The sequence below is a fragment of the Haemaphysalis longicornis genome, unplaced genomic scaffold, assembly GCF_048455015.1.
Source record: "Haemaphysalis longicornis isolate Haplotype H1 unplaced genomic scaffold, Haemaphysalis longicornis Haplotype H1 scaffold_13, whole genome shotgun sequence".
NCBI classification, from domain to species: domain Eukaryota; kingdom Metazoa; phylum Arthropoda; class Arachnida; order Ixodida; family Ixodidae; genus Haemaphysalis; species Haemaphysalis longicornis.
In genome coordinates, this window is record NW_027526233.1 from 88049174 (window position 1) to 88121262 (window position 72089).

Consider the following 72089-nt stretch of genomic DNA (forward strand, 5'->3'; position numbering starts at 1 on the left):
AAGTCTATCTCTGTCCTCTGGTGGTTCAGGGACCACTTTCAGGGTGGCATAAAATAAATAATGGGTGTCTTTTGTATGTCTATAAAGGGAACCTTGAGCTCAGAACGTTCCTGTTTCACCTGAAGTAAGAAATGCTAAGAAATGGATGGGCGGTTTAAAAATAGGTGTGTGGATGTATCGTTAAGAGTGGAATTAACAGGATGGTTAGTCACAGCCATGACTTTTGAGGTATACATCAAGTCTATCTCTGTCCTCTGGTGGTTCAGGGACCACTTATTGCAATAGACGTAGAGGCTCTGGATTGAGCTAGTGCGAAAAGTGCCTCACGCAAGGCGAAGCCCCAGATGCAGCACTGGGTCAAGCATTTTAGTGCAGTTTTTGTTGACGAACCATAAACTACGCTTCTATAGTCAAATCGAGATCCCACTACGCCAGTAAAATACGTAAGTTGAGTTGCTTGCCAGTTCCAGAGGATTGGTGTGAAATGATTTTAAGAATATTGATAGCGCTTAGACATTTATGTTTAGGTTGTTTATAGTGAGAGATGAACGTAAGTTTTTCATCCAACACCAAAACTACAAACTGGTGTTCCTTCGTCACAGAAATCGAAACGCCATTAAACGTATGTATGGGTCCGGATGGATTAACACTTACTGGAGAACACAATACAAGAACTTTTTTCTGGGTTAAGTTTGAAACCATTCATGTCTGACCAGCTGGCTAGTGATTTCACATCAAGCTGGACGTGACGCTCACCGATCGACATATTGCATGATGTAAAAGATACCTGGACGTCATCTACATACATTGAATAAGATAGTGTAGGTGGCAATGCCGTGCCAAGTGGGTTCATGCTAACTGTGAGTGCAGCTTAGAACTCTGCCTTGCGGAACACCATTTTCTTCCGGGTTAACGCTTGAGTGCGCTATCAAATCTTACACGAAAGTTCTTTCGGACAAAAAACTACATAGAGTGTTCATTTTGCCTCAGACACCAAATGACTTCAGGTCACTGAGGATCCCACAGCGCCAACCGGTGTCGTAGGCCTTCTCAAGGTCAAATAACACCGTTCCGCAAAACTCCTTATGTATAAAAGGATCATTTATGTAGGACTCAAGCCAACGAGTTGATCGATAGTAGATCGCTCAGCCCCGAAGCCTGCCTGGCACCCCTCGAGAAGACCTTTGTACCTAAGGAAGTAGACGAGTCTCATGTTTACCGTCTTCTCGAGGAGCCTGCACAGCCAGCTTGTCAAATGAATGGACCGAGAACTGAGAGACGAGGAAGAGTTCTTCCCCTCCTTCAGAAAAGCCACTACTATAGCGTCCTTCCAAGAGCGTAAAATGGTCCTCGAAAGCCATATTTTACTGTACAGAGAGAGATAATTAATTTCATTGGGAGAGGCTGGTGATTCTAGGCGTCGGCCAAGAGCCCTTGGGCTCTAGCAGCCTTCTTGGCCAGCTGGTCGGCCCAGACTTGATATGCTGGGTCCGAGCTGAGCAACACGGTCCGCCTGCGTCATTCTGTGCGCGGGTGTAGGCGCCCGTGGGCAGGCCCATAGTATATGTGCAAGATCTGCCCTTGTTTAAATTGGTGGCATTTGCCAGAATGTTGCGCTGGATGGCAGTAGCTTTAGATAACCGGGTTTGGATACGAAGTCGTCAGTAGTCGCCATACGACGGATTGCCTATTATTGATTGATGAATGAGCCGGGGAAACGGCCCCGTTACTGACGGTAGTGATTTGTTACGTACCTGTAGGACAAGAGCCGATCCCTGCCCGACCACCGGAGCGAATGGGCGAATGTGGAGTTAGTGTCGATATCAGTGCGGTCGGTGAACCCTGGAGCAGCATCGTGCGCGCACTGGTTCCCAGCCAGGTCGGAGTGGGCAGGTGCCAATACCAGGTATATTTTTCCGGTCAGCGCACTGTGATGAAAGCCAGGTTTAAGTGCGGCAGATGCTTCTGGGGAGATTCGCCCTCTTGAAAAAATTTAATGGCCGATTTGGAATCATTGATTACATATTTCATGTTTGCGGTGGCCGTCCTTGCCAGTGCTATGGCCAGCTCTTTTCCCGCTTCCGGTTCGTTCGTGCGAATTGAGGCGGAAGGTAATGTGTTTCCCTTCCAATTGACTACCACAAACGCCATGGTGTAGCGGCCTGTGTAATCGGCTGTCTCCATGTACGCAACTTTCTGTGAATTTTCGTACTGTTCGTGGAGGGATTTGGCCCGCGCGTGTCTTCGCTCCAAATTGGGCACGGGATGCATGTTTTTTGGAAAAGGCGGAATGTGGATGCATTCTCTTATGGCTGGAAGTAGTGGGACCTTGGTTGGGGCAGTACTCTGATAGGTGATACCAATAAAGTAGAGGATGTGCCTTCCAGTCACGCTGTAGGTTAGTCGTTCTCGTTGCGCTAAGTGTTGAGCTTCGAAGAGTACGCTTAGCGTATTGTGTAGCCCAAGTGCCTCGAAACGTTAAGGATTAAGATCGCTCCTCGGACTTCGCTTTCAGTGATGGGTAGATCAAGGAGCTCATCTTCCTGTCCCATGTAGCGAAAGAGGACCTCACGTGTGGAGTGTCCGAAGTATCTATCCTTAATTTTCTTGGTTAGCTTGGTGTCATAACCTAATGTTGTGTAGAGGTCTGCTGAGGTTATTTCCCTGTGTGGTGTTACTATGGCCGAAGTCGATGAGACAGCGTAGAATATTCTACGTCTTTGAGGGTCCAATTTCATGTTCCATTCGATCAAACATTCTGTACGAATTTTGACGTGTTAGTTGATTTGTATAATCTTCAATGTCCCGGTGGAGGGTAGTGAGGCGGCGCCTGAGGTTGTGATTTAGCTTTTGTTTCCGATGTCTCTGGTGAAAACTGCGGTTTGCCTCCCACATTTGAAGGAGGTTTGCACCGGCTTGATAAAGACCGGCATCTGCTGGTATTTCTTTAGTCGCCTGCTTAGCATACCTGCAGAGTTGTTCTGTCCATTCCTGAATTTCAGATATCTCTTCGATGGAAGGGTTGCTCGCAACATCAGATGAGGTGTGTTCAGCAGCCCGTATTTTGCGGAAGGGGTCCTAATCCATAAGGTGGAGTTTTTTACCGTGTGGGTATTTAGTGACCCGGCATTCTTCCCCAATATCGACGATGTAGTGGTCACTGGCGAGGATATCTTGACTGTTGGCCCAAGTGGCATCTTTATGTGTGTTTTTCGCGAAGGCGAGGTCGGGAGTAGTATCGCCACTCACACTGTTTCCCTTGCGGGTGGGCTGCGTCGGGTCAGTGATCAAGGTCACGCCCTCCCTATGCGCATCGAGCCAGAGGTTTCGCCCCTTAATCATGTTCCGTTTAGAGCCCCACTCGGGGTGGGGAGCGCTGAAGTCTCCGACCACTATTAGGGTGTCTCCCCTGGCCAGTCGGAGGGTTTTACAAAAACGTTTACCGAATTTGTGGGCGTTTCGAGGAGAGCTCTGTATATTCAGTATAAATTAGCTGTGTGTTTTGTGTCGGCTGTCTGGAATTAATTCAACAAGAACGTAAGCCGCAGAGGATGCGCTCAGCCCAGAATTGCGATGAATGGCCGGAATGTTTCGCCTCACGAGAGTGGTTACCGTGAGATTTTCCTTTGAGTTACACCAGTGGTTACCGTACATTTTTTCTTTGAGTTAACACCAGCGGCGTCTTTTTTCAAGCCTGCGAAAGATTTGTATTTGCTGAGGTTTGCAAACACACCGATCTCTTGAAGACAAACGACGCAAAGCATTTCAATCGATTCCTTGGTCCTAATAAATTGTTCAAGGTGAGCGCGTTTCCCCCTAAATCGTGTGCAGTTCCATTTCCAGACGACAAGCGTACTGGGCTGGCGGGATGTCTTTTGTAAGCATTTAGGCATGGTCGTGATGATTTTTGGAGCACTCCGCTGAGAGCGGGCGGGAGTAGGGCTTAGTTGATTTTATAGGGCCCGTTCTTTCATCCCCACACATCCAGGTGGCGGTGCTTTCTAAGGCTGTATCCCTAGCTTTATAGGGAAAAATTTGGCAGCCGATATTTTCCGTCAGTTCCGCGAGCATGGTGTTGAATTTTGCGCATGAGCGTGTCGGTTAGGGCTCTACTGAGGTCGTCTCCAAATTGGCCGATCATGTCCTCATCGGCGCATGTTTGAGGGCCCGAGGGTGCGGGCTGCCTAGAACTACTGGGGGGCGATTCTTTGGCCTTGCGTTTCGGTGGTGAAGAGCCGGGTAGTAAGTCGTCCATCGCGTCTGCAGACCTGTGTTCTGAAATATTTTCAGGAGACTCCTTAGCTGGCGTAATGGCCTGGATACGTTGTCCTTAATTATTAGCTGCCTGGCCTAGGGTGTGTGGGGTAGAGGATGTCGTTGAGTCCGCACAGGTTCCCTTCATTGGAGCTAGTTCCGCTTTGAGGGCTGTATTTTACGAGATGACGAGCTCAAACATCTGCTTATATTTTGTAATGTTGGACTGTTGATCTGAATGTTCAGAACACGGAACGCCTTTCGTAGGAGCGCTGCGCGTTTGAAAGGCTTTGCCAAGAGAGACCAAGTTTGCCGAGCTCACCTGGTTTGGTTGGTTGGCTCAGCTCGGCTGTGTTTCGTTTCGAGACAGGGGTCTTGACTCGCGTCTGTGATTCTGGTGGCCAGGGATACTGGGGCTCCGGTGTCGCAGGTGTTGAATGGTCGCGTAGTTGTTCCTGCTACGAGGCCCGCGACTCACGTCCCGTCTGCTAGGTCGTTCATGCTGCGGAAGCAAGGGGAAGGACTACGATCCACCACACTGGCACGTTGTCGCTTCGATCGGCCCGTCCTCATGGAGTATGGACGACATCGAGGTTCTGTCGTGCGGGCGATTGTCTGGTCGTCGATGGTTGTGATTTTGTTGTTGTTATTTTCCCATTTGTGCTTCTTGAGAACGTAGGGGGTCTGGAATCGCAGTCGGCACTTCTTGTTGCCGGTCGGATGATCCCGTCCGCAGAGAGTGCAATTGGGTTGGCGTTGATCTTCCTCGAGCGGTGATTCGGAGCCGCAGATCTTTAAGGTCCTTTTGTCGGGTGATTGGCAGACGTCCGCGCGATGGCCGAAACGGCCGCACCCGTCGCACAGTTCGGGTCGCTTCTTGTGGATGAAGCAGCGATATTCGGTGCCGCGGTAGTATATATAATGCTGCAGAACTAGTACGGCCGGAGAAAGGGCCGTACTAATTCTCTCTATCATATTTCATTTTGCAGTCGTAGAAGTGTTTCGAGGGAACCTTTGTGTAGGTGTTGTATCATGGTGTATATAATGTTTTCTGCACCTAGAGCCGAAGGCTTACGTGTGGACAGAGCAGCCTTCAGCTCATAAATTGAAAAGGAGAATTTTAAGAAGTGTGGGACTTGTTGGTATCAAGCAGGGACTTCCTTTCTGTAGATGTTTTGTGTTTCATTAGAGTGTTTGTGGTGTGCTGAACTGGACACGTGTTCGAAGTGTTGTGCAAGTGAGTTAGCCTGGTCTTCGAGTGTGTCCCCTGTTGTGCTAACCAGAAGCAGGCTATGTGTCTGTGGTCCTTTGGGCTTACGTATATGAGTACAGAATTTGTGTGTGTCTGTGTATGAGTTTATTGATTTCAAGAAGGTGCGCCACCTCTCCAGTTTTGCCCCACCACGCAAACCTTTTCCAAACGCCTTTGCCCGTTTGAACCAGAGGGGTTACCCCATGTGGGGTACCGACGAAGTCTACCCCACGCCTTGTTGTGGGCCTCTCGCGTTCGCCAACAGTCCTCATTCTAACACGTCCTCTGGTGGTTCGGCGGAGCACCGGAGGTGTAGGGAAAGGCGTAGGGAGAGGCGTAGGGAATTCTTGAGCCTGGCAGTTATCTTTATCATGATCTTGTGATGAACATTTTGCAAACGTTGCTTTGCCACCACAGGAGGTGGTGCCATGCCCGAACGGTTTGACCTTGAAATAGCGCCACGGGTTCGGGATGTACGGCTGGATAGAACAATGAATGAAACGTGCTTTGATTGAATCTGGAAGTGTGAAATGGTCAGCTGAAAAGATTGTGTGCTTTGCTATGATTTGGTTATCTTCACGCCGCATGGTGATGCACCTCAGTGGCGTGCCGCCCTGGCTTTTAAGGCCTTCGAGCAGATCGGCTTCCGTATGATTTATCAGATCTGGCTCAGAAATCACATCCTCAGAGCTATTGAGGCTACGGTAGGGTGTGATTCTGATGTCCACATCTGCCATGCGATTCTGGATCAGGAGGCTTGTGGCTTGGTGGTGCGTGTTAACCTCGACCAAGACTTTGCCGGTTCTCAGTTTCTTGGCTTCGAAAGGCTTGCCCAGGATGACTTCAAGGAATTTAGTGATAAGGGCCAATTACTGGGAGGAGACAGGGTTTCACTTCTCAAGAGATTCAACAATCAAGAAGGGGGGATAGTTATCCCGCTTCGGGAATAGAATGGCTTGAAGTGACGCAAAATGATACCAGGGGACGGGATTAGTTTTATTTCAAACCTTACCCTGATAGCTTATGAGGTCGCGGAGGTCCCTGTCTGGTTAAGAGACAAGATCCCCATCCGTCGGAGCTTAGCCTGGGCTACCACGGCCACCGTTTGAGGTTTCTACCCCTCACCCTAAAACTCATTACCGCGGTCGGTTACAGCGTGAGTTTGGGGGCTTGGTGTCCACTACGTCGCCAATAGCGTCACCTTGATTACTCAAGCTGCCGCATTAGGGGTGCTGGTATCTTAAGTTTAGGGTTTTTCAGGCTACTGCCTATTGTGTCAACGTGCTTTTAAATACCACGGCCCCTTCGCATAAAACCATTCCCGCAGATTGTGTTGCTACATTTGTCAGAGAACGCCTATGGGACAGCTCTTAGGACCAGAAAATGTGACGAATCCCGCGGAGTGGACAAACACAAGTTGGGGAATTCAAATAACCAACACCAGAGGTACGCACGTAAAGATTCATAAACAAAGCCCATTGAAACACCTGTCAGCCACTGGAACTGTACAGTTTTAAAAATGGAAGGAAAAAAGGTTAGGACGAAAATTTCAGAAGCCAGGTGCAGAGGACGTTGAATGGAAAAAAAGGCAGAAACATCCTTTACAAACTAGGTCTTATGTTATGCAGAACAGTGGTATTAAAAAGCTTTGAAAGTGGAATTTCATAAGAAAAGATAACAGGTACGAGCACGGTGTGGCAACCTTGGACTGCGCTTTTAACCTAGGATTCAAAGTACACCAGAGTAAAAAAAGTCGCCAATTTCCTTTTGTAAGAAACAAATACGTTACCGAGAGCTGCATAAGTTAAAACCCCGTTAACGTTCCTGAGATTCTACGAGATTGAACCTCTGGAGCATTGTGGTGGATTGATAAGGACTTTTTGGCAATCTCGTAAGTTTTTATGGAGAAGAGGGACGGCTCGTTTTGTGCAAAGACAATCCCATCCGGAATTGTAGCTGCTTTGTTGGACTACACTAATTTTCGCAAGTTTAGTTTAACGGAACCGGGAGCAAATCAAATCCAGCCCGCTGTGTTCTGGCTGAAGAGGCGTTGCACTAGTCTCTATCAAGTTACTCGAGAAACAGAATGCATCTCAGAAGTCATAATGCCACGAAAACTAAGTTGGTATTGGTTTTCTCAAAGTTCAATGTTTTTTGTTAATAAGCTACTGTGAAATCGCCCCTGAATACATTCCCCTGATAAACCCCAATCCCGATTAAAATTTGTTTCAGGCACGGCGCCTTCTCAATGCTATCGGAGAAACTTACTATAAACGACTCACACATGTGCCGTGGATGGATCACAATACGTGGAAAAATGCGGCAAACAAGGTTCAAGTACCTCTCCTTCATTTCACGTAGTGCTGCTGTACCTAACGTAGAAACTACACTAAAACTCCTAAATAAAAGTTTCAACCATCAATTCAACCCGATAAAAAAACTAATGCACCGCAACAACCCTCTTTGCAGTCATTACAGTTCCAAAATAGCTGCGGAAAACAATCGCAGAAAAAGATAGGTCGCGTAAAAAAGGTTTGGGTACAGTTCACGGTAAACGCATTTAAAAGAAAAAAAAGTGAAGGAGATAACCATTCCCAATTAAAAAAGGGTATATTAAACTCGTTCTCGCTTATAAAAAGTTAAAAAATATTACCAAACTCGTCTGATCACCGTGCATAATATTATGCTTTGAGACCAGCCTGAATTTTTTATAACCACCAAGCTGTTGAGCAAATCGTTATAGCTTGGCATCCGAAGTTAAAAATACCAAGAAAGTTCGAAGCTCACCTGAGGTGCGTCCCTCGCGGTGACTGCCCGGCAGTTAAATTACCTAGAAAATGCCGAGAGTTTGTGTGTGCGTGCCTCATGGCGCCCACAACCTAGCGTCCGTGCCACACACTATCCAAGTCAAGCATATCCACTAAAACCAAAAATCTCCAGAATTCGCCATATTCATCGAAGCACCTGTTCAGAAAGAAAAAGACACGACATAGGGTACGCCCTTTTCGGGCGATTTCCGATTATTATCCCTTGCAAATAATGGAGGGAGCTCACACAGATAGAAACAATGGTAAAGTTTGTAACCGCAGCGAAGACGCAAATCAGCCCGAATCCTGGAGTTAAACCGTCACGATGGTCGTGAAGGTTGTGTACAGCTTAGCTACAATCACGTATTACGCGGTGGTTGCGCTTACTAATTTTTTAGCAATATTAGCACTTGCGCTTACTTACCTTGCCCTCAAAGAAAGCGGCCTGTGCAGCTGGCAGCTCCGCTTTTTAAAATTAGGTTGCAGTGACTGTATAAGTACCGACAGAAATCATCAATTACCAGCACTCATGGGTTGTTATGTGAAAGCTTGGGCAAAACTAAGTTATTGTATACAATTTTAAGACTCTTCAAACGAAGGTGAAGATGCCTGAGACACTTTTATTATTAGTATTGTGGTCGAACATTCATGTAAGCGTGCACTTGACAATAGGTGCATACCAGTCAAAGCCTTGAACGAACAGTAGACCAAATCAGAAAACGTTAGCTCTCATCAGTGTGAGCCACGTTTCTAATCAAAAACCCGTTTTAAAAATATTATTCAGTTTAGAAGATGCGTGCCATCGTTTTCAGATGGTAACGCCTTAGAAACATCGCGAGCAAGCTAAGAAAACATTCCACTGTCAGCTGCGGAATATATCCGGCTTCAGCGTGGTGACTTCTCCGTCTGTCAAACTGCACTTTCCGGCTCCACTTGCTGCGCAGTAGTGTCACCTGCAAAAGCTTAAATCACCCCAGCTGTTGCAGTACATGTAAAACACGTTAGTTGAAAGAAACCCGTTGAAACAAACAAACAAACCGCAAACATGTAGACAAATGAATAATGTAGTTAGTCATTTTGGATTTATTCAAGTGTTTCCTAATTGAACTTAAAGCTTAAGGTAGTTTAAAAAAAGCAATGTGGACACCCAAGCCGGTTCTTGGATGCCATTATTTCCGTCATGGCCACTCAGAAAATCAGTGTAGGAGTTGGAAAAGCCTGCTCCATCTGTAAGCAAACAAGCGCAAATTACCGAAGGCTCGTAAAGAAAAAGCTACAGCAGGTTCTTGTTTAAAAACTACCAATATTTTAACTACCAGGTCCACCTACCGTACTATTCTCAACCTATCTGTAAAACCATGCAGAGTTCTATAATTTGTATCACAAACTTTCGCCAGCATTTTCATTTCAAAATCTTGCTTCTCATTTCAGCTCTGGAAAATGACGCCATACGTCGGCTATTCTGATGAAATTATGGATGATTCAATCCTTAATTTCTGGTACAAAGATGTGAGTGCTGCAAATGTTTTTTTACAACCGGAGGCGTTTATTTACCCCACGTGAAACAACCATGACGGCAGTAATTAACTAGGAGATGTCTTCCAGAGGTCTGGTTCTCTGTAACAGACGTATCAATAAGAAAGGTGAGGGAGGAGCAGTTAAAAGAAAAATTTGATCTGGTGAAAGGAGCGTTGCTTTCCCAAACGTCCCTTCTAATATTTATCTAATTCCGGACGTAAGCATGGCGAATCTGATGGTGTTGAAGTGCAAACACCTGTTCCGCTCATCGCTAACGCGTTTTTGGTTTGGTATTGGTGCGCGATACGTCCAGTTAACACATTATCAATGTCAACAAGAAGGATGCAGAGCTTAGGAGATGGCTGCTTTAGCTGCAAAACAGCACCAGTATTTCGTGTGTCGATGCTTTGCGAAGCGTGTGTAAAGACGCTCCCGAATACAGTGTCCCAACGTGAATTTCTTGCTTGTTACACTGCTGATATTGCGTGGGCGTTTTTGTTGCTCGCCACAAAGTTAGTATGAAATTGTACAGGAATTACAAGAATTCCATGCTAATGAGTAAAGACATTATTCCGGCCTTTTTCATCTTACGTAGCCATACATTTTTTTGTGGGATTCAGCGAAACGATATCGGTGCGATGAACACATTTCAGGCGCTAATATTTGTAGCGGAAGTAGAATTCGATTACTTGTTCTACGATTTTGCGAAACTCAGCGGCTTTTTGATAAAAACACCTTGCTTGACAATGTTTGGAAAGCATCCAATCTTCAGCCTTCGTAAGAGTACGCTTTTGCCAAGTATTCCCAAAATTTGTTCACAAGCAGCTAACTATTAATTCGTTTCGGTGAGACATATTTTATTACAGGCACTGATTTTAAAAACGACAAAAATTCACGGACCCCAAACACTAGTTGCCTTGCAGGGAATAAAAAAGGTTTAATTTTAAACTCCGCTATGGATATGCTGGTATTGTTTGTGCTGCCACGTATGAGCACTGCGTTTGATGTAGGTAGTTCATAGTTTATTTGCTGTGTTTATCTTAGAGAAGAAATATGTAGAAAAACAATCCCGTAGAAGGTAGCACATTCGCTCTATGCATGGTACTGAAGAGCTGGCTAGAGCAGCACATGTGCAAAGGTACGCACATCTCTATTGTACATACTCTGCAATATAGAATATACTGTAAACACACGCTGTATTAACGTGCATATTCTGCAAATAGGTTGGTTGCATGGTTTGTAATCCTATTACTGTCTCATTCAAATAACAAACGTCCCATCTGCTCTGCAGACCTAATAAATATTATCACCCTTTTCACTTTTTGATGGTTTCTTACTTTTTTGATTGATCGAACGTTTATTACCATTTGTCACATGAAGTTTATAAACACTGATTGGACCCATAGCCAGAGGCTAGTACAGCGTACAATAAAGAAAAGTAATGGACAGAGGCTTGAAATATCAATTACACATAATACAGATATAGGTGTACAGACACTGTAAATATCAGTTCCGTGTGATTATGAGCATACACATTTACAAACTAGAGAAGCATTTCTCTCCTTAAACAACTCGGTCACAAAAAAAACTGCATGTGCTCATACCATCAAATATTTATGACGGGTACCTTTGTGGACACCCCTTGATACATGAGTTAAAATATAAAACACACGATAACTGTGACGGGTTTTATGAAGTGGAAAAAAAGGACGGTTTACGAGATTCACCAGTGCATAATGGTACAAATATAAGGGTTGACCACCAAAGAAAAAAGAAGCAGTTAGAAACTGCTCAAGAACTTATTCTTTAGTTTTACCGCAGCATTGTGTGATCTCTTCGATTCAGTGAGCAACTATTCCAGATCTTTATCCCTGTGAATTTCATTATTATCTTGCCATAAACGTTATTTCTTGGCGCCAAGTTAAATTTAACGAACATGAGACTTCTACTAGGACGAGAAGAAGTATAAAATAACTCGGCATCAAAGAGGGTATTGTATTTTACAATAATATTAACGCGAACAATCGCTTTTGTAAGTTGTGTTTTGCAAATTTTTGTGAGTTGAAGTATCACCGGCAGCATTTTGTGGGATAAATGAAACCACCGAATGCGGCAGTCTTCATTGACAGATGATTTTTTTATTTGACTGCACAGTTGCTTTCGTGAAGGAACTGTGGAATCTTGTGTGCTTTGGTTGTAAATAGGATTAGAGGGGACATAATAAACGTGCCCTAATCCCATCATGTGGAAGCCTTCGTATCTTCAAGGTTCCACAAGATAGAAAGACTTCGTTTTGATAATAATGTCTGCAGCAGCCCAACCTTTTTCCAACAACGAGGTCACCTAGAGAAGGCAAAAAACCTAACTGCCCGATTCCGTGCTCTTCTTACGTTCGGGATGACGCTAGTTAAATTCCCCCCAGTATCTACCTTTTTTGCTACTCAATTAGCTATATTTTTTGCGATAACTTTAATTGGGCATGTGGTGTGCTCCGGAGTAATCAACCTTTTTCGAATATCGGAGATGTCGGCTCTTTTGCGTTTGATGCCTGAGACAGTTTGTGCTATCGTTACACTGTGCGTATTTTAGAAAACGAAGGCGATTTCCGTAATTCGACAAAAACCGGAAGAAAAACAAAATTGAATCTGCTAACTGAGATAAGATGCTAGCAGAATGTAATTGCGTCACCCGTCAGTCGTGATGGAGACCTCCTAAATGTGTTGTCACGTAGCCGAAAACGACACAGTTGTCTTAAAGGAAAAACAGGTTGATTGGAGCGAACTTGGGCCCCATTAACAACTCAATGAATAAACAGGCGTCGAAGCTGCAGTCAACAAAGTGACGTGTGCAAGAGAGTGTCGGCGAATCGAGGGCCGCGCCGTCTACTCTGCGGCATTTATCTTTTGGCGCCGATGTTGCTAGAACCGTCGAATTACATCGAGAACACTGAAGCTCAAAGAAGACTATTCTAGGCTAGTTATGTTAGGGCGAAACATCCTTCCTATCAATATTTTTTTATTCAGCTTACTATATTCGCCCAGACGGCATTCCTGTAGGAGATACATAACAAGTGTCCAGTGCTGAAACGGAATCGCGAATTTTGTAATATACGAAAACAAAAAGTAACAAAAGCATATTGTAAAAGATAACAGCAAAGGACATTGTACAACATCAAACAACAATACAGTCGAAAAATATAAAATAAAAGAGAAAAAGAAAAACAATACAAACGGCGAAATAACAAAGGATGTTCTGTAAAACGAGTCACAATGGTTATCAAACATCGTCGTTGGCGGCAACACGCAGCAGCAATAATAAATAAAAAACAAACAAATAATTGAGAGGAACAAGATCACGGTTATTCAAGAAACACCATTTTCAATGTCGCCAAGAAGATATTACCTTAGCGACATGACAAATCTAACACCAGATGAGCAAGGGACGCTTTCTGGAAGCATGTTTCAATCGCCAATAGGCCGATCTCACCGCGAGTTTCACTACGCCACCACTGCCGCAATGCATGATGGTAACTGAAGGATTATGTGAATGCTCGGCGTATTCAGCTACGCAGCTGCTTCATCGGTGGACTGCAATAAGCAGCCTTAGTTGCCTTCGTTGGAAGAACCACGATGGTTGGATTCACGTGCTGTGTGCCGGGATGTTATAACAACAGCGTCAAACACAAGGGCATCAGATTTCACGTGTTCCCGAAGGATCCGAAGCTCCGAGAGGAATGGGTGCAGATGATCAACCGAGTCGGACAGAGTGGCAAGTAAGGCACACTTTCTTGTTGGAAGTGTTTGTGAATTTTGTGTGTATTGCGGTACACTTTAGGAGCGTTCAATTCCGCGTCATAAAAGGCTTGCCACACCACCGATCTACCGATCAGCGACTGCAAAAGTTGGCAGCCTTGGCTCGATCCCCTTCCCGGGGCGATCGCCGACAGCGGCGATACGTTGGGGACGACTTGTTTTCCTTGCAAAATGGTGATCGTTAAAATGTAGAAGGCCTAAAATGACATCTTACAAAAAGTTATGACGACTGTCAGGCGTCTAGCGCGAAAGATACGCCTGATACAGGGCCAGTTTAACTGCACTTCAAGCTCGCGCCATTGCACTGCGATAGCTCAGCCCTGCCGGCGACGGCATCGAAGCCAACGAGATATTCTTTGTCTCACTGCTCCTTTCGATATGTGATACCTATAGCGCGAGGTAAAGCAGCATCAACGATACCAAATCTTAGTGTCGTACGCCTGGCTTACCGCTGCAGTTTCGAAGCGGTGAATGCCTATCGACGATATCGGTGCCCAGCAATCTGCTGCGAGGCCGCGGGCAGAACACAGCGAGCGGCAGCCGCACATGTCACTCACGGAATCATACATTTTTTTTTGCGGCGAATGTTTATCTCTATTCCCGCATTGTCATGTAATCGAATCCCTGCATTGACCGCACATCTTCTTTGTGAAGTTTCGCTTTCGCGAAACGGCAACGCAGGCAGGTTTTCATTTGTCTTTAGATGCGACGCTGAGAGGAGCATCTCTTGCCGGCGGCACTGTCCTTCCTGCGTCGTTGTCGTCCGCGTCCGCACAGTTGCGTCTCTCCTCCGCTCACCCTCTCTCCTCTCGCCCTGATAGCGCGCCCTCTCCCCCAACATCTGTGGCGCGCGCGGTACGGGCGCTCTCTCACTCCACAAGAGGGCGGCGCTGTGCGCATGTGCAGCGCCCTCTCTCTCCACGGTCTCCTCTCCTTCGGGCGCGCTGCGCATACAAGCAGAGGGCCGCGCTCCGGCCGGTCTCTCAGTCGACGGTCGTCCGCGCTACGCTTGCTCTCTCTCTCTCTCTCTCTCTCTCTCTCTCTCTCTCTCTCTCTCTCTCTCTCTCTCGCATTACCCTACGATTGCTCATGCAATTCGAGTAATCAACCTAACGGAAACGCACAATGGAACCACCTTCAACGTCGCATCACACCAGGGTTCCCGAGAGGGGAGGTGGGCGTAATTTTTTCTCATTCACTCTTCCCGGCCCCCTTTTTTTCACCTCTCTGCCCTATTGTCGCCACTTTTGTAGAGCCCGAGTGATTGTATCGCTGCTAGTGGTGATGGTGGTTATGTGTTACGCGTCTCGTTTAGCTGTGAGGCCGCATGTTTTTCGTGCTATATTAGTAATGTGTTATGAAAGTGCTGAAATTTTGTCATGCCTCATGGAGCTGCAGTTCTGGCAGTCTTACTATTTGTTGCAGCAAGAGACTTGCAATGCGGAGCAGTGTAAATGGCATTCAAGCAATCTTTCCGTCAAATCAGTGCTCTTTTGACGTGTGTATGACACTCTAACCGAGCAGTAAATATAAGCTGTCCCTGGTGCATGATATGTCATTCAAACTAACAGTTGTGTCTTAAATGATGATCGGAACTCCATTTGTGCGTCTATGTGTGTGTTTAAAATACGTGTATTTTTGTTCATTAAGGTTCTCGAAGTTCGTCCCTACCACCGGCCACAAAGTGTGTGGTGAGCATTTTGAAGTAGGCCGAAAGCCGTACATGGTTCGGGTGCCCACAATCTTCACTCTCAAACAAAAGAAGATTGTCAAGAGGCACCGTCGATACGAAAGAAGGTACGTGGCGAAAATATAAAACATTCCGGTAGTGAGCAAGTGACGCTAACAACAAAACATTTTAATAAGCACGTTACTGCTCCCTGTCATGTTTCAAAACTGTAGTCCTTGATTTTTTTTATTCTTCTCATGTGGTAGCCCCCGCAACGCAATGATGTGGATCAAGTGCATGTGCCCAATTCCCCGGGAGCCTCCTCAGCTGAAGGGAACTGTGACTCTAACCTTGATACTCCTGGAGGAAGACGTGTTGGACAAGACGTATTACTTGCAGAACACTCCTATTCGTATGACAAAGGAAATGAACATGCAGTTGTGAACAGGCTGCAGGAGGCCGTTACACACCTCGAAGAGTAGCTGGATAAGGCCAACAAAACGATTGCGGCACTTAGGCAGCAGCTGGAAGACAGCAAGAAAGCTCATTGCGAAGCTGTCAAGTCGTGCAACAGTTTGCAACAAAAGATGCGGTGCCTTAAATTAGAGCTAGCAGGCACCTGCAGGCAGCTCAAAGAGGCTCTTAGCAAAAAAGAAAGCCAGTTTCGTATTGTTCAAGATGAAAAAAGGGCGAAATATTACACCGGATTTAAGACACGGAAGTTGCTGGAGGCATTTTGGTCAATGCTGGAGGAAGACGTCAACAGTCTTCGATTTTCGAAAATGAAGGAAACAACAAATGAAGAGAGAAAATTCGTGCCTAATATGAAGACGCTGTTGATCCTGGTATTAGGGCGCCTTCAATTGGGCCTCGTAGTACACACCTTGCCTTTAGCTAAAATACCTCTCTTACCTACAAACATATGACAGAGAAAGACGGCACCAACCAAGTAACGAATAAGAAAAATTTAAAAGACGTTTCAGCACCCGCACGGGAGCGTTAGTTGGTCGGTGCCGTCTTTCTCTCTCAAATGTACCCTTCCGACCAGACGGTTGCCCGTGAAACCCTTGACTTCACCGACAAACATATTGGTAAACGTTACACGAGGCAACACTCAATCTATTGCTTTCAATCCGCAGGGTTGGGGTGTCAGAAAGCACGGTGTCGCGTATTTGGATCACCTGGCTTGACTTCCTGAACAACAGGCTCATCCAGGTGTGTGCATACTTTTCGCATTTTGTGTGACATCCAGCTTCTGACACCTTTGTCCATGCGACCATTCCACGACTTGTGTTGTGAGAATAATACATGGACAGTCTTTATGAGACCAAATGAAATAATTTAGGTGCCATCTTATTGCAGATATATCTCTAGCACCTTTGTTGCTGTTCTTGGTTCATTTCAAAACTCAATATCCCTAAATGCTATCCTCCCTGTACTTCACCAAACAGGTCCTTAAGCCATAATGCTGCACATATTTGTGAAAATGTCTGTGCACGACTGTATCACCTGCGCAACACTGGCTCGATGGAGATAATGTGCTAACATTGGCATAACAACTACATTTTGATGGCGGCAGCATGACAAGGGCACTGTGATGGTGAATAAGTGGCCTTTTGTGGTCACTGTCATCAAATTCAAATGCACTTCGCTAATGTCTTAAATATTATATAGTGGGTGGCTCGAGTACTTGAATAGTAATCTTTTTGTCGCACAAACATTGACAGTCACTGCACGACAAATTCTACAAACTGCAGTTGCTTTGAATGTGCCTTTAAAAGGACAGCTATACAATATTGCCATTGACAACCAAAAAGTCTTCACTGATATAGGTTCATATCAGCTGGTTAAAGCCACTGACAAAGGTAAATGACATTATACTTGGATTGGTTGTTTCTGCTACGGCTTACAAGACTGACTGCTATGGAAGGGTCATACTACAAAAAAGAGACATCTGTTGAAAAGGCCAAGTCGATCCCAAAATAATCAGCCAATTTAACTTTAGGCTCCCTCTTTCTGGCTCAAAAAGGACTATGAGAATCAAGGAATGCAATGGTATGCACAAGGGTCAAGAACTTCAATTCATTCCTATGACTGTTTTTTTGTGATTGTTTTCCAGGAAAAGACTTCCACAGTGAGCAAACTTTTTTTCTTTGGTGCAGGTACCAACATCGATGCCGCCTCAGCTGGGCGACAAGTACCATTCACAGGCGTTCCTCACCAAGGGCTATTCACACTGTCGATGGATTACTGGACTGTACGGAGATTTACATAGAAACACCATCGTCATTTCGTGTCCAAAGTGAGACATTTTCAGAGTATAAGAAGCACAACACGGCGAAAGGCTTCATAGTCAGCAGCCCTAACGGCTTCGTCGTAGTTGTTTGTGACCTTGCACCTGGTCGTCTATCAGACAAAGCTCTCACTAACTCTTCCAATGTTTTAGACAAGTTTTCCCCATGACGCAGCAGTAGGGCAGACAGGGGCTTCACTATTCAGGATGAATGCAAGGCGCGGTAACTGCATCTAACATTCCCCCTTTCATGGACGGGAGGCCTCAACTTTCTCAAGAAGATGAGGAGGAAACCAGAAAGATTGCCAGTGTGTGGATAAATGTTGAGAGAGTAATTCGAAGAGCAAAAACGTTTTTTCCCGTTTATTTCCCAACAGCATGGCAGATCACCTAAACAAGACATGGCACATATGTGCTCGTTTGACAAACTTTGTGGATGTGCCTTTGCTATGAAGTTTGATAGCCTCATTTATAAGCAGTTTTTAATCCCGCAATGCTCCAGCTTAAGTAAAGCAACAAGCTTGTCAATTGATAACAGATTTGTTGAAGCAATAAATTAACATTGCACATTTCCCATTAAACTTTGATTACATAGCATTCAGCATACATATACAGTTTCTCCAATGTTGTGAAGAAAACTCTGAAACTTCTACGCTTTCTGTGAACAGTTGTCTAAGTTGTCCTAATTTTAATATTACCTTTTTTGTATTTCTTTCAATAATTGCAATTGAACATAATAAGTTTTTCTTTTGTTTCCATAAAAAAACATGCCCTGCTATGTCCTTGTAAGTGGGGCAAGAATTTTTCGTGTTTTGTTTGAGGTGCCTTAATTTTTGACTAAGAATTTGAATAAAAATTCAATTGATTGAAAATATGAAAATCTTGCCTGAACATACAACTTCACCATTGAATTTCTGAAGCGTAATACTGAGCTGCACCCTTAAATGGCACAAGCTCAGACTCCTTCCTACTACAAGCAAAGAATGGCATTCTGCATTGATGACCTGATTGGCTCTAGCACAAAAAGCACCGTTCTGGGCATCTCTTGGAAAAGACCTAAACAACTCAAGCGTATTTTGGAAATCTTATTGATTCGCTCACAGCTTCAAGCTAACATACATGTGTGGTTGACGGAGTCATACAAAGCAGGTTTCTCCGTGGCCCCGGACGGCTGTGTACAGTGCGCGTCAGGCTTGTCTAGGGCAAGCGAGCGCACGGCTCCGGAGCATGCTGGCGACATCTGCTGATAGCTGCGGGGCTAGAGATAGCTTGGCATTGCGCATGTGCGGATCGCGGACAGGGTCGGGCCGGTCGTCATTTTGCATGGGCCACTCTTATTTGCAGATGCCACCACCCACCAGGGGCACTGGTCTTCCCCAGTGCCAGCCATGAGTGGTGACAGGCCAGATAGACGCGCCGTTTGATGCCTCTATCACATCGCCTAAAGCAACGAGCGCGAATCATCTGAATCTCAAGCCTACCAAACAAAAAAAAAACAACAAGAATTCACTGCAGGGCTTTCGGTCGAACCTGTTGTGCGATTACGTATGTCCGTGGGGTGATAATGCACCGCATCAAATTACGCACTCATCCCGTCGTGGTTTTCCTGAAGGTGAGCTCGGTTTTTTTCTTTCCTTTAAATGTTAAAACCTTCCCCTCGAGGCTGGTCGTCGTGCAAGCGCGACATTTACGAGTGTGGCGCGCTCACACGAGGTATCGTATTGTGGTTTGGCAGGTCGAATGACATATGAAATGACTTGCCAAGCTATACTGTAAAACACGCTTATGGGGCTTAGTGCATCTGGCACGGGAGAACATATCATATTGGCTGTCGGTTTTAAACAGCCATAGGTTGTAATTGGCGTCAAGTTTAAATCTACGCTAGCCATAACTGTCGCTTAGTTTCCTTGGGTATTTCCGCATTTTAGTAAAACTGTCCGAGCACCAAATACATGTTCAGTTCTCATTACAGTGTAAGGTCATTTGAGAAGCACGCTTACGAGCATGCGGCGAGTATTTGCTGTTTTACTTTTACGTTTTACTCGCACATCTTTTGTGGCAGTCAAGCTGCCAGTTCTGATTTTACGAATCTCATTCAATCGTCGAAGGCGTATCTCACTATCGAATCAGGGCAACAGATTTCTGTTTTAAGAAAGGTAGAGGTGCGCCAGAAATATAACTATGCAGCTAAATATCTCTCAGGTGTAGAAAGCTGCTCTTGTATTCAACATATACAGAACAGATAATATACATATACAGGCTGCAGTGATTTTTAAATTTTAATAATAATGTCATTTGCAGATAGCAATGCAGGATGAAAATCAGCAGCTGGTGTACAAAAACCTTTCGTGCGTGTCTCGCATCATTTGAACATTTTGCGTTTCGCAGCAGTGTAGTTAGGGCGATGCTTTCTCCCATTAGTTTACGCAGTGTGGTTTTCAGGAAATACAAAGCCTTCAAGAGCAATATTTTCACACCCAAAAAAAAAAACACAATGGACAAAGAAACAATGTTGCATTTTTTTGTTCTCTGCCGTCTTGTGGGAGCCATGAATCAAGACGCATGAAGCCCATCCCACACATTGAGGACCACTTCAAGATTAGGACAGCCTGGTGTGCATTCTTTCACAGGCTGCGTCAGCGTGCTGAGGTCAGCTGGCTCGTTTATAACCCATGAGTCTAGGTGCCACAAAGAAGCAAATGATACATCAGAACACTCTGACGAACTGAACAACAACGTTGAAATGGAACCACTAACTTCTCCAGGGCAATCCGAATGCCCCTGAGGAAAGCCTGTTGTTAGCCAGGGCAATGATTTTGACCTTATGAGTGCGAATTATGCTTTGTGTTACTCCATCTGGAGAGCCAGCAACAAGTGCAGTAATGGCTGTCCTGAGGTTATTTATTTATTATTCGCCCAGAAAAAATACTGAGGAGAAGAAAATAAATTGCAACCCATAGGTATATTTTGGTGGCACCATTTGGTGTTTACTTTCTTCTTTTAATTCCTGCCCTCTTAGCATCTCTTCGCGCCCGTACTGCCGTTTCAGCTGAAGGTCTCTGTGGTGGTAGGTTATTAGATGCAATTTTCAAAGAAACTATGTGAACAATGACTATTAATAAAGAACCATGTGAAAGGTCTCTGAGTGTTAAAATTAATTGGAAGACCTGCACAAAAGCACACCGCATGGCACAGGTGTAGCTGTGATAGGTTAAAACCTGTCATTTTTTTCATTTCTAAGATTTATTTTCGACACTTGCCTAAATAGTTATTTGCATGCGTGTTTACCTTCAAGCCACTCAGAATAGTTTGTTGACCTGCGAGTAGCTCATTAACGAAGGCATGCTGCTTCTGTGCACAAGGTCGCCGGTTAGATATGTGGCTGTAACACCTGTTTATGAAGGTGAAGTTATAAAAGAATATTGAACGTGCTATGTGCATTAAAAAAACTCCAGGTGGGCCAATCGAAGGCCAAATGCACTCAAATTACGCATCGTCAAAATTTATTTTGGACGTACAGTGCGTATCGTCAAACCAACATGGGACATCACGGGTAGCCCTGTGATATGCCTTGATAATCGGTTGGAAATGTTTTAAAAATAAACAAAACTCAATCGCAGACAACGTGACACCTGTCAGCAGATCGTGCAACCAGCCATGAAGCAGAAGTGACAATGCAGCCAAACAGGTGATTGGTCCTCCAACCAGCCAGGGGAACCGGTAAAGCTCTTCTGGGTGTGCTTACCCCGGACCTGCTGCAAATGTGAAGCTGTTTTGCCCAGGTTTGGTCTGGCTTGCTGGCTGTGACGTCACTTCAGCCTGGTTGTGATGTCCACACGCTTCCCAATTTTGGTTTCAAAGTCGCCGATTTTTGATGGTCTTTTGTGCCATGCACATGGGTATGTCAGCTGTCATATTTTGTATCTTGGTGTCTTTTGAAAAAAGGCAAATAAATAAAAATTAGGGTCTCAAGAGGTCCCATTTTTGAGTGCAGTTGGCCTTTATACTGGAGTGTTGCTATATAGCACACCTCATACAAGTTGTCGAGCGTTGAGCCCGGGATTTATTTTTAATGAAATGCCACTTCCCAAACACTGCAAGGCAAGGTTTATCACGAGTTTTTTAATTGCTTGCAGGCAGCATCTACCAGTGGCGCTGCGGTTTTTTGCGAGCAAGAGGCACTATACGCGGAGCTGACGATCCTCAAGGAGGGAACTTGCTTGCGGCTGCTCGTGGGCTGTGGAGTCGACCAGGAATATTCTCAGCCAGCAGCTGCCAAACTTGAATTTCTCCACAGCTTAGTTACTTTTTCAGCAGGCCTAGCATTGTTTTCTTGTTTTCCGTATACTTAGGTGCTGATTTCCCTTGTTCATTTGATGTTCATTTGATGTTCATTGGATGGTGTAATTTGAGTAGGTAGTCGTTCTCGAGGCGCCCAAACTCGTCCATCATGTTCTTGTCGATGTTGTCGTCTCTGTGGTAGGATCGGTAGTCTCCGTCAGCGTTGTTGAGGTAAAGGTTGTTGACATTCGTGCACCGGCTGAGAGCAATGTACACGCCCTCCTCTTCACAGCTGTCTTCTCCTTCTTCTTCGGCGGTTCCCTTACGGGAACATGTCCACGGTGGTTGAACGCGAAGCTAGCTCGTTATGGATTCTTTGGTGGGCCAATTCCTAGGGGAATCCTGACACAATCATTATCACAGGTGCTGCAGACGGGGTGAGAGCAACGTACAAACCCTCCTCTTCGCAGCTCTATATTCTTCTCCTTCTTCATCGGTTCCCATACGGGAAACTGATGACGGTGGTTGAACGCGAAGCTATCTCGTTATGGATTCTTTGGTTGACCAATCCCTAGGGGCATCCTGCCACAATCACCATCAGAGGCGCTGCGGACGGGGCTGGTTGAGCGGCAAGGCGCGTGGCGCTTCCCGCCACTGCTTTCCCACAGGAAATTCAACATCTTCCTCTAAAGTTTTCAGTTCGTTGTTTCCGTTGACGTTCAGCTTCGCGTGCCTTCGTTGTATCAGTAGCTTCTTGACGTAGTTTAAATGTCTCAAGGACATAAGGCGCGTTCGTAGCACTTGCTCCTATATATATTGCCCCAAGCCTGTGAACGTGCTAGTGTTTAATTCTGTTGAGTAGTCCAATTTAAATTATTGCCTACTTATTTGAAGTACTTAAAAGTATTCCTCCCTACATTAGGTTTATTTACTTAAACTTTGGATTTTACAGGGGCCACGAAGACAAAATATGTTTGTTTTATTCTTAGGATTGGTGTTTTATAGTGACCAAGCGCTTGTCGGACAGTAGAAATGCTTTATTCACTGAGAATATAAACAATTTAAAGGGGACAGGAAGAGATAAAAAAAACTTATGGTGGTACTTATACTTGCCGAACCACGATAAACAAACAATGCATAACCGTTTTATACCCGATATTGTCAAATAGAGGAAGAAATACAGTTAGGGTTTTACCTAGGCTTTCCTCCCCAACTCGTGAAGTTACGTCTTGGTAAGAAGCCAATCACAGTTCCCGCTTGTCTGCACAACATGTCGGCATAGAGCGGGCTCGCAAAGGGCCAGAAAAAGCGACATCAGCGACATGATGAAACTAACCCTGGAACTGAACGGGAGACGTCTAATTTCTGATACAAATAATCAACATGGTCGAACTTTTAGTCAAAAACGCGGGCGAGTGGCGCAGGTAGAATTAGCCACGTTTACAATAAACTGGGTATGTGTAAGCTATTTACGCTGTTGCACACAGTCCAAACAGCCGAAGTCCCTCTAACGTAGCCTGCAATGTGTGTTGCATGAACAAGAAACCTCTGTCCTGACAAGGTGATTCACCGAAAGCCTAAAATGACTATTTACTACCTACACACATTTTTTGAAGGAACTTCTAGTAGTCTGAACTTAAGTCATTTTCTTGTCAATCGCAATATTAACCATCGACAATCCGAGACGACATATGCTGAGTCGCGCGGAGTCGCCGAGTTCCACCGTCACAAAGTTCGATTGCTTTCCGGTTTCATCCAATAAAAATACCGTTAACATTGTTTCATTGATTGGATATGCTCCCCTTTGACTTACTGCAGGAACGTTCAACAGCAAGTGTGCGGTTAAAGCTTTGGTTTGATATGAATTCATGAAAACACACCAGAGGGGGACTTTACAAACGCGAAGCAGCTTTTATGCCGCAATTTTCTACCGTGCGCGCTATTCGCATCGGTAGTGTAGTAATAAGTAAAGTGTCTGACTTCAATGTAGCCTGGCGGTAGCGTTTGGCTGGCCCGGCGGCCGCAAGTTGAACTAGCTTATGGGGCACTTTTTTGTATAAACTATTTTGTGCGATGTGACACAAAAATGTCCAAGCTGAAGTCGGGAAAACATGAACTATAGAACGAAAACTGGCCACAATTTGTTCGCACAGCCAGTATATCCGAGGTATGCTATATTAGGGCGCTATGTCGGGCGAGAGGAAGGAGCCTCAGGCAGGACGACGGTTCGTCGCAAGGCAAAAACAGATTCTATCTTTTTGAGCACCTGCGAGACCCCCGTGTCCTCGTGCGCCCGCGCGGCCACTGAGCCGGTGACCATGTCGATCGGGCTGCTGCGCGACGAGCGGCGCTCGATCCAGCGATGTCGCTGGAGCTGGTGCTACAGGGCTCCCCCATTAATGTAGGGCGCCGATGTGGTCGTGGGGCTGACCCTACATTTATTTACTGAGGAGGATTCGGTGGCAGCAGAAGCCCCGCGAGTGGGGGAGCGCCCGTGGAAGTCGGCCGAGCAGCGCAGAGGCCTGGGTATTCTCTGGCGCGTGGCTCGTCGTGCGTGTCGGGGCCACGCGCTGCTGACGATGGAGACAGCGGCCAATGATGATGATGATGGGCACTTGCTGTCGATGAAGAAGTGGCCGCTACAGGGCTCCCCCACTAGCTCGGAGCGCGACGCAAGAACACAAGAACATGAGCAACAAGCTTGACACAGGGTAGCACGAGCACGAAGAAGGCTGGATAAGTAAATGTAGGAGTTGTGTCCATGGTCATGGTCCTGGAACAGTCCACGTCGTCACTTAAGGGCTTTCGGAGGGCATTGTAGCATCCGGTGGTCTGGGCTAGGAGTATAGCAGCGGACGATCTTGAGCACGAATCGGCTGAACCGATGTCAGGCTGCCGCGGGCGTGGAAATTAATGCTGATGGTGGGACGGGTCTGGAAGGGTGGACGCTGGAAGTGCAGCGTTCCACATCATGAGTGTGCCGGTGTAAAAACAGCACGGTGGCTTTCAAGAAAGCAGCGTTGAAGTTGGAGAGGAGGGAATGGCGTCAGATGCAGCGTCGGTTCGCATGCTTGACGCGGAACCAGTACGTGACACCGACAGTGACTGCGGCGTTTCCGTGTTGCAGAAGTTGAACGCATGTCGTGATGAGCCGTAAAACCACGACGGATTTAAAGCACGCGCCTCCGGCGCTGGCAGAGCCGAAGCAGGTGGTCGACGTGAAATTCCTGCTGTGTTACAGCGCAGAAGACCGCCTTCGGTGTGGGCGCTTGCGGCGTCGGCGAAGATGTTCATGCACGACGGCGCACATGAGTGCTGGTGGGTGCTGCTTCAAGACCGGAAAGGGTGCGTTTTCGTCAGATAGATTTCGTGGCTGATCATTTAGACGGGCAAGACTTGCTGCCCGCACACTCAGCGTCCACTTACCCATGCTGGGAATGGTAAAGTTGCACCTTGGATTCGTTTGGGTGGGGTTTGTTTCATGGGCCAGATGATTCTCTGTGACCCCGCCATTACCATCGGTGTCCTCGTACTGGTAGGTCGAATGGGACGGTGGCTGCTCTTCGGAGGACAGGCTTCCATCCTGATTGGGAATCAGTGGCAAAGTGTGCGTTTCATGGGTGTAAGGATACTGCAGTGGAGGGGTAGAGGGCACGTCAGCCTCATCACAGATGGTCGAGATGCGTAGGGATGCAGTGCCTTCGACCGACGTCTCCTGTTGTGAGGACGAACACGGCGTGTTGGGTGCATGAACTGCGCTTACGTTCACAGAAACCGCTTGTTTGAAGGGTCGTAACGGCGGTATGTTCAGGCGCCAGCTCGGTGCTTGCGTAAAGCAGGCAGGCAGCGTAGACACAGGGGGCAGCAGACTGCTGGGGTGTGAGGCGCCGTCGTTCATCATTGCCGCTGAGCTGCCGTCCGCTGGGCATAGCGTGGTCGTAGTAGTAGAGTCATCACGGGGCGGTACCGCCGACGAAATCGCGCTGGTGTGAGGAACAAGGTCCCCGACCGGGGTGGTGCAAGGCCGGGCGGCTGGCGTGGGTGGTTTGAGGTACCGACCGTAGCGTGTCAGGCGGACGGTCCTGAGCTCGTCGTGCGGCTGGGCTCCAGGCTCTGGCAAGCCGGGGCTAAGCTTGATGGTAGGAGCTCGTACATCAGTGAGTAACCGTCCTCCTGGGCTGTGACGTGGTACAGGTCGAAAAAGCACTCCATCTGCATAAGCCACACCTCGGGGTTCTCAGGGTAGAACGGTGGGCGGGGTGGCAAGGTCGCCGCACGGAGTGCTGTGGTGGAAGCACTTTGAGTGAAGTGACTGGGTGCAGCCGGCTTGGAGTGACCCGTAGAATGGCGTGCAGCGAAGCCGGGTGGTGGTAGAATGTCTCTTCTTCGCTCTTGGGTCGGAAAGTCGTCTTCAGGGCGCAACGGAGGCGGCAAGCAGGTCAGCTCGGTTCCCATTCCATCATGCGGTACGTCGTGGGAGGTAACCGCGGAAGGGGGCGATACAGCGTCCTTGTGGTGGGAAAAACTCCAGGTGAGGCTCTCCATGAAGTAGGCGTGTAGCGTGTCGTAGGCCTGCTCACCGTGTTTTAGCGGCTCACAGCGTAGGTCGGCCGTAAGCAGGGCGGTGGTGATGCGGTAGAGCTCGGTCTGTGAGTCGATGCGGCGAATGATGAAGTGCGCTTTTATTTTGAGGAACAAGGCTCGTGGGTATGGTCGCTCGAAGGCGGGGAGGGGGGCAGCAGGCAACCGGAATGGGGCGCCATACTGCCGACGTCCGGGTCACTAATTGTAGGCCGCTATGTCGGGCGAGACGAAGGAGCCTCAGGCAGGACGACCGGTCGTCGCAAGGCAAAATCAGATTCTATTTTGTGAGCACCAGCGAGACCTCCGTGTCCTCGTGCGCCCGCGCGGCCACGCAGCCTGTGACCATGTCGATAGGCCTATTGCGCGAGGAGCGGCACTCGATCCAGCGATGTCGCTGGAACTGGTGCTACACTACAATGGTTGCCAGACAACAAAAGCCATTGCGACACCAGTCATGTCGATTGAAAACTGTTCCTGACAAGGAAAAAAATTGAGAAGAACTACGAGCTGGGCGTGTTGGTACATGTTCATGGTGAGAAAAGCGCTACAGTAATGAGGACAAGTGAGTACACGGGACAAAGCACTACTAGCAACTGAAGATTTTATTACTGGAAAAACATACATATATACAAAGAATAAAAGCCACAGCCATCAATTCAAATTTCACAATCTACCATCTGAAAAGATCAAACCGCTCCGACAACCAAACAGTTTATGCATATTCACACCGCACGTGTGCTGACAAGAAAGGCGCCACACACTTTATCAACCATGATTTAAAAAGGCATACTCAGAGACAGACAGCAAGACCGATGGTTTGCTGACACATTCATTCCGTTCTTTCTTTATACCGAAAGCTTCTATAATTTCTCTTGTTAGTCGTTTTTTGTGTTTATCAACAATTAACGTATCTCGCAGTTTTGGGGGGAATTTGCAGTCTCCGCAATGAACAACTAAATGTGAATACGGTGACCCCTTTAGCGAGGTCTGATGTTCGCGAAGGCATACGTTCAGGCATATACCGGTCTGCCCTACTTGCCCTACGTAGGGCACACCGGCCCTACGGCGCACTAAAAACTTCGTGCCGTATGGCACGAAGTTTTTAGAGTGCAAAAAAGTCGTAGTAGACAGTATTCCATCAACGTGTGGAAAGAATACCGTAGGGCAGACCGGCCGATGCCTGAACGTACGCCTTCGCGAACATCAGAGCTCGCTAAAAAGGGTCACGGTATTCACATTTAGCCGTTCATTGCAGAGACTGCAAATGCCGCCCAAAACTGCGAGATACGTTAAGTATTGATAAACACAAAAAACTACTAACAAGAGAAATGATAGAAGGTTTCTGTATAAAGAAAGAAGGGAATGGATGTGTCAGCCAACCATCAGTCTTGCTGTTTGACACTGAGTATGCCTTTTTAAATCAGGGTTGATAAAGTGTGTGGCGCATTTCTTGTCAGCACACGTGCGGTGTGAATATGTATAAAATGTTTAGTAGTCCGTGCGCCTTGACCTTTACAGATGGCAGATCGTGAAATTTGAAGTGATGACTGTGGTGTTTATTCCTTGTATATATGTATGTTTTTCCAGAAATAAAATCTTCAGTTGGTAGTAGCGCTTTGTCCCGTGTACTCACTTGTCCTTGTTACTGTAGCGCTCTTCCCACCCCGAACAATAAATAAAGATGCCAACATTTTTAAAACATTGGGTTTCCACTTGTCTTAAAAACATATACAAAGATTGTTTAACTTGTTAATGTGAAGTCACTGCTCATTGTGCTGCCGACTATCGATGCGCGCATGGTCGCTTGCGATACTCCTCAAAACGAGAATTTCAAAGATGTTTCCTAAATTCCAGAAGGTATTAATTATGAAAATATCTGGGATTTGTTTTAATGGGTCCTTCAAACAGACAAAATTAAGCAAAGACAAATGCGTTTTCTCTTTAGGGCCCCTTTAAGGCCATAATTTGATTCTCCTGCTGAAACCTGTGTTTCGTGGGGCCTGGGATTATGTATTAAGGCAAAGTCTTTCAGCGAACATTAGTAGGCTTACTAAGGCTGCAGTGCAATGTAGAAAGCCTTGTTTATTGGCAGTCATCGTAGGTTGCACCACAATACCACTCAGGACAACTGTCCACACTCGCTTGGTTTTTGACCAGATTTGCACATGCTTTATTGTTGCCGCAGCTAACAGTAATCGCTTCGTGAAAGATTAGGTAGGTGCGGAAAACAGGGCCACGTAAGACAATGTTACTTCGCCGTGCAGCTATAGCCAGCATAGCACATGCAGTACCGACTACTGGTGCTTTTATTTTTACATGTTCTAGAAGCAGCAGTGCGCACTTTGCGCATTGTGCTTGTTGCAGCTGCAGAATGCAGTTCGGCGCTTTGGGGTTTTTTCTCTTGACATTGACCAATTGGCACAAGCGACATTGTCTTACGTGACCCTGTTTATCGAGCATAGCCAATGTTTCACGAAACGATTCTGTCAACTGCAGCAAAAATAAGCCAGGTACCAATCCACTCAAAAAGAGGCCGGTGTGGACAGCGTAGTTTTTTAGCTTCTGTTGTTGAGACCCTCCTTTCTTACTGATATAAAAATATTATGCATTTAATTTAAACGTAATAAGCTCATTCTGCCAGTTTATAAGCCTGGCCCAACTTGTATTGGCTATTGGGGACCTCAGCCATTGCACAGCTGCCCATAGTACGTGATAGGTTCTAGCGCGTGAAATGAACTGGTCGGTGACAAAGCCATTTTCTTTTTTCCTAATTACGGAGCTTATATGAGTGAAGTTTGTGTTAAAAATCTGTTATTCTAACAAGGCATTGAAATAAATCAGAACTTGCATATTTCCTTCATGCCCCATTTTAAGTAGATACACTTATATAATTCATATGCATAATTTGGCTCAGTTTAGACAAAAAATGACCTTTTAAGGAATAACGAACATTGGGTGGCCCCTACGGCTTATTTTAATACTGGGAAAGAAAGGCTACTGAATACCCTGGCTTGTCATTTAACTGCGTTGAGTGTGCTGATTGTGATGTGTACACATATCCGAAGCATCAACTACATGCCATGTTTAGAAAAAACACCCGCATTTCCCCGAAGGGGAGCATGGGGAAGTGCGAATGCACGGGTAATGATATGAGGGGGAGTTATGTTGAACTGTGTTGGCATTCGCCCGTTAGTTGCATTTAACACCCCCGCGTGATCAAGTGGGGATTCACACACCCCGTTAGTCGTATCTCGCTGCTCGCCTTGACGAACGGAGTGGGGCGCGAGCCGGTGATCGCGCGGGGGACGCCCAGGTAGATGGTGGGGAAAGCGACCTCCTCGGCGTACACGTCCATGAAGAGCGCGATGGGGACGCGGTTCTCGCCCGGAGTGACGTGGAGGTTGTGGGACTGGTCGACCAACCTGTCGACGACGGCGGCCTCGTCCAGGTCACCGGTTCGCTCGCCGTCGTCGCTCACCACGAGCGCGTGCGGTCGTTGCGCGCCCTCGCAGGTCTGTAGCTCGATTCGCCTCGCCCCGCGGTGGCCCTCCTCGTTTAAGAAGATGGTCTTGGACACGGCGTTGAGGGCGATGGCCAGCTGCATCGGGTCGTCCAAATCGACTTGATCCGGAGCGCTCTCGATGCGAAAGAATTCTTCTTGGCCAATCGCCCTAAGTGGGTATGTGCTAAAGAAATTAGGAACTCTTCTTGGCCAATCGCCCTAAGTGGGTATGTGGTGCGGACGGACGGACGGCGGTGGACGCGTGATTCAGGGTCGCTTAAGAAGTGCATTCGCACTTAAAATGAATAGTTAGCTTATTTTTCTGTCTTTCTCGCTTTTTTGTGTGCTTAGTTGTGTGCAGCCATTGAAGATAACGGGAATAACATTCGATTCAAAGAAATGTATCACTGGAAGCTCTTGATTGTTTTTGTGTGGTTGTCGTTGTTTTTCTCATGACACTGCTGTTGAGTAGAAAGGGGGCTGCGTCGTTGTCAACGTGTCTACTACAGAGCAGCTTTTTTCCGTCACTCCCTATTTGTCGATTTATGAAGAAGATAAAGTTGTAACAGATAAATTTGCTAAGTATAAATTTAAATTTCTGCGGAGTGTCTAATTGATCTTGTGTTTTCTCTTCTTCTTTTTTAGGTGACGCCACGAAACAAGACAGAGGGTTCAGTTTGTAAAAAGTAAATTGTATGTATTTGTGTTCACCCCAACACGTGCCAAAACTTTTCAGTCAGAGCTACACGCTTTGCCTACGTGCATACATATGGGGAACGTGCATGATCAAATATACTGGGCTCACATGTGGAACGCCTGTATTTTTTCGACACCTGGTTACTCAAGCCACTGCACAACCACGATTTATACATAGCAGTTACGTGATCCTTACCCGTGAACGGACACATTATATGTGAGTAACGGAACCGTTGTTTGTACAGAACGGGTGCTTTCCGTAAAATTTCAGGTTTACAGATATTCTGTTGGCAGAAAACGGACACCTGAAATTTCAGCTTGCACGGAAGATCCGTAATAGGGTCAGGGAGTCCGTGTTACAGACTGCCCGTTTTCGAATCACGGAAAGTGGTGGGCAATAGATTACGTCCTGGTTATTTCGTAAACCAGGGAAATTCACGGCCATAAGTGCCGATGTTCAATCCACATATTTTTCTAATTCTGTCCCCTTAAAACAGAAACACTTGTCAGGCGCTCATTTCTTATTCGCATACCATCTGTTGGGTCCACACTTCATAATTCAAAGTCTTTCAGTTGGTGTCGCTCGACATTTTAGGGCGAAGTACCCGACAGGATTGGCCTGTCGGCGTCTCCAGCTGTCACGGTAAATCAAGTAGTTGAACGATGCCCAAAATACACGTGTATAATAAATAAAACCGGTTCAAAACAAACTAACATGACCTGAACCTATGTAACACATGGTAATACTCAAGAGTTAATTGCATTATTAAAAATATTTCTTCAATTTTGTTTCGAAATTTCTTTCTAACACCAGCCTTTCTTACGTAACACGTGCTTCTTAGAATGCTGCGGCGTTTGATGCGACATCAAATTACGGCCAGTCTGTCCCTCATTCATTTGCTCCAATCCGAGTGAACGCAGAAGAGGGCGCCACGGCCTCAGCAAGCGTGCGATTGCTCCATCAGCGGCGCTTCTCCGGCGCCCTGTCAGCGCGCGCCGTGTGCAGAGAGAGAGGAAGTTGGCGGCATTGGCCCAAGAAGCCCTCTTTTTTGCGATGGACGCTTGCCCATTCACAGCGATTTTGCTGCTAGGAACACCGGCGCACACTGCATGCTTCGCGTTCCCTCCTCGCCCAGCATTTTATGTTCATGGAAATGGCCAGGAATTTTTTGCCTATCATTCAAAGTTGCCGACGACGCCGTCTTTTCCGCGCCATAGGCACCTTACGCCTGGAGTTAACTTATCAGATTGTTTGAGGCACCGAACCTACACCGCCCCTGACTGGTGCGCCCTGAATTTTAGTGCTCCAGGTAGATTTCGGTCATGCCAGAATCGTTACGTGCTTGCAAACCTGGTGACATAGACATCGTGTTTTGGCTCCTTCAGAAAATTCCCCAGTGGTGGCGGAGACCAAACTCGCATCTGTATGGTCAGCAGACAGCGGCTTGGTCCCTTGTTCTTTTCATGTATCTACACTTAAAATGCGTGCGGCCTTCAAGCGAAATGTACAAAGTATTGAACGAATTTGCACAGCAAAAAAACGTTTTGCCATTATACCAACTGACCACTTGTCCCAACCAATGACAAAGTCTATATCCTGATCAATTGCAGACTGTAGGGATTGAGATATTCGTAAGACTCGCCTTGCCATATGCTCTCCCGTGCCTCGGGGGGACATGAGTGCTCTATTACGACATATCTATTCCATTAGGTAACCACAAAACGAGCAATAAACGTGGAAAATAGCGAAACTGACAAAAACAAATTCTGGTATATCCTGGCAAAATGATCGCACTTTTTTTTTGCGAAATTATAATGCAAATTTAGTGGTGCGATCATTACGCAAGGTAAATTTTTCGCGGAAAAGTATTAGCGCAGAAAACGCAACTTGCAGGGCAGAATGTTTACAATACGCCTCATTAACATAATAAACATAACAAATAAAAACATAATAAAAACATCCACCGACCACCGAGTGACGCGAAATGCAATGTTTTCATTACGCAACGCGCTGGAATTACGGAATTGCGAAACGCCCCAGAAGCAGTTTGCTGCGAGGTGAGAGCAGGTCGATCAATAAGTGGCTGCTGCTTGTCCCAGTGTGGGACATCACGACACGGCGGCCGATGCAGCAAACCGAGTGCGTTTTTTTATGTCGTGTGAGTACATTATGTGCTTTTAGTGAGGGTTCATTCCACACCAATATTAAACTCATGCTTGCCGATATCGCTAATATCATCATGTCCGCCGCAATGAAATAGCCATGTCCGCTTTGAAAGAAGAGGAAACTAAGGTAAGCACGACCATCGTCATCAAACTTCCACACATATGAGACATGGCTGCGGCAATTTGAAGGTGCGGTCATTACGCGGGAAATAAAAAAGCCGTATTTTGACGTCGAACTTCAGGGGTTCGATCATTAGCGAGTGCGATCATTATGGGAGTATATACGGTATACAACCTTCTCCACTGATTACCCTGATTTTAAATAAATTCCAGCCTGTACAGGTGGCTTATCAGCGAAGCTCTATTGGACCAGTCACAAGATGACGGTACGACTTCACTTCCAACTTTTATGCATTTTTTTTGCCGCAACCTCGGCCTTGTCTCGACGCCGGCGGTTGCGCTCAGCGACAGGATCGCTTTATTCCTCGCGCGCCACCGCAATGGCGCGATGTTGACGTTTGCAAGTGAAGTCGCGCCTCGGTTGGGCTACCCGGTGCTTCAAATCGGCCCAACAGAGATGGCTACCCGACCACATTTAGGGGAAATCCCCAAGGTGGAGTAAGTTTCTGAAAAGGAAAGTTTGACATCCACCTAAATGCAGCCATACGGCTACAAAGGAAAGCTATGAAGCTTTCTCGGAAACTTCGCAGCTGAAGAAAAATTCGTCCTGGTCCAGGATTCGAACCCGGGACCACCGCTTAACCTTAGCAGTCGCTCTACCAACTGAGCTAACCAGGAGGCTAGTCGTTAGTAGCGCGAAAGCGAATTGATCAAACACTCGAAGTGAAGGACAGGTGTTAATCGACCAGATGTAAGGGAAATCCCCAAGGTGGAGTAAGTTTCTTAAAAGGAAAGTTTGACATTCACCTAAATGCAGCCATATGACTACAAAGGAAAACTATAGCTTTCCTTTGTAGCTGTGTGGCTGCATTTAGGTGGATGTCAAACTTTCCCTTTCAGAGATGGCTACATTCGACGGCACGGTTACATTCCATGTCTTCTTCTTCACTTACTAGCGAATCGGCGGCATGATGGGGAGGGTCGCATTTCGGCGACGGTCGTTGTTCATTGTAGCTACGGGATCCGCACGAGAATGGTCGCTGTCCCTGTGTACCTCTCTAACTATGCCACAAGCACCTGGCCGTGCAGAGTTTCGCCGTGAGTGACCCCGATGTTCATCTTCCACTGGCACAGCTAGCTTGCGCCCCTCACACTGCTGGCCGACACACCGACCGTTGGCGTTAGCCAATAGCAGCGGCTCGTCAAAGGTGGACGAGATATTACAGCCTAATGCCGCGTAACGAGGAAAGACCGTATGATACTGAAAACTCATCGTCCACAATTTCTACATATCAAAGTAACCATACCAGTCAGAAGGCTAACCGGTTTCGTGCCTGTTGTTGGTCCAGGTATTGTTTTGGTTGCACACCCGTGTTTATATCAGGCCTGTGAAAAATTAGTACTGTTCTGCCGGCTCTGGAAAGGGTGGTGGGGCCAGCGCTGGCCCGACACATTAGGCGGATGTAGGATAGGAAAAGCGAGGGAAACCACACCGAGTAGCGCAATATTATGCAGTACGCTTTGGGGTTTTTGGATGTGAATATATCAGGTTTGAATTGTCTTTGTGCCAAATTGAAATAAAAACGTACTTTCTTGTCTTTCTCCTCTCGAGGGGAAAAAGTATTGCGGTTAGATTGGTATTCATGACTTGTTTGTATCCTGTACCATTTTATAGCGGAAATATTATCCTATCTATAGCGGTACTTTCCTTGCTCTACTTGTTATTAACAGCGGGTGGAGAGGCTAGCGTATGTATATTTGCTTATTATTACCTTTTTTAAATAACAGAAACTCTTCTTCGCTGATTCCACTAAACTACTGTCATATTTATTGCAACCTCTACGTCCAGCACTAAGCGGGCATGGCAGCTTGAGTAGGGCCCAAATTCTCTACCATTAAAATAACCAAACTGCTCCACTCCTAATATCGAACTTCTATATCCAGTCAGAAATGTGTACAACAGACCAATGAACTTTACCGTGACTATTTATCAGCATGTTCTACCACTGGTTTACTTTACCAGGCGCTTTGACTGCGATTGAAGTACGTAAGTGGACTCAGATTTGTCGCTCCAGTAACCGCATTTGGCCGCCAAACTGTACCTTAAAACATGTTCTTCATGCCCAAACAATTGTGCAACGAGCAAACTGCGCAAAAACACCGTAAAAGACCATAGCTTATCAAATTAACAAACGCCGGCAGCAGGGACTAAAGGGAATATTATGATACGGTGCTTTGGACCCTGAGCGAACCGAGGAAGACACTGTCATCTACTACCGAAGGGTCAGCAATCAAGCAATCACGACAGCCCCGAACAGTGCTCACTGCCACTCCAAGAAGATCGAGTTCTTGTGTACCGCGGCAGCACATTTTTTCACTACTAGCCAGAGGAAGCCTTCATTTAAACATTGCCTATTTGAAATTGTTTTTTTTCTAGTGTGTACAAACAAATCCGTCATGGCATCTCCGGCACCAACTCTGCGGAATTCAAAGATGTCTGCTGTTGGTGGAGTACGCAGACAGGGCTCTCGTGTCTATACGTCCATACGTACACGTTTTCGGCAATTATTGTTTTCGGACGCCCACCGAGTTTTACGTTTTGCGTGTACCATTTAGGAAAAATGTAAAAGAAACGCACAAACTCCTGAATGAACGAGGTGTACGAATAGTCTTAATTCTGCCTCAACACAGTCTGAGCCGTTACGATTACCGGGCCGCTGCGGCAAAAGAGCGGAGAGGCAAGCGAACAAGTGAGAAGCGAGATGTTCAAGAGATCAGCTAACCCTGCTTTTATGAGGTAGACAAATGTGGGGTTTGGCTCGCACAAAAGTGCAATGTTGCACCTCCCAAAAAGTGCTGTTTTCTCTAGAGTGTTATTACAATTTTCTTGTACTTTCTGGCTTTATTAAACAAACTTTTGTCGACTTTGCTTGGGCAAGCACCTATTTTATTGCATGACCACTTGCTCGTATCTTCCAATGACACAGATGTTACTTTAGAGAACTCGGGGATCTGGTATTTCGAAACAAAATATTCAGCGATAACTTTTTGGTGGTTCAAGTAAGACAACTTATTAGAACGGTTGCAGAGCTTTTCAACTCAACTTGAACCTAAAGGTTGTACGATACTTTTGTTATGAGTTTCAAAATTCAGCTTTGCTCGCCATCAGTGGTTTGAGGGAAACATATGACTTTATCTGTCTAACATGGGACTGCTGGAGTAACTCGGCTACCATTGTTTTTGTGATTAGCGCTACGTGCGGGTAGGTCATTTTCATCAGAGTGATGCCCATCGAAGGAAATAATTTTATACACTCTTGTTGCAGTAACTTTACGTGCTGAAAAACGTCTTTCTGTTTTTGTATGACAGGTGATTGGGCTGCGACGAAATGAGCCATTTGCGAGTATTGTAACAGCTCTGATAAAGCAACGTGAATCAAATATTTTCTCTCTGCTCCGCAATAACTCCAGCAATTTTAGGTAAACCTTAATTGTCTGTTACAAACAATGAGTAATGTTTTTTTTCAGTTTTCTTTCTCCTGTCTTGATTTAAAAATAACCATTACGCTTCACATTCAAAACAAACAAGAACTATACAAAAACTGAATTTTTGTACTCATTTCTCGACAGGCGCCTGCCGAAATTAAACGGTTTCGTTAATGAAAAATCTTATGTGTTTGTTATTTGCAGAACTCAATATACATACGAATGCGCAAATGCCGAATATATGATGCACAAAAATTCAATGGGTAAGCAAAAAAAGTGCGCCCACCTCCCCTCGCGGGAACCCTGGTGTGATGCAACGCATCTCATGGGGGTTCCTGTGGCGTTTTCCATCCTATTGATTACGCTTATAGCAGGGATTCTCACGCCAAGGGGAGGTGGGCGTAATTTTTCATTTTCAGCACGCAATGCACATGCAGTACACGTATACTCAGGTACGGTCTTTATTTCATACGACAATGAGTGGCTTGTGGTCCGTAAAGTGCAGAGTTAGGGGCTCGATGATTGCATCAAGCAATCGTAGAGCACTGCGAGAGAGTCCAAGCGTAACGCGGATGACCGTCGACTGAGACCGTCGGAGCGCGGCATGCCGCTTTATATTCATAGCACCCGAAGGAGAGGAGAGCGCGGAGAGAGAGAGTACTAAACATGCGGAGCGCGCGCAGCGCCGCCCATCGGCGCCTAGGAACGGAGTCAGAGCGCGCTGCGCCAACCCGCACTGTTTGGGAGAGAGTGTTTGCTATCACACAGAGGAAAGGAAAAGAGTCGCAGCTGTGCGGACAATGCCGGACAGACGCAGGAAGGACAGAGGACAGCGAATTGAATATAAATACGAATACGCAAATGCCGACTATAAGGATGAGGAAAATTCACTGAGTAAGCTAAAAACGTGCTTTTCACTAAGCAATGCATATCATTTTGAGGGCACTGGCTGTTCTTTCTGACAATTTCTTGCATACAGGTGTGTTCGCAGGAATTCTTCAAGATGTTATATTTGATAAGGACCTGCCAATGTAAGTAATGTATTCCGGAATATAAGTGTTCATTTAACGTGGAGATATTGCTTTATTTCCTATAAATTCTTATCATTATGCTGACAGACCGACTGACTAGTACAATGAATACCGCCTATATTGCTGAAAATAGCCAGTCTTTTTGTTTTGTATTTGCCAAAGGACACTTATTTCTAGCTACTAAGCATACCGCGTGGAGTGCATAATGAAAAATAATTTTTGTCGTTCTTGATTCACAACAAGTGTTTCGGAAAGGTTTCAGCAAAAATGCCTCTGAGCATATATCTGCAATCTTTAGGGATGGGCAAAATTTTAGAACTTTTTACTTAAAGGCACGAAGTAAAGAGGAACGCTACCACTTTAGCTGTAGTAGCGCCTTGCGGGAAGGGGCTTTTTTGTTTCGGCAAACATTGTTCTTGCGTATGTGCATTTGGAAGGATAAGCGCAACTGCTATACATTTTTTTACAGAGCAACAGGCACCCGGATTTATCTAAAAACTACTTTCATACGCGTATTAGGTAAACTGACCCGAATAACCGCACACAAACTTCGCACAAGTTAGGCATTTAAGGGAAGGAATTCTCATGGTGTCAGTGAAACGAGCGTACTAGTTTAATGCTGAGATTTTATGTCTTTGTCAATCTTCTAAATTGTCAAAAATATGTTGCATGTGAACATGTATACATTTTATCGTCGTTTATTTTGCAATAGGGGGTGAAATCTATGAACAAGCCAAAAAAAATTAGCCGGTACAGGACGTCAAAACAGCTGGTAGTAGAATTCCTAGCCAGAGCTTGTTCTACCTTATTGGGAAAGTACTAAATACCGAGAGGTCACAATCCTCAGCGGGAAAGGGGTCCAGGGTGGATTGGAAGCTGATAACGAGGGCATATATCAACTTTTCAGGTCGTGCATAGATACCTGTTACGCGGTCCTATTGGCACAAAAGCATCCAAGCGATTAAAAATGAGCCGATGGGCGTTTATTGCTACAAAGCGGAACTTCAAAGACACTTTCAACGCCTATTTTTACTACCATCATGCAATGTGTTTTTATTCACATTTTCTGCATTAATTTTTCTGAGAAAGGTCTTCGAAAAAGAAATTGTCGAAATGTTATCTCCGCCTAATTATGCACGAAAATGGAGCATCTGGAACTGCCGGGAGCTGCATGTCCTGCTTTATTTCGTGTCTGTGTCTGCACTTCGGCCGCTTTGAATTCCAGTGAACTTCGGCGCATTTTATTCCGCTTGTTAACATCTTGGAGCTAATCTTTCTCTCAAATACTTGTGTATGTATTACTGGCATCAGAAGAGAACGCCGAATTTTAACCATTTTTGTTTTTTTGCTTAGGTTGATAAACCTTGGGGCCTTAGGGTTCATTATGGCCCATGAAATAACTCATGGCTTTGATGATGGAGGCAAGTACTCTATAGTATTTGTAGTTGTAACACCTCCTTTATTGGTACCGGGGGACAAACACCGGTTCCGGTGATCAAGGAAAGTAGGGTAGGGGAATGCAGTGTCTTTACCAGGATCTGGCAGCTTTGCAGGGACCACAGTCGTCACCGGCTACACTGCCTATGCTAGGCCACTTTTGGTGGTAAATAGCCCTATCATGTGCAGTAGAGGTTTTCCCATACTATCATATTGTAGCGTGGAAGCAGAGCAGTATAGACGAACCATGAAGAATGTGAACAATCTATTTATAGTATTTACATGGCAGCCGCCAGAGAGCCAGCGGAGGGTCCGCAAGCACCTTCGTGGTAAAGTTTTTTTACGTTCGAGTGCATTAACCACAATTCGCACGATGTTCGAATGAGTTGTAGGTCTGACGTAAGGATTGCAGAACCGGAAGGATCAAGTACAGGGTGGTAAAGAACACAATCATTAGGGACAGTCAGATATTCGACTGAATGTTAGTAGGAAGGTTATTGTGGTTTTTATTGGACGTTTGTCACGTTTTCGTGTGCGACGGTAAAGGATGCGAAAGGATGCGAAAGGACGAGAAAGGATGTGACGGAGACATTGTGAAGAGGGAAAAAGAAAATACGTTTATCTGTCCCCCTATTCCGTAGTTACGGGGAGGGCGTAAACAAAGCACTGGTAGCTCGTGTTCATTTACGACCCATGTCACACTGTAGTATTTACAAAAACAATACCCACGCAAAAAAACTTGTCTCCTTAGCTCACAGTCATTATTGTAGATCAACAATCGCAGAGAGCCCAGAACAGAGCCCTGCGGAACTCCAGAGAGAACGCGGGACATATCTGAAATGGTGTTCTTTGTATAAACCAAGTGGTGGTGGTTAATTAAAAATTCACGGTTCCAATAAAAATCTTAAGGTTTTAATTTTGGTGGGATAGTTTGAAAAGTAGGCGTTTGTGTGGAACTTGATCAAAAGCTTCGAAGCCTAGGAAAAGGGCATTTATCGGTGTGTTAGTATCCTTGATATAGCTGATGTCGTTCAAAAAAAGCACGGGTTGAATGTCACAGAAAAGCCTTTTTTGGAAGCCGTGTTTGTGATGGGGTCAAAAACTTGTTGGCAGTTAGAAATATTACAATGTGGGAGCAGATTATATGTTCTATGATTTCGGACAGACACAAGTCAAGGTAATGGGAAAGTACATTGTGTTTGAATTTGAGGTACCTTTTTGCGCCACTGAGATAACTCTACCCAGCTTCCAGCAGAGCGGCGCCATTTTACATACCAGGGATTGCTGAAAAATGTTTGCCAAATGATACTTGACATATGTTTTGTGTTTTTGAGTATTGTTGAACTGATTCCGCCAATGACAGAGGAAGGTGAACGTGACCACGATTCTACAACTTCCAAATTTTACTGGTATCAAAACCTAATGGTTGCATGATGTCGGGGGAGAAGAATGTGGTGTCGGGCAACTTATCGACAGGTTCTCTCGTACAGACGGAGCAGAATGTTTTGTTTAGAATTTCGGTGACATCATTAGCTGGTACGAAGTAGTTATGTTCGTCGGTTAGCAATAGCGAACTGGGGTGGTTTGGGTAATGGTCTTCCAGAATACTTTTCCATAATTGCGCCACATTTCCGGCAATGTGGTAGAAAAAATACCGTTAAGCATTTGAAATAGCGCCGTCAACATCTTGTCCACCACAGGAAATTTGGCCCAAACGTGTGGGCTGTCAGGCTGTTTAGCAGACCGAAAACGTAATATCTTTTTATTGCTGAAACGTGTAGGGACGAGTTGAACCAGGGGGAGGACGTTTTTCTGTGACGGTAATGGTGGGGACGTGTTTGTGGGTTAACTCATGCACTTTATTTTAAAAAGAGGTCCAGCTTCATTTGAGAGAGCGCTGCGAGAAATCAACGACGAACCACTCGCAGAATGTTGTTAACTCCTCATTCAAAGCCTAGTGGTTGCCTTTATCGTCGAGCATCACGCTCGACGATAAAGGCAACCATTATTTTTTGCTGACGAAGGAACCTAAGACAAATTGTAGAGTAGGTTACTGCGTGATCACTTTGGCCAGATAAGTGGGTAATATGTGGTGTGCTACAAGATTGCAAAGTTGGAAGGATGTACAGAAAGTTGGAACAATTGCTAGATTCTCGAGTTGGCGCAGAAACAAGTTGTGGTACGCCAAACGTTAAACACGTGTCGACAAAATCGCTTTCTATATTGCATTTTGATGTGGTTAGGGCGAGGTCGGATTATGCTATCGCTGAAAAATTGAAGTCGCCGAATATGAGTAAGTGAGCACTGGGGTTTGATATCGATAATAAGTTTGAGGCGCTGTTGAATTTATTGACACATGAAGGATGAGTGTAGGGTTTCGGTCTCAAGCACCAATAATTAAGGGCTGGAAAGAACTCTTGCCTTTTATGCATAATAGCTCAAGAGTGGAGGGGACATTAACACCGTTGCACTGAGGTCGTTGGTGAGCTGCTATCGAAAAACCGCCCCCTCCTTCGGTCTCGCAGTCAAGTCGATTGAAATCGGGATGTGGAAAGCAAGACAAAAGTTCTCTTTAAGAAATTGAGGACTGAAGCCAAGCTGCAGTTAGTACGATCACGTCGGATTTAGTTGTATCGTGGAGGGAACGAATATCGTCGCGCTTAGGCAGGAGGCTCCGGAAGTTAGTGAATACTAGCGATAAAGATTTACCGATGGAATTAACTTGGGAGGACTTTGAAGCTTGTGGCTGTTGTGGTCGAGGAAATACTTTTTGTGCATGGCGATCGAAGACGTAGGTGCTTTTCTCGATCAAAAGTTTTTCATGGGTAATTTTCTAGGGTTCGGGCTTTGACTTGCCGTATTTGGTCAAGCGTTTTTGCACAAAGCGGGTGTTAGGTGAGCAGTCCTGGCCAATGCTCTCCTTGAACGTTTCGACGCTCTAGAGAACGTTCTCATTAACTTTGTAGCGTGCGAAACGCACAAAAAGAGGGCGTTTTTTGTTGATTGGAACCGACCTATTCTCTGTCCTCACTCCACACTTCTTGGATCGAGGATACTTGTAGCGCTTCATTACAGGGCTCCAGTGTCAATTGCTCTGATTGTGACCACGTTTTCTTGACATGGTCGTCGAAGACAAGAAACAGGCGGTATGAAAGGCTGGCGTGGTATTCAGAACTGTCAAATCTGTCCGTTAGTGTAATTATCACCGTGGCATTGCACGCGGTCAGTGTCTAAATGTCATCAACCTGTGTTTTAAGTGAGGCAATAGTTGGGCAGTCATTCTGTATTTTTGTTAACCTAGAGATGATGGTGTCGAAAGTGTTTTTCATGTTGGGAGAGCACATTGCGAATGGATTTGGTATCCTTCGCTATTGTTTCTTGGGAAGAGCCTATGGCGCATAGAGTACACTTTATTTCACAAGAATATGCTGTTCCGGACGACTGTGTTGTTGGCCCTGTGTTTTCCTCCACATCGCAACACAACAGTAGTAATTCCAAGGTTGCAACAGAACAATAATATGCAATCTTAAAAACACAGCATCGGCAGCACTGGCAAGGTGGCATAAGAAGTACGCTTAGCAAATATTAAGCAGCAATTTTTACTTACGCAAAGAACAGACGTTGCAAATGACGGGTAGATTATCTAGGGCTTTGATGGCTTTCTTAATCATTCGACGAATAGACTGGAAGAGGTTTAAATCTCGCATGGAAGATGTCTGCTGCGAAGGGCTCTCCTCGACTTTTGAAAGGGCCGTAACAAGCACTGCGCGAAATTCCATGCGTTTTTTCCGGGTGCATCCCAAGCTTACAGAATTTGAAAAAGTGCTAGAACATCTCAGAGCTATTCGTCATCGTGCAGAACGAAGATACAGGCGCACTAAGTCTATTCATGACATTCGGGCGGCCCGACGTACACAGAAAAAAATTCAACGTGGCATCGTACAAGTACATGCACAGCGCTGGAAATCGTTCTGCGAGACACATCATCCTCGTAAACCTCCATCTCACATCTGGAACACTGTCAGGGGCCTTCGAATAACTACACAGCAACGGCGGTCTTTCAGTGCTTTGGCGCTTCATCAAAAACGCCAAGTGGTCGACCTAGCAGAGGACTTTTGCTTAAGAATCGCCAGTGGTTCAGCTTCGACCAGCCAAGCGGACATACGCGTCATCCCCGTATCACGCGACTCCTGCATGGACGTTCATTTTCAATAGAAGAGCTCGATGCGGCGTTACATCTGTGCCGAATTAGATCTTCACCAGGACGAGACGGAGTGACGTGCGCCGCCCTGCATCACGTCGGCCAAGAAGCCCGTCACACTCTTTTGTATCGGCTGAACCAGTCATTGCAAGATTGTTTGGTCCATGAGAATTGGAAGGGTAACCGCCTGGTCCCTGTTCCTAAAGCAGGCAAGTCTCCCCTTGACCCGGCATCATATCGTCCTATAGCCCTTGGAAGCTGCACTGGAAAATTAATAGAAAGGATGGTTTTCGGTCGTTTGGAATGGTACCTTGAGCACCGTAAAATTTACCCCCATGCTATTGCTGGATTCCGACACGGACGTTCATCCATCGACAACGTAATTGACATTGTTACATCGATACAGCACAACAAATCACTCAAACGTTTGTCAGACGCTTTTGTTCTAGACATAAAAGGTGCGTACGATAACGTAATAGATGACGCCGTTCTGGGCGGCCTACAAGATGCAGGAGTCGGAGGACGGACATTTAAATGGATCCAAAGCTTTCTATCAGGAAGATATTTTTTCGTTGAGACTTCAGATGGCCCAACATCACAGCACTTTGTTTCTCGTGGAGACCCGCAGGAAGTGTACTTAGCCCTACATTGTTTAACCTCTGTTGATAGGACTTACTACCGCATTACCAACGAACGTACATCTCTCCATCTATGCTGATGACATCTGCTTTGGGCATCAGGAGTTTCACGCCCTCAGATTCGGGCCCGACTTCAGAAAGCCGCACCATAACATGTTTGTTCCTGCGTCGAAAAGGCCTGGAAAAATCTCCAGAGAAACGTGCACTGGTTGCTTTCAGCCGCAAAGAAATGTCGCAATATAAGATTTCTTTAAATGGACAACATATCCCTTACGTCAAAAGTTACTGTTTTTTGGGAGTTATCGTAGACCGGGATCTATCATGGACTTCTCAAGTTTCATACCTGACAAAAGGGTAACTGAAGTGGTCTAGCTATTCAAGTTTCTGGCCGCAAAGATGTGGGGTGTCTCCGAGCACCTAATGTTACGCCTATACGATGCCCTCTTTCTCGGTGTTTTGCGTTACAGCATGCCTTTATTAACCAACACATGTAAAACCAACCTACAGGCATTTCAGGCCATACAGGCCCAGGGTCTTCGTACATGTCTCGGTCTCCCGCGTTGCGCCTCAACTGTGGCCACAATTTCCGTCGCTAGGGATCATGCGATCACAGCCCACATGACAGTGGAGACACAGAGGTCACACATTAGGCAACTCACCCGGTTGCCCCATCACCACCTTGCATCCCTGCCTTCAACACGACCGCAGGCATCTTTTTGTAAGGTGGTTGCCGCTCGCAGTGGGAGCTTGCCATCACGCTATGCACCTCCGTCTGAGCCCTCGTCGCAACTTTGGTGCCTGTCACAGCCACAACTGCACTTAAACATCCCGGGAATAAAAAAGAAAGCGGACCTTTCACCTAGCGGTGTTCAACAGCTATCCCTGTTCTTTCTCCATGAGGCATACAGATACCGGGTCCATGTCTACACGGATCGGTCGGTGACCACGTCCAGTTCTGCCGGCTCTGTTATGATACCACAAAAGTCTACCGAAATTCATTTTAAGCTTTCAAACTCGACGAAATCAACCGCTAACTGAATTGGCAGCTATTCGGGAGGCCCTTCTATTCATCCAGCGGGAATCGCCAGAAAAATGGGTTGTGCTAAACCATTCGAGGTCCACTCTTTAATTTATCCAGTCTGCCCTCCGCCGCAGCCCATACGAAGAACTTGTGGCTGAAATCCGTTGACTATATAACACATTAGCCAGGCATAGACATGATATTGTTTTCCAGTTGCTTCCAAGCCACTGCGCCATTACTGGGAACGAATAGGCGGATAGAGCGGCTCAAGCCGCCCACACAAGTGCAAGATTGACCCGCATCCCTCTATCACGCACTGATGCAGCAAGGTCGCTGCCGTTCATTGCCCGGGGAGTCACTCTCCCTAGGTGGAATACACCTGAGTTCTCAAACGCTCGTGTTTACTCGCTCGACCCAGATTTGCAGCGCCACCTACCCAATAACGTCCCACGCTCGGACGTCACTTTACTTTGTCGCAAGTGGCTAGGTGTTGCCTTCACCGGTGCTTACTCCTACACCATTGGAATGGCCAACAGCCCTGCTTGTGATGCTTGTGCCACCGACTAGACGATGGAACACCGTCTGTGCAATTGTGACCGCTTCATAACGCCCAGGCAACAAATCTCCACCACACTTCGCCGACTCGATGACCACCCCTTTACAGCGCAGTCAATTTTGCGTCATAGATCCGTCACAAGCCGAAGAGGCCATAAACGCTTTACTGCTCTTTTTGAAGGACACGGGTCTGTTACTATAGGGCAGTGCCTTAGTGCCTTATAGTGCATTACTATAGTGCAGTGCCCTTACTTCGCCGAGTTTTTCAGTGGTCCGTATTAGTTTTGTGCATTTTCTGGTTGTGTGCGTTGTTTGTACCGCCTTTCTAGTTGCCTGGTCACGCCTTGTGTTTTTCCTACTTTTCTTTCTCTCATTTTCTCCTTTAATAAGTACCGCAGTCCTTTTTTTCCCTTTGATTTCCCGCATCCCCTCACCCCTGAGTAGGGTAGCCAATCGTACAGGATTCTGGTTAACCCCCCTTCCTTTCCGGTACTCTTCCTTCCTTGCAAATGACGGTTGGCCATTGCTGGCATGCTGCCGAGCCCACTAAGGAGGGTGTGGATAGCGTAGAGCCGTTTGTCGGGGCAATATCACGTGGGGGCTGAATCTGTGGCTCGTGACCAACGATGAAACCGGGCGGCGAAGTGATCATCCTCTGGCGGCGCCGATGGCCACTGGCCAGATGGGCTGTGCCGACGATCCAGCATAGCCGAAACGTCCTGCGTAAGGGTGGCTGCGTTGACCGCGGTCAGTTGTATTGCAAGCCAAGGGTTCGTATCAGCAGCATGAAACCGCTCGTAGCGAATTCCGAGTGGTGAGGCCAGGAACAGGAGCTGCGCAAAAAACATGTGTTGCAAATTATGGTTGGCCAGGCCCGCCACTTTGACATGGGAACCACAAGCCATTCACCAAGCAAGATCAGATTGTCTACCACAGAAAGGTCGCCTCGTGGCTGGAAGAACAGCTGAAGAAAAGCCGATAAACATTTGTGCTCCGGCCACGACAATTGCACATAAAATTTGGTTTGTTGCAGTGTACTATGTTGACACTTGGTCTGCTCAAACTGTTCTCTGGTTATATAAGAAGAAATTTCGAGAACTAACCCCACCACTTCTAACAGCGTTTCTTCTTCCTGCAAAGCCGACGCGAGCAAGCGTGATAGTGCGTCCGCCAGTTGATCTTGCGACCCTTTCCGGTGCTTGACAGTAGTTGTAACGTATCAGGCGTTCTGCCCATCGCCCTACCCGCGAGGGGCGCCCTCCTGTCCATTCATTTGAAAGCAACGCCGCCAAGGCTAGTTTATCAGTGGGCAACGTAAAATGGCGTCCCCACAGGTACAGATGCAACCGCTCCCACGCTCGAACATAGGCAAGCGCTTCCCGTTCTCCTACCGAATATTTAATCTCAGCTGTCGAAAAAACTCCAGACCCGAAAGCCACAGTGTCCAGTTAATTTGCGTCGACCTGCTGTAGGACCGCTCGAAGCACGCACTTTGACTCACAAGGGGACACTAAAACTGTTAGAGATGCCTCGAACATTGTCAGTATAGTCCTAGATTCCAGCAGGTGTTTGGCCTATGTGAAACTACAGGATTTCCCGATCAATATAATGCAAACGCCAGTGAATATAATCCCAGCGACAGTGAAGATAATCCAGGCGCCAACCACTATAATCCAGGCGCCAACCAATAAAATCCAGAACCCACGCAGTGCACAACACATGACAGCGGTCTGTAATTTAGCTGGAAACCACTCCCATCCGGGCGCCATGTATTTTAATCCAAGTTAGATGAACTAGGTTACGTGACCAGTTTAACTAGACGACCTAAGAACTGCGCAATAAAACAGTCACCTGACTATCCAGCACTCTCGCCTAATTACTATATGAATACGATGACGGTGTCATGGGTATAAATTACCGCCTTTGAATTGCTTGCTTACTCGAAATTTTAGGGGAAACTGCCAAAATGCCTAACTCAGGAAACCCAATGCGGGCACGAACGTAGGATGGAGATGTGGCGCTGCTGGCGCCGTTAAACAGCGCCACCCGCGAAGCAAAATCACAAAAATGGTCGGGACATGCCCTGGGGTGTAGGTGTGGAGAACACGTTTTTCCCTTTGTTTAAAGAGGCAACCTCACATTACAGTGATGATATTAGTCATAGGAAACTCACTGTTTTTGTCAGAGATTAGGTATGGGCGACACGCGTTCGGTTTAATTAATTACCTAATAAAGGTACTTAATTGATTATTCGTTAGTCATTGATTGGGATAAAAGTCAAATTGATGTAACCAGGGCTTGTGAGGTACCAAATAATTGGTCTCGATAAAGGGGAATCACATGGGAGAAATAAAAAATTGCTTCCTGCTTACAGTCATGAGATTGTAACGTGAGTCATAGATTGGGTTAAATGTCAGAGTAATGCCACAAATGCCTGTGAGGTATCAAATTTAACGTCTCGATAAGGGGTATAATGTGGGACTGTTAAAAAATAGCTTCGCGGTTGTAGTCATGAGAGGGTCACGTGAGCCCAAGATTGGGTTAAAAAGTAAAATGATGGCACTAGGGCTTGTGAGGTATCAAATTAAAGGTCTCGATGAGGGGAGTCACGTGGAAAAATTAAAAAATGCTTCCTGCTTATAGTCAGGAGATAGTCATGTGAGTCAGAAATTGGTTTAAAAGTCAACTTGATGCCGCTGGGGCTTGTGAGGTGTCAAATTAAAGGTATCCATAAAGAGACTCGCGTGGGACAATTTAAAAATTGCTTCCTGGTTATTGTCATGAGATAGTCACGTGAGTTAGATTGGGTTAAAAGGCAAAATGATGTCGCTAGGGCTTGTGAGGTATCAAATTAAAGGTCTCGATTGGAAGAATCACGTGTGAGAATTTAAAAAATTTCTTTCTGGTTATATTCATCAGATGGTCACGTGAGTCATAAATTACGTAAATGTCAATATGTGGCCACTAGGGCGTCTGGGATATAATAAATAAAGGGCTCGAGGAGGGGAGTCACCTGGGACAATATAAAAATTGCTTCCTGGTTATAGTCATGAGATACTCGCGTGAGTCATAGATTATGTTAAAAGTCAATGTGATGCTACTAGGGCTTGTGACATATCCAAAAACGGTCTCGATGAGCGTAATCCCCTGGGGCAATTTAAAAATTGATTCCTTGTTATATTCATGAGATGGTCACGTGAGTCACAAATTACGTTAAAAGTCAAAGTGATGCCACTAAACATTTTAGTTATTAAACTGAAGATCGCGATGAGAGGAAAGACTTAGAACACATTAAAAATTTCTTTCTGGTTATGTTCATGAGATAGTTACAAAAATTGGGTTAGTAAAAATGATGCCGCTAGGGCTAGTCAGGTATTGCTAAAAATTAATCGGCGCTAAAACAGGGACGAAGAAGAAACACGGAACACACAACACGGTGCCTTCGTCCCTAATTTAGCGCCGATTAATTTTTAGGAGTATGTACCAACTCGGCCACATCAAGCTTTTGTTAGTGAGGTATAAAATGAAATGTCTCGATTAGCGAATTACGTGGGACAAACTAAATATTGCTTCCTGTTTATAGGCATCAGATAGTCTCGTGAGTTATAGATTGGGTTAAAAGTCAAATTGCTGCATTAGAGCTTGTTATCGCCCGCCCGAATGTAAAAAGAAAGTTACATATGCAAAAAAGAGGCTGATGGTGTGTTGAAAAATTGTAATTGGATATGAAATGATGTCGCGTGACACCTACGGATGAATAATAAGTCACGTGACTTACTATGACGTTTATTTTTCACAAGTAAAATATTATAGGCGTCAAATGATCGCCATTCATTTGCTTGTTTGCGGTATGTGCAAGAAAATTTGTCTTTGCGAACATTATTCCCAAAGATGTCGCATGATTTAGTCACGTTACTCACCATGAGGTTAATTATATCACGAGTATTGGCATCATGGGCATAAAAAGGACCGTATTAAATTGCTTGTTTACGTGATGCGCAAAAACGTCTTGTCACAGTGAACATGTCTCCTTTTGATAGCGCATGACTCCTATAAATGATGAATTGGTCACGTGACTTACTATGAGGTTTATTACACGACGAGTATTGCATCATGGTTGCCAAATAAACGCTGTTTAATTCCTTGTATTCGAGGTGTGTACGAGAATCTTGACATAGTAGGGAGTTTTAGAATAGGGGGCCCCAACGCTCTGGTGCCCCCAAGCGTCTTAGGGCGTCGTAATGCGCATGCGAAGAATCCAAGCTGTCTTTGGGGTTTTGGGTTTGCGTCTATATGTATAGCGCCACACTGTTTTGCCGAAATAGCTGGCGCCCCAAAGTTGCAGTTTGCGTTTTTGCGTCGCCCTCGCAGCCAGCGAGACTGCGCGTGACCATGGCCGAAGCGAAACCTGCGGCTGGTTCCTGGACTCACCCGATCAACTACGACGATCGCTTAGCTGAATTTGTAGATTCCGCGCGTCGTTCGCAAGGAATGGATAAAACAGGCAATCGTGAAGCGTTTTGTGCCCTCGGAAATTGTCCGCGCACGCGCCGGACGCGCATGCCAGCTCGACGCACTCAGTGGCTCGAACCAGCGCAGAGCACGGTACCAACCGCTTGTCGCTGCTCTTCCGAATCAATATAATCGCTAAATAGAAGTTCCACATGCGAGAACGTAGGTGTTCTTGTGATGAAAAATTGTGCTAGGGAATGTTGTCAGGGCTTTTTTTAAAAGCGGCGATCAGATATCTGCCGCGATGCTAAGCCTACGCTGACCGGCGGCGGACGTTCGGCGATGGTGCGCGGTGCTCGGAGCGGCCGAGAAATGGCGCTACGTGCGCGGAAGCATCGAAACAGGAAATGCAGATGTCTTCCTCACCAATCGCTCAAACGGCAGTTATAGGTGAAATAAACTTCCATATGCGAGAAAGGGGATGATAGTGGGGTGAAAAGTTGTGTTACGGATTTTCATTCGCAGTTGCACATATAGCGACGATCAAATATCCGCCATGACGCTCAGCCTAAAGTTCCCATCACCCCAGACGACCCCAGCAACGCAAGCCGGTTGCGGGCTGTCGGGGGCGCCCCTCTTCTGAAACTCCCCGCTCGTGAGTGCTTTGGGTTTGGGTTCCCCCAACTTCTTGGTGGCCCCCATCGCCGGCTTCCCCTATTCTAAAACTCCCTAGTGAATATGATTACTTATGATGGCACATGGCTCCAATATATCACGAAGTAGTCACGTGACATACTATGAGGTGTATTACATCGCCAGTACTGACATAATGGGTGTCAAATAAATGCTGTTGAATTGCATGGCTTCGTGATGTGCGGGAAAAAGTTGGTTATTATGAACAAGTTACTTTAGAACTCGCATCCCACCTATTGATTATGAATTATTTATCCGAGTTATAAAATTTATTACACCACTTGTAATCACATCATAGGTATGAATAAAATGCTGTTTAATTGCTGTTTACATGATGTCAACTTTTTTCTATGGTGTGCACGTGATTAGGGATGATAAGGCACGGTTCCTAATTATCGTAAATATGTAATGTGAAATACCATGATGCCTATGACGTCACGCGTACTGTCACCGTATATATCCAAGAAAACGCTACTGAAACGTTTCTTCACGCGATTTGTGAATACACCCTTTTTTGCTATAGTGCGTGATTGCAGGCACATCAATTTGGAAGCACAAAGAGGGGCCTGGTTTCGCGAATGCTGAAAACACATCGGTGTAGTACTCTTCATTAAAACTGTCATGAAGAGCACTACACCAATGTGTTTATATATAGAGAGAGAAAGAAATGCCGGCAGACTACAACGCCACAGAAGGCATAGGGGAATGGTTGGACTATATTTTACCGTTAGTGACGTACATTATTTTTAATAATAATTACATGAGAAAGAAAGAAAGAAAAACATGCGTCCAGAGTGGGTACCGAACCCACGCCTTTCGATTAGATCTCGAATGCCTTACCAATTCGGCTATCAGGGTGACTGTGTTCTCCTTCACTTTCTGGGGTATTTATATTTACTGCAACTGTATCTGACTGTTGAGGGTGGTAGCCAGCGCCACTCAGACTACACGGGGAGAAGGGGACCTTCTTTTCAACCCCCGGGGCGTGACGCGAACGTCTACAGCCTGTCATAAGCGGGGAACTGGCGGGAAACCCTCCTATGCTACCTTGGCATCAAGGCTGCCAGAACCGAGGCCCTCGCTAAGCTTTAGCACAATAATAGGGTTTGGAAATGAATGAGGGGCTCGTTAGGAAATACAGAAAGAAATGCCGGCAGTCTACAACGCCAAAGAAGGCATAGGGGAATGGTTGGACTATATTTTAGCGTTAGTGACGTTACATTATTTTTAATAATAATTACATGAGAAAGAAAGAAAGAAAAACATGCGCCCAGAGTGGGGACCGAACCCACGCCTTTCGATTAGATCTCGAATGCTTTACCAATTCGGCTATCTGGGCGACTGTGTTCTCCTTCACTTTCTGGGGTATTTATATTTACTACAACTGTATCTGACGCTTGAGGGTGGTAGCCAGCGCCACTCAGACTACACGGGGAGAAGGGGACCTTTTTTTAAACCCCCGGGGCGTGACGCGAACGTCTACAGCCTGTCATAAGCGGGGAACTGGCGGGAATCCCTCTTATGCTACCTTGGCATCAAGGCTGCCAGAACCGAGGCCCTCGCTAAGCTTTCGCACGATAATAGGGTTTGGAAATGAATGAGGGGCTCGTTAGGAAATACAGAAAGAAATGCCGGCAGTCTACAACGCCAAAGAAGGCATAGGGGAATGGTTGGACTATATTTTACCGTTAGTGACGTTACATTATTTTTTAATAATAATTACATGAGAAAGAAAGAAAGAAAAACATGCGCCCAGAGTGGGGACCGAATCCACGCCTTTCGATTAGATCTCGAATGCCTTACCAATTCGGCTATCTGGGCGACTGTGTTCTCCTTCACTTTCTGGGGTATTTATATTTACTACAACTGTATCTGACGCTTGAGGGTGGTAGCCAGCGCCACTCAGACTACACGGGGAGAAGGGGACCTTCTTTTCAACCCCCGGGGCGTGACGCGAACGTCTACAGCCTGTCATAAGCGGGGAACTGGCGGGAAACCCTCTTATGCTACCTTGGCATCAAGGCTGCCAGAACCGAGGCCCTCGCTAAGCTTTCGCACGATAATAGGGTTTGGAAATGAATGAGGGGCTCGTTAGGAAATACAGAAAGAAATGCCTGCAGTCTACAACGCCAAAGAAGACATAGGGGAATGGTTGGACTATATTTTACCGTTAGTGACGTTACTATATTTTTTAATAATAATTACATGAGAAAGAAAGAAAGAAAAACATGCGCCCAGAGGGGGGACAGAACCCACGCCTTTCGATTAGATCTCCAATGACTGTGTTCTCCTTCACTTTCTGGGGTATTTATATTTCTGGGGTATCAAGCGTCAGATACAGTTGTAGTATATATAAATACCCCAGAAAGTGAACGAGAACACAGTCGCCCAGATAGCCGAATTGGTAAGGCATTCGAGATCTAGCGAAAGGCGTGGGTTCGGTCCCCACTCTGGGCGCATGTTTTTCTTTCTTTCTTTCTCATGTAATTATTATTAAAAAATAATGTAACGTAACTAACGGTAAAATAGAGTCCAACCATTCCCCTATGCCTTCTTTGGCGTTGTAGACTGCCGGCATTTCTTTCTGTATTTCCTAACGAGCCCTTCATTCATTTCCAAACCCTATTATCGTGCGAAAGCTTAGCGAAGGCCTCGGTTCTGGCAGCCTTGATGCCAAGGTAGCATAAGAGGGTTTCGTGCCAGTTCCCCGCTTATGACAGGCTGTAGACGTTCGCGTCACGCCCCGGGGGTTGAAAAGAAGGTCCCCTTCTCCCCGTGTAGTCTGAGTGGCGCTGGCTACCACCCTCAAGCGTCAGATACAGTTGTAGTTAATATAAACACCCCAGAAAGTGAAGGAGAACACAGTCGCCCAGATAGCCGAATTGGTAATGCATTCGAGATCTAATCGAAAGTCGTGGGTTCGGTCCCCACTCTGGGCGCATGTTTTTCTTTCTTTCTTTCTTTCTCATGTAATTATTATTAAAAAATAATGTAACGTCACTAACGGTAAAATATAGTCCAACTATTCCCCTATGCCTTCTTTGGCGTTGTAGACTGGCGGCATTTCTTTCTGTATTTCCTAACGAGCCCCTCATTCATTTCCAAACCCTATTATCGTGCGAAAGCTTAGCGAGGGCCTCGGTTCCGGCAGCCTTGATGCCAAGGTAGCATAAGAAGGTTTCCCGCCAGTTCCCCGCTTATGACAGGCTGTAGACGTTCGCGTTACGCCCCGGGGGGTTGAAAAGAAGGTCCCCTTCTCCCCGTGTAGTCTGAGTGGCGCTGGCTACCACCCTCAAGCGTCAGATACAGTTAGTTGAAGTAAATATAAATACCCCAGAAAGTGAAGAAGAACACAGTCGCCCAGATAGCCGAATTGGTAAGGCATTCGAGATCTAATCGAAAGGCGTGGGTTCGGTCCCCACTCTGGGTGAGTGTTTTTCTTTCTTTCTTTCTCACGTAATATTAATAAAAAATAATGTAACGTCACTAACGGTAAAAAATAGTCTAACCATTCCCCTATGCCTTCTTTGGCGTTGTAGACTGCCAGCATTTTTTTCTGTATTTCCTAACGAGCCCCTCATTTCCAAACCATATATATATATATATATATATATATATGAGACAGAAAATAAGGGTTGGCAGTCAAGAAAACCTCTGAAAGCAAAGGGGAGGTTGTGGTGGGTCATAGAAAGAGATGAAGAATTTTTTGAGTCGAAAAGAAAGTGGTGAAAAAATGCCCGCCGGGTGGGATCTGAACCCACGACCTCCAGAATACCGGTGTGGTGCGATCCCACCCGGTGGGCATTTTTTCACCACTTTCTTTTCGACTAAAAAAATTCTTCATCTCTTTCTATGACCCACCACAACCTCCCCTTTGCATTCCGAGGTTTTCTTGACTGCCAACCCTTTTTTTCTGTCTTATTTCACGGTGACCCTCATTTCCCATTTTCTGATTCGCTACATGCATAGCGAGGGCCTCTGTTCTGGCAGTCTTGGTGCCAAAGGCAGCTTAAGAGGGTTCAACGCTGGTCGGCCACTCTCGACATGTCGTAGACACTCGAGTCACAGCCCGGGGGTTAAAAAGAACGTCCCCTTCACCCCGAGTAGTCCGAGTGGCCCTGGCTACAAGCCCCAAGTGAAGGAAACAAAAATAACTTAACATAAATACCTGAGAAAGTGCTGGGGAAACAGCCCCGCCGGTAGCGTAGTGGTTATCGCACCAGACCGGTATTCTGGAGGTCGTGGTCTCGGATACCACCCGGCGGGCATTTTTTCACCACTTTCTTTTCGACTCGAAACATTCTTCATCTCTTTCTATGACCCACCACAACCTCCCCTTTGCTTTCCGAGGTTTTCTTGACTGCCAACCCTTATTTTCTGTCTTATTTCACGGAGCCCCTCATTTCCCCTTTTCTGATTCGCGATATATATATATATATATATATATATATATATATATATATATTAAATATATATATATATATATTTTCACGGCGCAACAATTGATGAACGCCAGTCGGAGAGAGAAAAGAGGGTGTATTTTAGGAAACTTGTGCCTGATGCCTGGTAGCGGTCATACCAAGAACACGCGCTCACGAAGGGCACGTTCTCATCTTCTTCGCGGCTTAGGCGGTGATGATCATGCTTGTGATTTCCATGATGAGGATGGGGATGATGGAGACAAGCCAGAACGGCACATAACGGCTCCGGACGATTGGCGTCGGCGCTCTGTTGCTGGTTACACACGTAACACTATCCCCCTCCCGCAGTAGCATCGCCCCGATGCTGAAGATCACTGCCAACAGGGTTCGAAGCCAGAATGGTCGTGAGGTCGGCTTAGCGAGAAACATACGGTTTCAAACGCACTACATGGACCGTCTCTGGTCGAGATCGACGATGACCGGCAACACCAGAATTCTCGGGTACCACCTCGTAAGTTACTTCGCTAAGTTGACGAAGCACCTTGTACGGCCCGAATTAATTGCGCAGAGGCTTCGTCGATAACCCCCGACATCGAACGGGTATCCAAACACAAACAAGGTCACCCGGTGCAAATGCCGCGTGACGGTGGCGAAGGTCGTAGCGGGAGGCGTCCAGGTGCTGGTGTTCGGTGATGCGGAGGCGGGCAAGCTGCCGGGCTTCCTCAGCGCGTTGCATGAATTGCAGGGAGGAGATGTCATATTCGTCGGTGATGTCGGGAAGGAGCATGGCGTCGAGCATTGTTGTAGCTTCTCTGCCATAGGGGAGGGTGAACTGTGTCATTCGAGTCGTTTCCTGCTGGGCTGTATTGTACGCAAAGGTGATGTAGGGGAGGACTGCATCCCAGGTCCTTTGTTGAACATCAGCGTACATGCTGAGCATGTCGGCGATGGTTTTGTTGAGCCGTTCCGTCAAACCGTTCGTCTGAGGGTGGTACGCACTGGCTTGTCGTTGAGACGTGCCGCTGAGCGTGAGTACTTCGTGCAGAAGTTTCGCGGTAAATGCGGTTCCACGGTCCGTAATAACAACTTTGGGAGCCCCATGTTGGAGAACTATCCTTGTGAGGAAAAAAATTCACAGCATATCCACGGGGTGAATGATGATGAACGGGCGAAGCTCCTGAGGGGAAATTATCGGTAAAACCGTGACTCTTCAGTGAAAGTTCGCCCACTACATCTGTGTCCGAACGTAACGTCTAGAAAGTCTCGCTTAAACCGTGCGTCGGCACCTTGGGGCTGAGGTCGCCTGATGCGTTTTGCAGACGCCTCACGAGCTCTCACTGCATCGGGGTCTGCCTGCCGCTACGCGCGCTTTCTCGCCGCTTCCCGTTCTCCGACGTTTTTGAGATCCTCTTCGCGCCGCAGCCGTGCCGCTTCGCGTACGGCAGGGTCCTCGCGCCATTGCCGTGACGCTTGGGCCTCTCGTTCTCGAACGCTGGGATGTTGGCGGCGTCGTCGCGCAGCCAGACGACACGCTTCGACCTCCCGCTCTCAACGGCAGGATCTTGGCGGCGGCGTCGCGCAGCTTCACGGAGCGCTTCTGCCTCCCGGGCTCGCACATCGGCAGCCTTATCCATCGGGCGACTCCGAGCGCGCGCCAACAGCGAACGGATTTTATTACAACGCTCCCCGCCATCTAGTAAACAATCCAAGAACTAAACTAGAGGTAGCCACGCCATCTAGTAAACAATCCAAGCGCATCTTTTCATCATATACAAGTACCGCCATCTAGTAAACAATCCAAGAACTAAACTAAAGGTAGCCACGCCATCTAGTAAACAATCCAAGAACTAAACTAGAGGTGGCTACATACATACGTCGAGGATGGGCAGACCCACGCCCTAAGAAGCTTCGCCCCTAAAACTGTGCCACTTCAATCGCGGTGGCCTTTGGAAGAGCTTTTGTTTCTGCCTACTTGGTCAAGTAGTCAGTGGCGACTGCTATCCACCTGTCTCCCGCTGTAGAGGTGGAAAAGGGGCCCAGCAGGTCCAGTCCCACTTGCTGGAACGGCACTTCGGGAATTTGAATTGGTTGGAGAAATCCGGCTGGTCTGCCGGGCTGCGCCTTGCGTCTCTGGCAGTCGCGACAAGTTCGGACGTACTGCCTCACGCTCGCCGAGACCTTGGGCCAGTAATACGCCTTCTTGATTCTTGCAATCGTGCATGCCTAACCAAGGTGGCCAGCGGAGGGCTCATCATGACAAGCCTGCAAGATGTCGTTTCGTAAGGGTGACGGAACGACGAGGAGATGACGCCGGCCATTCGCTGCGAAGTTTCGTTTGTATAACACGCCGCTGCGAAGGCAGAATGTTGGCAGACCTCTAATAAAAGACTTAGGTGGCCTGTTGGCGTTGAATTGGAGGTAGTCGATCACTGGTAGCTGTTCTTGGTCTGCCTGCAGCTGTTCTGAAATGGTGGCCGCACTGAGGACTGCAATTAATGGTCCATCGTCGACGTCATCGTCATCAGTGGGCGTGTTACCGACCGGCGCTCTCGAGAGGCAGTCCGCATCTGAATGTTGCTTACCAGATTTATAGACGGCGGTCATATCAAACTCTTGGAGTCCGAGGCTCCAGTGTGCCAAGCGGCCAGACGGGTTTCTCAGGTTTGTAAGCCAGCAGAGTGAGTGATGGTCGCTTACAACTTTGAACGCACGGCCATACAGGTACGGTCAAAATTTTAGGACTGGCCACACAACCGCTAAGCACTCCTTTTCGGTGACCGAGTAATTTCTTTCGGCCCGTGACAGCGTTCGGCTTGCGTAGGCAATGGCTCGTTCGGCACCATCTTGCCATTGGACGAGGACAGCGCCTAGCCCCACATTGCTGGCACTAGTGTGCACCATAGTGGCGGCCTCGTCGTCGAAGTTGCGTAAAACAGGTGGGGTCTGCAGGCAACGCAGTAGCTGCTCGAAAGCCTCTTGCTGTTCAGCGGACCATTCAAAAGTGACGTCATTGCGAGTAAGACGCGTGAGAGGGGCTGAAATGTGGGCGAAATTTTCAATGAATCGCCGATAGTATGAGCAGAGGCCCAGGAAACGCTGGACGGACTTTTTGTCAGTAGGTGTTTCGAAATGAGAAACAGCTGAAAGCTTGTCAGGGTCGGCGCGAATTCCAGCGCTGCTAACGACGTGGCCGAGAAAAAGCAGCTCCTCATAACCGAAATGACACTTTTTCGGCTTGAGTGTGAGCGAAGCAGTTCGTATGGCCTGGAGGATGGATGACAGTCGCTCTAGGTGTTCCTTGAATGTATTTGAGAATACGACTACGTCATCTAAGTACACAAGGCACGTTTGCACTTCAGGCCAGATAGAACAGTGTCCATCATACGCTGAAAAGTTGCGGGTGCGCAGCACAAGCCAAAAGGAAGAACCTTAATCTCGTACAGTTCATTGGGAGTTGCGAAGGCGGTCTTCTCACGATCACTCTCGTCCACTTAAATCTGCCAATAACCGCTCTTTAAATCCATGGACGAAAAGTAATGAGCGTGCCGTAGGTGGTCAAGGGAGTCATCTATCCGAGGCAACAGATATACGTCCTTTTTCGTCACCTGATTGAGTTTGCGATAGTCGACGCAGAATCGCAAGGTGCCATCTTTTTTTTTTCACCAGAACGACTGGCGACGCCCAGGGGCTTTTCGAAGGCTGAATGACGTCATCAGCGAGCATTTCATGCACCTGCCGCCGTATCGCGTCGCGCTCCTTGGGTGACACGCGGTAGGGATGTTGGTGAACGGGACGCTCAGATTCGTCCATGATGATGCGGTGTTTTGTGAGCGGAGTTTGTCGGACGCCTGACGTTGACGAGAAGCAGTCGGTGAAGCTGTGCAACAGTTCCAAGAGCTTTTCTCGCTTTGTTTTCGGTAAGCGCGGGTTAACGTCAAGTGAAAGCTTGCTCGTCGCCTTGGGAGTGGGGTCGGTCTGAAGCACAAAGCAAGTCGTCGTGTCGGGCACGTCTTCAAATACTGCCACGGTAGTTCCTTCGGCGATTTCCCGACACTCGTTCGAGAAATTCGTGAGCAGAACCTCTGTAACACTCGCGTAATGGTGACCAATCCCGGAGCGATAACGATTCCACGCTGAAGTAGAAGCGGGCCGATAGCTTCCGCGATTCCATCGCCACTGGAGAGTTCGTCGCTCTTAACGCGAACAAGCACGCATGACCGTGGGGGCACGCTAGTGTCGCCGGTGGTGCGCGGAGGTATGCGTTGCTCATGACCTTCCGTGGTGTTCTCCTTCCTCGAAAAACTGACCAACTGTTCCAGGATGTTTATCATAGCATCGTGCTCCTGAAGGAAGTTCATCCCCAGGATCACGTCCTTACAGCATTCAGGAAGGATTACGAAGGTCGCGACGTAATCACTGTCCCCTCTTCCAACTCGGGCGGTGCATGTACCCATGGGGGTCATCAAGTGGCCGCCGGCCGTTCGAATTTGGGGTCCGTCCAATGGTGTTTTCACTTTATATTTACTACAACTGTATCTGACGCTTGAGGGTGGTAGCCAGAGCCACTCAGACTACACGGGGAGAAGTGGACCTTCGTTTCAACCCCCGGGGCGTGACGCAAACGTCTACAGACGGTCATAAGCGGGTGACTGGTGGGAAACCCTCTCATGCTACCTTGGCATCAAGGCTGCCAGAACCGAGGCCCTCGCTAAGCTTTCGCACGATAATAGGGTTTGAAAATGGGGGGGGGGCTCGTTAGGAAATACAGAAAGATACGCAGGCAGTCTACAACGCTCTGGGGGTTGTAGCCAAAACCACTACGCAACCGGCGGGGGTATTTCCCCGCAACTTTCTTGGGTATATATGCTAAGGTATTTTTGTTTCTTGCATTTGGGGGATGGTAGCCAGCACCACTCAGACTACTCGGGGTGAAGGGGACCTTCTCTTTAACCCCCGGGCCGTGACTTGAGTGTCTACGACATGTCCAGAGTGGTCGACCAGCGTTGAACCCTCTTAAGCTACCATTGGCACCAAGACTGCCAGAACAGAGGCCCTCGCTATGCATGTAGCGAATCAGAAATGAAAAATAAAGGGCTCAGTGATTTAGGACAGAATAAGGGTTGGCAGTCAAGAAAACCTCGGAAAGCAAAGGGTGGAATGCGGTAGGTCATAGAAAGAGATGAAGAATTTTTTATTCAGAAAAAGAGGGTTGAAAGAATGCCCGCCGGGTGGGATCCGAACCTACGACATCCAGAATACCGGTCTGGTGCGACAACCACTCCGCTACCGGCGGGACTAATTCCCCACCACTTTCTTGGGTATATATGTTACGGTATTTTTTGTTTGCTGCATTTGGGGGGTGGTAGCCAGCGCAACTGTGACTACTCGGGGTGAAGAAGACCTTCCTTTTCACCCCCGGGCCTTGACTTGAGTGTCTACGACATGTCGAGAGTGCTCGACCGGCGTTAGAACAGAGGCCGTTGCTATGCATGTAGTGAATAAGAAATGGGAAAATAGGGACTCAGTGAATTAAGACAGAATAACGGTTGGCAATCAAGAAAACCTCGGAAAGCAAAGAGGGGAATGCGGTAGGTCATAGCAAGAGATGAAGAATTTTTGAGTCAGAAAGAAAGCGGTAAAAATATATATATATAGATGTATATATATATAAATATATATATGTATATGTATATGTATATATATATATATATATATATATATATATTTATATATATACATATATATATATATATATATATATATATATATATATATATATATATATATATAGCGAATCAGAATAGGAAATGAGGGGCTCGTTGAAAATAACACAGAAATAAGGGTTGGCAGTCGAGAAAACCTCGGAAAGCAAAGGGGAGGATGTGGTAGATCATTGAAACAGATTAAGAATTTGGAAAGAAAGAAAGAAAGTGCAGAAAAAATGCCCGCCAGGTGGGATCCGAACCCACGACCTCCAGAATACCGGTCTGGTGCGATAACCACTACGCTACCGGCGGGGCGATTTTCCCATTCACTTTCTGGGGTATTTATGTTAGGTATGTTTGTTTCCTGTGCTTGGGGGTGGTAGCCAGCGCCATTCGGACTAATCGGGGTGAAGGGGACCTTCTTTTTAACCCCCGGGTCGTGACTCGAGTGTCTACGACATGTCCAGAGTGGTCGACCAGCTTTGAACCCTCTTAAGCTCCCTTTGGCAACAAGACTGCCAGAACAGAGGCCCTCGCTATGCATGTAGCGAATCAGAATAGGAAATGAGGGGCTCGTTGAAAATAACACAGAAATAAGGGTTGGCAGTCGAGAAAACCTCGGAAAGCAAAGGGGAGGATGTGGTAGATCATTGAAACAGATTAAGAATTTGGAAAGAAAGAAAGAAAGTGAAGAAAAAATGCCCGCCAGGTGGGATCCGAACCCACGACCTCCAGAATACCGGTCTGGTGCGATAACCACTACGCTACCGGCGGGGCGATTTTCCCATTCACTTTCTGGGGTATTTATGTTAGGTATGTTTTTTTCCTGTGCTTGGGGGTGATAGCCAGCGCCATTCGGACTAATCGGGGTGAAGGGGACCTTCTTTTTAACCCCCGGGTCGTGACTCGAGTGTCTACGACATGTCCAGAGTGGTCGACCAGCTTTGAACCCTCTTAAGCTCCCTTTGGCAACAAGACTGCCAGAACAGAGGCCCTCCCTATGCATGTAGCGAATCAGAATAGGAAATGAGGGGCTCGTTGAAAATAACACAGAAATAAGGGTTGGCAGTCGAGAAAACCTCGGAAAGCAAAGGGGAGGATGTGGTAGATCATTGAAACAGATTAAGAATTTGGAAAGAAAGAAAGAAAGTGAAGAAAAAATGCCCGCCAGGTGGGATCCGAACCCACGACCTCCAGAATACCGGTCTGGTGCGATAACCACTACGCTACCGGCGGGGCGATTTTCCCATTCACTTTCTGGGGTATTTATGTTAGGTATGTTTGTTTCCTGTGCTTGGGGGTGGTAGCCAGCGCCATTCGGACTAATCGGGGTGAAGGGGACCTTCTTTTTAACCCCCGGGTCGTGACTCGAGTGTCTACGACATGTCCAGAGTGGTCGACCAGCTTTGAACCCTCTTAAGCTCCCTTTGGCAACAAGACTGCCAGAACAGAGGCCCTCGCTATGCATGTAGCGAATCAGAATAGGAAATGAGGGGCTCGTTGAAAATAACACAGAAATAAGGGTTGGCAGTCGAGAAAACCTCGGAAAGCAAAGGGGAGGATGTGGTAGATCATTGAAACAGATTAACAATTTGGAAAGAAAGAAAGAAAGTGAAGAAAAAATGCCCGCCAGGTGGGATCCGAACCCACGACCTCCAGAATACCGGTCTGGTGCGATAACCACTACGCTACCGGCGGGGCGATTTTCCCATTCACTTTCTGGGGTATTTATGTTAGGTATGTTTGTTTCCTGTGCTTGGGGGTGGTAGCCAGCGCCATTCGGACTAATCGGGGTGAAGGGGACCTTCTTTTTAACCCCCGGGTCGTGACTCGAGTGTCTACGACATGTCCAGAGTGGTCGACCAGCTTTGAACTCTCTTAAGCTCCCTTTGGCAACAAGACTGCCAGAACAGAGGCCCTCGCTATGCATGTAGCGAATCAGAATAGGAAATGAGGGGCTCGTTGAAAATAACAGAGAAATAAGGGTTGGCAGTCGAGAAAACCTCGGAAAGCAAAGGGGAGGATGTGGTAGATCATTGAAACAGATTAAGAATTTGGAAAGAAAGAAAGAAAGTGAAGAAAAAATGCCCGCCAGGTGGGATCCGAACCCACGACCTCCAGAATACCGGTCTGGTGCGATAACCACTACGCTACCGGCGGGGCGATTTTCCCATTCACTTTCTGGGGTATTTATGTTAGGTATGTTTGTTTCCGGTGCTTGGGGGTGGTAGCCAGCGCCATTCGGACTAATCGGGGTGAAGGGGACCTTCTTTTTAACCCCCGGGTCGTGACTCGAGTGTCTACGACATGTCCAGAGTGGTCGACCAGCTTTGAACCCTCTTAAGCTCCCTTTGGCAGCAAGACTGCCAGAACAGAGGCCCTCGCTATGCATGTAGCGAATCAGAATAGGAAATGAGGGGCTCGTTGAAAATAACACAGAAATAATGGTTGGCAGTCGAGAAAACCTCGGAAAGCAAAGGGGAGGATGTGGTAGATCATTGAAACAGATTAAGAATTTGGAAAGAAAGAAAGAAAGTGAAGAAAAATTGCCCGCCAGGTGGGATCCGAACCCACGACCTCCAGAATACCGGTCTGGTGCGATAACCACTACGCTACCGGCGGGGCGATTTTCCCATTCACTTTCTGGGGTATTTATGTTAGGTATGTTTGTTTCCTGTGCTTGGGGGTGGTAGCCAGCGCCATTCGGACTAATCGGGGTGAAGGGGACCTTATTTTTAACCCCCGGGTCGTGACTCGAGTGTCTACGACATGTCCAGAGTGGTCGACCAGCTTTGAACCCTCTTAAGCTCCCTTTGGCAACAAGACTGCCAGAACAGAGGCCCTCGCTATGCATGTAGCGAATCAGAATAGGAAATGAGGGGCTCGTTGAAAATAACACAGAAATAAGGGTTGGCAGTCGAGAAAACCTCGGAAAGCAAAGGGGAGGATGTGGTAGATCATTGAAACAGATTAAGAATTTGGAAAGAAAGCAAGAAAGTGAAGAAAAAATGCCCGCCAGGTGGGATCCGAACCCACGACCTCCAGAATACCGGTCTGGTGCGATAACCACTACGCTACCGGCGGGGCGATTTTCCCATTCACTTTCTGGGGTATTTATGTTAGGTATGTTATGTTAGGTTATGTTAGGTAAAGAGAACTTGCTTTCCTCAGGGAGGAAAGCAAGTTCTCTTTGCTGAAACGTAGGCCACAATCGTGCTTTTACCTTGTTCGAAGTTTTTCTTCTCTTATATATATATATATACATATATATACGAGCCCTCATTTCCTATTCTGATTCGCTACATGCATAGCGAGGGCCTCGGTTCTGGCAGTCTTGTTGCCAAAGGGAGCTTAAGAGGGTTCAAAGCTGGTCGACCACTCTGGACATGTCGTAGACACTCGAGTCACGACCCGGGGGTTAAAAAGAAGGTCCCCTTCACCCCGATTAGTCCGAATGGCGCTGGCTACCACCCCCAAGCACAGGAAACAAACATACCTAACATAAATACCCCAGAAAGTGAATGGGAAAATCGCCCCGCCGGTAGCGTAGTGGTTATCGCACCAGACCGGTATTCTGGAGGTCGTGGGTTCGGATCCCACCTGGCGGGCATTTTTTTCTTCACTTTCTTTCTTTCTTTCCAAATTCTTAATCTGTTTCAATGATCTACCACATCCTCCCCTTTGCTTTCCGAGGTTTTCTCGACCGCCAACCCTTATTTCTGTGTTATTTTCAACGAGCCCCTCATTTCCTATTCTGATTCGCTACATGCATAGCGAGGGCCTCGGTTCTGGCAGTCTTGTTGCCAAAGGGAGCTTAAGAGGGTTCAAAGCTGGTCGACCACTCTGGACATGTCGTAGACACTCGAGTCACGACCCGGGGGTTAAAAAGAAGGTCCCCTTCACCCCGATTAGTCCGAATGGCGCTGGCTACCACCCCCAAGCACAGGAAACAAACATACCTAACATAAATACCCCAGAAAGTGAATGGGAAAATCGCCCCGCCGGTAGCGTAGTGGTTATCGCACCAGACCGGTATTCTGGAGGTCGTGGGTTCGGATCCCACCTGGCGGGCATTTTTTTCTTCACTTTCTTTCTTTCTTTCCAAATTCTTAATCTGTTTCAATGATCTACCACATCCTCCCCTTTGCTTTCCGAGGTTTTCTCGACCGCCAACCCTTATTTCTGTGTTATTTTCAACGAGCCCCTCATTTCCTATTCTGATTCGCTACATGCATAGCGAGGGCCTCGGTTCTGGCAGTCTTGTTGCCAAAGGGAGCTTAAGAGGGTTCAAAGCTGGTCGACCACTCTGGACATGTCGTAGACACTCGAGTCACGACCCGGGGGTTAAAAAGAAGGTCCCCTTCACCCCAATTAGTCCGAATGGCGCTGGCTACCACCCCCAAGCACAGGAAACAAACATACCTAACATAAATACCCCAGAAAGTGAATGGGAAAATCGCCCCGCCGGTAGCGTAGTGGTTATCGCACCAGACCGGTATTCTGGAGGTCGTGGGTTCGGATCCCACCTGGCGGGCATTTTTTTCTTCACTTTATTTCTTTCTTTCCAAATTCTTAATCTGTTTCAATGATCTACCACATCCTCCCCTTTGCTTTCCGAGGTTTTCTCGACCGCCAACCCTTATTTCTGTGTTATTTTCAACGAGCCCCTCATTTCCTATTCTGATTCGCTACATGCATAGCGAGGGCCTCGGTTCTGGCAGTCTTGTTGCCAAAGGGAGCTTAAGAGGGTTCATAGCTGGTCGACCACTCTGGACATGTCGTAGACACTCGAGTCACGACCCGGGGGTTAAAAAGAAGGTCCCCTTCACCCCGATTAGTCCGAATGGCGCTGGCTACCACCCCCAAGCACAGGAAACAAACATACCTAACATAAATACCCCAGAAAGTGAATGGGAAAATCGCCCCGCCGGTAGCGTAGTGGTTATCGCACCAGACCGGTATTCTCGAGGTCGTGGGTTCGGATCCCACCTGGCGGGCATTTTTTTCTTCACTTTCTTTCTTTCTTTCCAAATTCTTAATCTGTTTCAATGATCTACCACATCCTCCCCTTTGCTTTCCGAGGTTTTCTCGACCGCCAACCCTTATTTCTGTGTTATTTTCAACGAGCCCCTCATTTCCTATTCTGATTCGCTGTATATATATATATATATATATATATATATATATATATATATATATATATATATATATATATATGAGGCCCTAAGGAAAGCAAGTTGTCTTTGCTGAAACGTAGGCCACAATCGTGCTTTTACCTTGTTCGAAGTTTTGCTTCTCATATATGTATATATATATATATATATATATATTGTGAGGCACAGGCCAGGAGTCGTCGGGCACCGGTTTATTAAACGAACCTGGCAGAGAGCGACAAGCTAGCGAGCTGAGGTCGAGCGCAGGGATTCCAGAACAAACCGATGATGATACCCTGGACGACGATGTGCGCGGAGAGCGAGGAATGTGGCACATAGCATTTGGCGCATAGCCACTAAGGAGAATGTCCACATACGGCTGCTAATGGCTGCCTTAGTGCTTACAATATATATATAGAAAGATAGGTCAGCAGCCTACAACGCCAAAGGAGGCATAGGGGTGGGGTTAGGCTCTTTTCTTTTTTACTATGGTTAATGAAGTAAACATTTTTTTAAATATACAAGAGAAAGAAAGAAAGAAAAACACGCGCCCAGAGTGTTTTTCTATCTATATCTATCTATATATCTATCTATCTATATATATATATATATATATATATATATATATTTATATATAGATAGATATATTTAAACATTCGTTCGTGGCAGATTTGTTGAATGGTGCTGCGCAAACTTTCACTTGTTTTCAGGACATCTGCATTATAAGTTTTATTCCTTTCGCATTCCTCTTTCATACAGTTGTAGAGCATTTCTGTAACAAATTTGAACCTCATACGACGAATTGTTTTATAATTCTAAACTAATATTTTTTTGTTTTAGACGCGGGAAAGGCCATGCTTGCTGTGTCACAGACAAGGAAAACATACCTTGCTATCTTCCGCGACAAGGGGTCCTTAAAAATCTACGCTTGCGTTATCGCGTTGCTGTTGCGACAGTTTCTCAAGTTAAAACAGCTCATTAGGCGCATTTTTAGCAACGTTACATTCAGAGCCCGAAATGTAAATCGACCAGAGTCGCAGTCGCCAAAATCGGTATAGACTCCAGTGAAAATCACAGAATAATCAAGTAATCAAACCAGTGGTACCGCAAAACAATTGAAATATGTTTTTAACGCATCAGTTACATCGGAAACGTACTTAAAAAGAAGTAAAGGCTGGAAAACAACAGTGCTCATTGTAAAGCTGTACAAACAAACAGCAGTTACCACAAGCATAACCTGACCAGTGGGAGAGGTTTATTAAGAAATAAAAAGAAATGTTTCTGGCTATACAGGTGTTACAGATTGTTTGCAAGGGTGAAGACCTTCCAGAGCATCAAACGCTAAGTTAAGAAGGCGAAAAACTCTAAATAAGTTTAGCATTAAGTCGCAACCACCGCGCCCCTAGTAAGCTACGAGCACGAGGGGGATTCATAGTGGCACTAGTAACGTCTCTAATAGGAATAACTAGGCAAACCGTGGTTACACAAATAAGTACAATCAATTACTGTGACCGCCCGAGCAAGGGTTACGGAGATATGTACTTTAATTATATTTAGAAAATACCAACCTAGAGTTTTTGAACCCCTTTTTTGGACCAAGGCTTCGAGTCTTGGAGATGACATGGTTGCCTAACCTTCCCGCAGCCAAAACAAATGGCCAGCGTTGTTCTGATAAGAAGTTTTTCGGTCTAGAATATTGTTGAGATGGCAAGGAACGATGAGAATATAACTTCAGCAGCCCTTTTGGGCAGATGAGCTTCAAACTAGCCATTTATCCTAGCCGCAGCCTTGAGAATAAGACTGGCTCGCTTTTGCAACTGCCAGATGTGAGTGGATTTTTCACGAATAAGCTTGCGGCTTTCCGCAAAAAAAGCAAAACAAGAAACACTGGCTCAATATCACTGCAGGCGTGCGTGGCAAATTCGCCTCCGGGAAGCTTTTCGGGCTTTTTATATCTTTTTTTTCCTGGCTGTGGGCCGGACCCATGCAGGTATGGAGTGCTGCCTGCTTCGGAATTAACCATAATTCCAGATACCTGAGGGGTTACACTAGAACAATTCAACCATGTTGGAATGACTCGTCGGGAAACATGCAGACCTCCCTAATCAGAGAATAACCTGACCACCTGGGTGTAGTAGATGGCCGCAACCTCTCATGAATACCCAACTCAAGTTTCGGCCCTCAGTTCCAAGTAGCTTTAGAGCACCTGTCCATGGCGGTGGTCAGAACAGTGATGCAACCGAGGGCGCTAAGAATCTCTAGTTCCGGAAAGGCCCTCACTTGAAACTAACCCTGCCAACGTCCAACGCACGCACTTTGTGCAGCGAGGAAAGCTTAGCTGTAATAGTAAAGGAGCTCTAGGCCTTTCAGTAGGATAATATAGTTGAACCAAAATTAGAAGGACCGGAAATTGCTTGATCGAGCTCACCGGCGGGCATATTCTGTGCTACAGGGAACCGGATGAGAAGAAATAACATGTAGTGGGACTTTTTAAACAGGAAAAAATTAGAGGAAACGTGGAGGCATTTTTCAACACTAGCGAGAGAGTAGCGGCTGTCGTGATGAAGGTAAAGAAGTCATACAAGGTAAAGATAGCACAGGCCTATGCGCCAACAACCAGCTATGATGATGAAGCCGTAGAAAGCTTCTACGAGCATGTCGAATCAGCAATGAAGATGGCAATAACACAGTTTACGATTGTGATGGCAGACCTTGACGCAAATGTGGGTAACAAGAAACTGAAAGTCCGTGGGAAACTTCGGAATAGACAATTCCGAAAGTCAAAGAGATATACTGGTAAAACTTCCAGAGTGAAATAGTCCGAGGTCGATGGACACACTTGGACAAACAATAGAATAGGAAACAGAAATAGAAAAGTCACGAATGTACAAGAACAAACGAAATTGACTTTATTTTATGAGACACCCTAGGTATTGTGCAACACGTACGGTTGCAAGTAAGATTGGGAGCAGCTATCATTGGACGGGTAGATGAAAGCTCAGGCGTAATTTAAAAACAGAAAGGAGTAATCTCGTGAAAACTAAGATATACCGCATGCAGACTGTCAGATCCTGATCTAAGAAGTTTAAAATAATTTTACAAAACACATTCGCCATTCTGAACAAGCACAATGAGGTCAACGTATACAGGGTAAATGAGAACCTTACAGCAGCAGCTGTGGGAGCAGCAACATGTACGGAAAAAACCGGAAAACTTAGGAAACGAAGCAAGTAATTGCCAATTGTCAGAACATAAAAGTGTCAAGCACGGCGGATTGCATTTATTAGCAGAGGTGTCAAAACTGGTAAACAGAAGTGAAACGAATGACAATGGGGCATATATTATTGCCATGATCTTTGAAACGATGTAAATAGAGGGAAGCTCTCAACAACTAAGACAAAGCTAGCCATCGGCTACGATAGGATGTACGTACTCAGAAACAAGCAGGGTTTCAACATGGACTAGATAATAAAGGTAGCAGAACGATTCTACACAATGCTGTTTTGCAGCGATGTTATAAAATTCGAAACTACTTAGAGTACAAGGTTAACTTGCGATGTACTACTAGTAATCACACAGGCGGTTTGAAAGGCTCTCAAAGTCATCAAAAGAGGAGAAGTGGTAGGTGACGATAGCGTAATCATAGATGTTTTGAAGCAGGGAAGACATAAGGTTCTTGAAGAACTCAGTGAACTATGTTCGGAATGCTCGAAGAATCTAAAAGGGCCCATAGGGTGAAAAAACATAAATTTATACGCATTCACCGAAAACGAGATGTGATGGTCCTCAAGTATTACGAACCCATCAGCCTATTGTCTGTTGTTTACAAGCTTTTCGTCAAAGTTTTATTTCGCCGCATGGGTAATAGTCTTCATTTCCAACAACACAGAGAGCATGGTGGATTTAGTTACTGCCACTCAACCATGGATCACAATCATGTTGTCAATCAAGTGATAGAAAAATCCACACAATGCCCTTGCATGGCATTGATAGACTACGAGAAATTATTGATTGTGTACTCACCGCAGCCGTGCAAGAAGCACTCAAAGACAAGGGAGTAGAGATCTACAAACAACTACTAGAAGACATATATGAGGAACCCACGCGCACTCTAACCCTCCACAAGCAAAGCAATAAATTCCCGATCCGGAAAGGAGTAATACGGGAAGATACTATTTCACCAAGTGTATTCACAGCATGTCTGGAAAGGGTGTTTAGAAAGCTTGACTGAGAAAACAGCATTCAGGATAAATGGGCAATACTCGAGCCTTTTGACGGTTGTAGACAAGAAATTATTACTGCATGAGGCGGCATAACTCCTTTAAACAATACTACAGGGAGTACAATCAGAAATAATGGCTGTGAGGCTAAAAATAAGTAAGAATAAAGCTGAAAAAAAGACGCCAACATCAGCTTAGGAAACGAAACGCTAGAGGAAGTAAAAGAATACAACCACCTCGCAGAGATGGCTATACTGACCCCAACCACAATAGCGAAATCAGGCATAGAATATGTATGGGTTTGCAGCACTCGGCAAGCACTCCCCGATATTGAAAAGTAATCTACCTCTCAAACTGAAAAGAAAAATATGCAACCAGTGCACACAGCCGGCTAAGACGTATGGATCTGAAACTTGGGGCCTTAGTATACAACTAGAACGCAAGCTTAGGTCAGCTCAACAGTCCATGGAACGAAATATGTTAGGAATAACACTCAGGAACTGGAAACCAGCTACATGGATCGCAAACAAACTAGAGTAGAGGATGTCGTAATTGAAAAAAAAGAAAATAAATCAACCTGGGCTGGCCATGTAGTGAGGCGAACCGACAACCTGCGGACAGTGGGAGTGACAGAGTGGATGTCAAGAGATGGGGCTAGAAAAAAGTGGAGGCCAGAAATTTGTTGGAGGGAAGAAATAGGGAAATTAGGGGGTAAGCTGTGGACTCGAGCAATGCAGCACTGGAACAGTTGGATGTCAATGGCAGAAACCTTCAATCTGCAGCAGACGTGAGTAGGCTCAATTTAGTTAATGATGATAATAGAATTATGGGCGTGTGTGTAAGTACATAAATGTAATGTATGTAGTATGCAAGAGTCGTCTGGCTTTCAACCGTAGTGGGTAATTAGTCCCTGTTTCGGAGGTGCTCCCATACATGTTGCAGACTCATCACTCGTTTAAGACAGAAACGTCGCGTCAGTACATCCCCGTACTGATCATTATCTCTAAATAATGTTTATTTTGGCTGTGTTGTTTTTTTTATGCACCAAGGATCTAAGTAACGTGGGCCATCGTACGATCGTAAAACGTTCTTCGAACGTATACGGAGTCTAGCCTTCTTGCCATAGTTACATGCAGATACAGATTTATTATAGTTTTAATTTTTATATGGGATGAGCCATCTGCTTTGCTATTAAATCGAAATAACCCTGATAATTGCATGATGGTTTACGAACAGTTTCAGCAATTTACAACGCATGTACTTCAGCGCTTTGAAATTTACTTTCAGGCCGGAAGTACGATGAATATGGCAATATAAATAACTGGTGGAGTAACTACACTCGCCATGCTTTTGAAGAGAAAGCATCGTGCTTCGTGAAGCAGTACGGCAGCATTAAAGATCCCCTGTCCAAAATGATGGTACGTAGGTCATAAAGCACGCATCTAAAAAACATGGCGCGTTTATTTGGGGTTGAGTCATATAACAAAAATCAATTGAATGCTTGGTCTACGAAAGCAAGAACCGTTTGCATAAAAAAGTGTTACTGAGAACTTTTTTTATTGGCGCATATCTACGTGTCATGTCACAGAAGCGAAAAAGGGAAGTCGCCTGCAAGCCAAAGACACATTGAGCTTCCCACAGACTCGGAATCTATAGCAGGTGCCTCCGCTGTCATCTGAGTGGCTATAAAATGAATTTTATCGACGAAACAATTTATTACAAGTAAATTAGGGGTTCAAAAGCGTACAATATAGCAAAGGTTGCTTTCTCATTCTTACGAAGCAGGAATAATTTTTGTATGGTGCTAACATCTCGGTTTAAGAAAAGTGGCTGCGCCATATCTCGTCTAACCTGTGGGGACCAGGGAATCTACGGCGGCCTATCTCGCAATCGAGACGGCTGGAAGGCTGACTCCACTGAACTCCGATACGAACCACCGACAGGCGTAGCTCCGAAACAGTAGGGAACACACAATACACAACAAAACCGACAAACTTGCGTTTATTGGCGCTGCAATAATGTGGTTCGACTCTTCACTCGTCCTGACCCAGTCGCCGGCGAAGATCAGGAGGAAGGTAGAATCGGGCAGACAAATGAAGGGAAAGCCAGACCTGCGGTTCTCG

At 46.3% G+C, this 72089-nt stretch overlaps 1 protein-coding gene across 1 annotated transcript; it reads left to right on the forward strand.

Moving 5' to 3' along the window:
* Positions 1-13281: 13281 nt before the first annotated feature.
* Positions 13282-18420, forward strand: LOC144164133 (THAP domain-containing protein 11-like). Its single transcript, XM_077694673.1, has 4 exons — positions 13282-13603; positions 15294-15440; positions 16452-16527; positions 17475-18420. Exons 1-4 carry the CDS (start codon positions 13461-13463, stop codon positions 17616-17618), a joined length of 510 nt encoding a protein of 169 aa, XP_077550799.1. The 5' UTR covers positions 13282-13460; the 3' UTR covers positions 17619-18420.
* The last annotated feature ends 53669 nt before the right edge of the window (positions 18421-72089 follow it).

Bases quoted from the DNA above. Each gene is read 5' to 3' on its own strand.
- LOC144164133 (XM_077694673.1), top strand. From the start codon at position 13,461: ATGGTTGGATTCACGTGCTGTGTGCCGGGATGTTATAACAACAGCGTC. The intron at 15,441-16,451 runs GTACGTGGCGAA...TTCAATCCGCAG, and splicing joins CACCGTCGATACGAAAGAAG to GGTTGGGGTGTCAGAAAGCA. The intron at 16,528-17,474 runs GTGTGTGCATAC...TCTTTGGTGCAG, and splicing joins TGAACAACAGGCTCATCCAG to GTACCAACATCGATGCCGCC.